At 35.6% G+C, this 72,089-nt stretch overlaps 5 protein-coding genes and 1 long non-coding RNA gene across 9 annotated transcripts in view; 1 reads left to right on the forward strand and 5 right to left on the reverse strand.

Moving 5' to 3' along the window:
* Positions 1–9,376: 9,376 nt before the first annotated feature.
* On the reverse strand, positions 9,377–12,979 carry LOC112737874 (uncharacterized). Its single transcript, XM_025788011.3, has 6 exons — positions 12,717–12,979; positions 12,327–12,391; positions 12,204–12,233; positions 11,131–12,112; positions 10,650–10,916; positions 9,377–9,728 (listed from the first exon to the last, which is right to left on the reverse strand). The coding sequence occupies exons 1-6, from the start codon at positions 12,777–12,779 to the stop codon at positions 9,660–9,662; spliced, it is 1,476 nt and encodes a 491-aa protein (XP_025643796.1). The 5' UTR covers positions 12,780–12,979; the 3' UTR covers positions 9,377–9,659.
* A 1,321-nt stretch (positions 12,980–14,300) lies between these two features.
* On the reverse strand, positions 14,301–15,357 carry LOC140177905 (uncharacterized). Of its 2 annotated transcripts, XR_011869529.1 has the most exons (3): positions 15,001–15,357; positions 14,636–14,798; positions 14,301–14,518 (listed from the first exon to the last, which is right to left on the reverse strand). It is a non-coding gene; the product is annotated as an uncharacterized lncRNA (long non-coding RNA). The 2 variants fall into 2 exon arrangements; XR_011869528.1 differs by lacking the exon at positions 15,001–15,357 and having other exon boundaries at positions 14,636–14,945.
* A 1,105-nt stretch (positions 15,358–16,462) lies between these two features.
* Positions 16,463–20,863, reverse strand: LOC112737875 (uncharacterized). The gene is made up of 6 exons (XM_025788016.2): positions 20,527–20,863; positions 19,438–19,677; positions 18,402–18,513; positions 18,125–18,299; positions 17,385–17,625; positions 16,463–17,160 (listed from the first exon to the last, which is right to left on the reverse strand). Exons 1-6 carry the CDS (start codon positions 20,708–20,710, stop codon positions 16,880–16,882), a joined length of 1,233 nt encoding a protein of 410 aa, XP_025643801.1. The 5' UTR covers positions 20,711–20,863; the 3' UTR covers positions 16,463–16,879.
* Positions 20,864–46,739: 25,876 nt separating this feature from the next.
* Positions 46,740–53,055, reverse strand: LOC112737876 (pentatricopeptide repeat-containing protein At4g14820). 2 transcript variants are annotated; one of them, XM_025788018.3, is made up of 5 exons: positions 52,608–53,055; positions 50,538–51,052; positions 50,262–50,302; positions 48,507–49,134; positions 46,740–48,406 (listed from the first exon to the last, which is right to left on the reverse strand). In XM_025788018.3, exons 4-5 carry the CDS (start codon positions 49,130–49,132, stop codon positions 46,810–46,812), a joined length of 2,223 nt encoding a protein of 740 aa, XP_025643803.1. In that variant the 5' UTR covers positions 49,133–49,134; positions 50,262–50,302; positions 50,538–51,052; positions 52,608–53,055; the 3' UTR covers positions 46,740–46,809. The 2 variants fall into 2 exon arrangements, with proteins under 2 accessions (XP_025643803.1, XP_025643802.1); XM_025788017.3 differs by having other exon boundaries at positions 50,538–51,118; positions 52,608–53,053.
* A 16,828-nt stretch (positions 53,056–69,883) lies between these two features.
* On the forward strand, positions 69,884–71,257 carry LOC112737880 (chlorophyll a-b binding protein 13, chloroplastic). The gene is made up of 3 exons (XM_025788026.3): positions 69,884–70,270; positions 70,433–70,594; positions 70,680–71,257. The coding sequence occupies exons 1-3, from the start codon at positions 70,133–70,135 to the stop codon at positions 71,187–71,189; spliced, it is 810 nt and encodes a 269-aa protein (XP_025643811.1). The 5' UTR covers positions 69,884–70,132; the 3' UTR covers positions 71,190–71,257.
* Positions 71,258–71,882: 625 nt separating this feature from the next.
* Positions 71,883–72,089, reverse strand: part of LOC112737879 (myosin-2) — a 4,701-nt gene continuing 4,494 nt past the window's right edge. For both annotated transcript variants that reach the window (XM_025788024.3, XM_025788025.3), the window contains exon 9: positions 71,883–72,089. This exon is cut by the window's right edge and continues 678 nt beyond it. The gene's annotated coding sequence lies outside the window, so the exon portion shown is untranslated.

Below are 72,089 nucleotides of genomic sequence, written 5' to 3' on the forward strand. Positions count from 1 at the left end.
ATTAAGGAAACAAAAAGTAAGAAAAACCTAGGGTAGCTTGTATTAATACATATATGTATATATATATGTTAATATCATGACACATGTTTCATTCCTTATTAACTAATGACACCTATAATGCTTTAATCATCACAAAACTTCACTTATCACAATCATCTTCCCTTCTATTCATTATTCACCGAGTGAACTTGGGAGAAAGAAGAAAGAAAGACCGAATGAGCTTCCATGGAAACCATGAGTTTCCGGCTCTAATTTCTTGAGATCCGTAACTCTAATAAAAAATCTAATCCGGTAAAAATATTCGTATCCTCTTCTTCTACATGTTGGCGTTACTTTTATCTGGTAGAAGTTGACGGTGACATAGCTCCTCTTTCTCTTGAGTTCGGTCAATCGGAATTTTAGGAGGCACAGACGATTCTTAACGTTTTCTTCTTCAACAGTTTGGTCAGAAAACTTCTCCGGAGGTCCCGTTAGTTTGATTTCGTATGGAGGTAGGGTTTGGTAACTTTATAATAATTAAATGTGAGTTTGATAAGTGAATGTTGATTTAGTTGATTATTGCTTGAATTTGAATGAGTTTATGTTAAATTATTGTTGAATTATTGTTGTTTGCTTGAGATTTTGATTTAGTTATGTATGAACAACTAGCTGGAATGCTTTGATTATTTTGGGAGTAAAAAATAGAATTTTCAAAAGCTTTAAGAAATATATTAACTGATTTTGAATTATTAAAGAAATATTTTTGCTGCTGGAGTCGGTTGGATTATTAATTATTTTAAAGATTTTGGAGAATGGCATAAAGATGTGGTTTTAGTTTTAAAAGAAAAAGAGAAGATAAATCGGCACGTGTACTTATGAGAATGATTGAAAGGTCACGAGAGGGTGACGGAAAGTAAATAGTTATGGTGCCGATGTGAAAGTGTTAAGCCGTGGGCTTTGTTTTTGAATGATTGTGTGGGGACGCCCGTGTGTATGGAACGGCTTCCAGGAGAAAGTGGCACATGCTTCAGCTGGAGAATCAACGCCTGCAAGTACTTGCAGAGGTCATGTTCGGTATACTTCAGCTGGAGAATCAGCGCCTGCAAGAAGTGAAAACTTTCAGAGGTTATGCCGCTGGAATGCCTTATCTGACTTGCGAGTCGGATTGCGTCGGGTGCGGGTTGAAACCGACAAATGAGCTCATTACCTGCGATAGGAATAGACATGCATCATGCTTGTTTGCGCATATCTCTGTGCTATGTAACTCTGTGATTATGTGTGTGTGTTGCATGACTGATTGACTTCTGAGTTCTTTTATTATTCATGCTTATAAGTGTTTTGTTGTTAGTTGCGGTCGGTTAATAATGGCAAAATGAACTTAACTTCTAACCCCGACCCTACTAAAAACTTCCCAGTTCTTACCCCCTATCTCCACCCCTTTCAGCTACAGGTGCAAAGGCTCATTGTCAAGTTACGGGAGCACAGAGGAATATGTTTATAAGTTGAGTTGTTATGATTTGTTTTCCCCTCGCCTTGTTTGTTAGAGTTTAGGATTTGTTTTTGGGAATCTTGAAATAAGTTTATGTATTTAATACTATGTGAATATATATACTTTTGTGATTTAGTGGCGTAAAATAAAGTCTCTTTTCGTTTTCTTAATTAAAGTTTCGGTTCGTATTCGTGAAGGCTCAATATAAAATAAAGATAGTATATAATAAAAAGGTTTAGAGGTAAGTAGCACTCGGACTTTTAGTACGATCATGAGGTGCTAAAAGTTAGGGTGTTACATTATGGTATCAGAGCAGTTCGTTCCGTTAGAGCCTTGGGAATGGACTGACTATGCTTTACTGCATACTCTGAGTGTTTGTCATGCAGTAGGACTTGTCCGACTGACAAGTGTTTGAGTTTCAAATGCATGATTGTCTATTGATTAATTCTGTTAGTCGACTATTGCATCTCTCATGGTATTAGGTCTGGCCAACTTAATACTAATGATTCATGTATATGGAAACACTAATGGATTATCATAGACGAGATAGAAGTGATAGGTAACGTGAATCATGGGGTTTGAAAATGTTAGAAGTAAAGTTTTAGGAAAACGTATACTCCTTATTCGTGCTAAAGTGGTTTGAAGTCATTTCTTCCTTGATTGCTTGCAGAGAAATTTTTGTTTCGAACTTCTTTCTTGAGAAATGTTTTGAATAACTCCCGACCATATCTTGTCATTTATAAGATATGATTTCCTTCACATGAACTGAACATGCCAAATCTTTTTCTTTCTTTTTTTGACGTTTTGAAAGTGAAGTTGATGCAAACCTTTTCTATCTTATATTAATTTTCGAAAACGAAAATTTTTATAAGTGGGGTAGGATGTAAGACCCCAAGTTTTTTAAAATTAAATAATTAGCTATTTATGAGTTATTATATTTGTTGAATTTTGTTTTTAAAAAAATTATTTCTAACAAAAATAATTAAATAAAATTTTATTATTATTAAAATTTAATTTGATTATAATTTATTCTATTAGTTTGAATTATTTATTAAAAATTATTTTAGCAGACAAAATAAAAATTGATTATTATTATTATTATTATTATTATTATTATTATTATTATTATTATTATTATTATTATTATTCGCCAAAACCATTAAGGAAACAAAAAGTAAGAAAAACCTAGGGTAGCTTGTATTAATACATATATGTATATATATGTTAATATCATGACACATGTTTCATTCCTTATTAACTAATGACACCTATAATGCTTTAATCATCACAAAACTTCACTTATCACAATCATCTTCCCTTCTATTCATTATTCACCGAGTGAACTTGGGAGAAAGAAGAAAGAAAGACCGAATGAGCTTCCATGGAAACCATGAGTTTCCGGCTCTAATTTCTTGAGATCCGTAACTCTAATAAAAAATCTAATCCGGTAAAAGTGTTCGTATCCTCTTCTTCTACATGTTGGCGTTACTTTTATCTGGTAGAAGTTGACGGTGACATAGCTCCTCTTTCTCTTGAGTTCGGTCAATTAGAATTTTAGGAGGCACAGACGATTCTTAACGTTTTCTTCTTCAACAGTTCGATCAGAAAATTTCTCCGGAGGTCCCGTTAGTTTGATTTCGTATGGAGGTAGGGTTTGGTAACTTTATAATAATTAAATGTGGGTTTGATAAGTGAATGTTGATTTAGTTGATTATTGCTTGAATTTGAATGAGTTTATGTTAAATTATTGTTGAATTATTGTTGTTTGCTTGAGATTTTGATTCAATTATGTATGAACAACTAGCTGGGATGCTTTGATTATTTTGGGAGTAAAAAATGGAATTTTCAAAAGCTTTAAGAAATATATTAACTAATTTTGAATTATTAAAGAAATATTTTTGCTGCTGGAGTCGGTTGGATTATTAATTGTTTTAAAGATTTTGGAGAATGGCATAAAGATGTGGTTTTAGTTTTAAAAGAAAAAGAGAAGATAAATCGGCACGTGTACTTATGAGAATGATTGAAAGGTCACGAGAGGGTGACGGAAAGTAAATAGTTATGGTGCCGATGTGAAAGTGTTAAGCCGTGGGCTTTGTTTTTGAATGATTGTGCGGGGACGCCCGTATGTATGGAACGGCTTCCAGGAGAAAGTGGCACATGCTTCAGCTGGAGAATCAGCGCCTGCAAGTACTTGCAGAGGTCATGTTCGGCATACTTCAGCTGGAGAATCAGCGCCTGCAAGAAGTGGAAACTTGCAGAGGTTATGCCGCTGGAATGTCTTATCTGACTTGCGAGTCGGATTGCGTCGGGTGCGGGTCGAAACCGACAAATGAGCTCATTACCTGCGATAGGAATAGATATGCATCATGCTTGTTTGCGCATATCTCTGTGCTATGTAACTCTGTGATTGTGTGTGTGTGTGTTGCATGACTGATTGACTTCTGAGTTCTTTTATTATTCATGTTTATAAGTGTTTTGTTGTTAGTTGCGGTCGGTTAATAATGGCAAAATGAACTTAACTTCTAACCCCGACCCTACTAAAAACTTCCCAGTTCTTACCCCCTATCTCCACCCCTTTCAGCTACAGGTGCAAAGGCTCATTGTCAAGTTACGGGAGCACAGAGAAATATGTTTATAAGTTGAGTTGTTATGATTTGTTTTCCCCTCGCCTTGTTAGTTAGAGTTTAGGATTTGTTTTTGGGAATCTTGAAATAAGTTTATGTATTTAATACTATGTGAATATATATACTTTTGTGATTTAGTGGCGTAAAATAAAGTCTCTTTTCGTTTTCTTAATTAAAGTTTCGGTTCGTATTCGCGAAGGCTCAATATTAAATAAAGATAGTATATAATAAAAAGGTTTAGAGGTAAGTAGCACTCGGACTTTTAGTACGATCATGAGGTGCTAAAAGTTAGGGTGTTACACCTTAAACTTTTTTTTTATTATATAGATATAATTAATGGTATAAACAATATTTTTCCATATGAAAATACATAAAAGTAATCAAACTTTTTTGAAGTTTTGCTTCTAGGGTCACAATTTGACTTTAACTACAAGATTTGGAATTTAAGATTAAAAATTTAGGAGTTTAAAATTTATGGTTTCCAATTTAGAATTTAGGTTTAAGGTTTAAGATTTATAGATTAGAATTTAAAAGGCATGATTTAACATTTAGAATATACGGTGTAAGATTTAATTAAATATTTATAAATGAATGTTTACCGTTTGGGTTATATGTGTTTAGTATTTAAAATACTAATTTAAATATTTTTTTCTAAAATAATTATTGAAACTTATTAAAAATACCGTTAGAATATAATTACTTAATAATAAAAATTTTAATTAGTAATATATACCTTGAAAAAGATATTAATTTATTTATATATGTTAATGTATATACATAATTTAATTTATTTATATATAAATAATTAAATATATATTTATATATGAATATATAATTATATATACATATTAAAATAAGTAGTTATTAATAAATGTTTGGGAGTTAAGTTTAATTTTTCATGTGTAAATAAAAGAAATTAATTCATAAAAAAAAGAAAGTTTGAATTTTATGTGAGTTTAGTTTAGTTTGATGAGTACATATAATCCTTTTGCAAGCTTAACAATTCACAAAAATAATGTTCAAAATTTCATAGGACAAAAATATATTGGGATCAATAGGTTAATCCATAATCAAAATTTATTTTTACTTTCTCAAAATAGTTTAAACAAAAAATACAACTATAACCAAGTCTAATACCATTTTTAATAATTAATTATAATAAATACAATATTAACCAGCTTATTTTTAATAATTAATTATAATAAATACAATTAACTAGCTTACTCTATATACCATATACCAGTATACTATTATCACGTGACATTGATGTCAATACGAAGCATGTCAGTTATCATAGACATAATTCGTCTTTAACCACACACTCTCTCTATACACTTGTGTCACAGTCCTTTTGACAGCACAAATATATAGGAATAGAAGAAATCTTCCTTCTACATCATAGAACTCACGTTATGAAAATTAACAAATTAACAAAAATATTATTTAACCAAAAACTTTTCAAGCTAACCTGATTCAATTGGGGGTTAAAAAACTTAGTTTAACTAAACTGAGCTGAAATTAAACTAACCCATTTTAAATAAATCAATTTGTTTAGTGAAAAAATTAAATTAAAATTGTTTTGAATTATTTCTCTAAGTCTATTATTTTTAAAAACTAAATTAAAAAATATCTAAAATCTAAAAAAATCAATTTGATAATTATGTGTTATCTCAAATTTTAAGATGTTATACTTTAAACGAATAAATCACAATAATAATTTTTTAGCAATCTATTTAAATCTATATGGCTCAACGCTGAGTTTAATGGTAATATTATAATTATTATTCCTCTCTTAAAGAGAAAATTACAATATTGACTATCCATAGACTTAAAGAACATCATATGAAGAGGAGATGTTACAATAAGTTATTAAGCATAAAACAACTCATAAAAAAAATAATTCATTTTCTTAGATCAACTAAACCTAAAAGACCATTCATAATCAGAGAATGACATAAAAGTGTTAATGTGTCAATTAATTAATTGATAATAATAAAAGTGTTAATAAAAATACTAAATATTAGCTGCAGTGCAACATCGAATCACGGGTTAATATGACCCTTAACTAAGTTATATTTTAAGTTTGTGAAAAAAAAAATACTAAATATATATCTTGTTCAAACATGTTAAATATATTTTATATATTATATATTATTATAAATATATTTAAATACAAATATGTATATTTAAAAATGTATGAATATATCTTAAAAATTCAGTCACCAAAAAAAAATTTTTAAAAATTCAAGCATATATAAATATATTTATAATTTTAACATACGTATAGATTTTCTCTAAAATTGAAATATGTTTAAATTCAATATGTTTAAATATATTTTTTATATAATATAACTCGATAACTGATACTTGTATTTGTGTTTGTTAGTAGATTAAAAGCATTCTTTGCATACTTGCATACTTGCTTCATCAGCCAGATACATTAAATTGAACAAAATCACTAAATACTAACACGGACTGTCTATAAAAAATATTTATGACTATTTAATACTTAATTATCAACATATTAACAAAATATACTCTTAATTTTTTTATATGTTATTATAAAAGGAATAACATCACATAAATTTTCACATACAAAACTTTCTCTCTAAATAAAAAAACATTCTTACACTCAACCTAACAAATCTATTCTTTCTTTTATAATACCTTAGTTATGTTTTTTTTAATAAAAAATTACAATATGTCCCTCATATAATGTCAATATCATAGTTGTAAAAATCAGACCGAACCGATCGGTTCAACCAAAAAATCGGTGAACTGGATCCTATACCGGTCCGGTCCGATAGTTAGACCGTGTAAGGAAGGGAACCGATACGAACCAGTCAGATCCGAAATGAATCGTTGAAAATCGGTCAAACTCGGTCAAGACCGGTCCGATCGAACCGATTGAAAATGCAAATTTATTCAAAATGTTAGAGGCATAGTTAGCAGAACCGAACCGGACCGACCGGTTTGATAAAAAAAATGGTGAACCGAATCTAGTATCGGTCCGGTTTGATATTTAGACCGTGTAAGGTATGAAACCGAAACGAACCGATCAAATCCGAAGTGAACCAATGAGAATCGGTCAAACTCGGTAAGACCACTGAACCGTTTGAAAGTCAAAATTATCCAAAATGTGTGATATCCGTTTGAAAGTCAAAATTATCCAAAATGTGTGATATGGGGTTTGAACCCCTATCTTCTATAAGATCAAAACCTTTCCTTTGCCGCTAAACTATGTTAATTTTCAACAATATATATGCAAATTATAATATATATAGATATCTTTCATCAAATAGTTTATTTTTATTTAATTTATTTTCATTTTAGTTATAAACTCACTCATTCTTAAATTAATTATATTTTTATTTAACAATAATTATAAACTCATTTATTTTTTCTTTTCATAATTATATAATATATTAATATTATTTTTAATAAATACATATAGCAATTTTTTATTTTACTTATATTCAATTAATTTTAATTTTAAAGTCACTCATTTTTAAATCAATTATATTTTATTTAACTATATATATATATTAAAAAGATAAAAAAATTATTAACCATAATTTATTTTTTCTTTTTATGATTATATGATATCTATTAATATTATTTTTTCAATAAATACTTGTAGTATATAATAATAGGTAAAAACTCACATGTAGTTATCTTCATATGAAGTTAATAATTGAAAATCGTTAGATGATATTTAGTTAAACTTGTCAAATCATCTAACTGTTTTTAAATATCAACTTCACATGAAAATTAACTGTATGTAAGTTTTTACTTATAATAATATAATAATATAATAAATATAAATTAATTAATAAAGTATTAAAATTTAAAAATGATAATTATTTTTATAAAAACAAAATAAAAGTACTTATAATAAAGAAAAATAATTAAATTTTATATAATTATTTAATTATACTGGGTTAACCGGTTCGATTCTGACAACTATGGTTCGAACCCCTGTCCTCAGAAAACTAAAATACTAACAGAGCCACTAGGCTGTTACGTTTCTAATTCATTTATATGCAAATTATAATATATATATATATATATATATATATATATATATATATATATATATATATCTTTTATCAAATAACTTACTTTTATTTAATTTATTTTAATTTTAGTTATAAATTCGATATTTTTAATTATATTTTTATTTAATAATAATTATAAACTCACATATTCTTTTTTTTTTCATAATTATATAATATATATTAATATTATTCTTTTAATAAATACTTGTAGTATATAATAGTATAATAGATATAAATTAATTAATAAATTATTAAAATTTAAAAATAATAGTTATTTTAATACAAAAACAAAATAAAAATATTTGATAGAATAAAAATAACAAAATACTTATTATTTCTGTTCCATATTATTTTAAAATAGTTTAATATTCTTAAAATGTTAGTGAAAATATGTATTTTAAATTTTTAGTTATTTTTTATTTATATAGGACCGGATTAAACGGTTCAACCAGTGACTCACCGGTTGAACCAGTAACCCAATGATCCAATAACTTGACCGGTTCGATCACCGGTTCGATTCTAACTACAGTGAATATATCCCATGTATTGACAATATACCACCTGTATATTGTATATTTAATATTAAAATATATAATACGTGCTCCGTATGTATTACTTTTTTAAATATTAAAGATACAATACACTCCTGCATATTAAAAAAAAAAAAGTTCTGCTATTGCAATTCATCCTTTGCAAATTATTCTATTCCAAAATTTTGAAAGACACCATAAAATTCAATAATTAAGTGGTATACCAAAATTTGGTCAATATCTAAAAATATCAGCCCTTAAAACACATCTTGGCTAAATCTAATAAAAGAAATGTTAGAAGACCATCAAAATCTATTTTTTATACAATCATATTTAGTCATTAATTTAATTCAAATTTAATATCCAACAATATACTTTAGTCTAATATTTTTAAATACTGATAACTAAATTGATGACAAAAAAACAATAAATTCCGAGGGTTATCTAATATTTCTCATCCAATAATATATACGGTTCTAAAATTTCACGGAATGCGTGATTTGCTTAGGCGCCTCGCAGCCAGCACACGAAAAAAAAATATACGAGGTGCTAACTTGGCAAAACGATGGCACCTCGGTAAATTAAAAACGATGGTATATTGGAAAAAATGCAGTTTATGTAGGAGCACCTGGGTGCATTATATGGTATAATGAAAGTGCTACTACAAAAAAGGATATTGCAAGAATCACGGAATGACTGTAAGCAGCAACAAAATGTATACCATGTCACTAAAATTAGAAATGGTGCCAGCTTTGCTGCATAGACATGATACTAACAGTAGCTTCTTCATGCTTTATATACAAAAGTTACCACATACCACGGTAAGGCCTTTCTTGATCCCTTTTTAATGACACGAAGTAATAAAGGCTTCATGAACATGACAAAATTTTGTAATGGAGTTAACATTTTCTGTCCCTAAAAAGAAATTTGAGAGAGACAGAGAGATTATGCGGAGGATTAGCATGGAGCTTTAACTCACTTATCGTAGGTAAATCCTTCGAACTAGATTAGTTCGATTCTTTGCTTCAGGTCGATCATTGTCTTTTCCCTGCAGTATTGAATCTAATTAGAGTAAGGTTTGATAAACTTGAAGGGGAAAAGAAATCCAAAAGAGAGAAGAAAATGCACTTCCACTCTAATATGCTCATATTAATAACATAGAACCTTCCCCATAATCTTAATTTTTGCTTATCGATTATGAGGTTGTAATATTCAGAATTGCATTATGACACTTGATTGTATAAGATTGTCATTAGCACATGGGAAATTCACATTGTAACACTCAACCAGAACCTTAAAGAGTTATATGCTCCCTATTAAATCATAATGAAAAATCTACAATATTATTTCAACAGCACGTTTTAGAAAAATATAATATAGTACACTACAGTTAATAGTCCCTGCTTTCTCTCATTCTTGCTTGCATTGCTTTAACCCTTTATGGTACTTCCTCACCCATTCTAAGATACATTAACACCGTATTCAACTTCCATTCCATAAAGTGAACCACAATGGATCCAACTGACACCTCCGTATCAAATACTCTAGTGTTGTTGCCCTCTACATTCTGGTTTCGACCAAATTATGATTTGAATGTTCTCTTCTAATATATCAAAATTATCTACATTCACAATCTGTGAAAGTTCATATGCCACCTGGGGGTCATCCCTCCCAGATTTTAATCACCTAAAGACGAGATTTATTCACTCCTTGGCAAACAATTTTAATCATGTGACTGGTTATGATTACTTCAGCTAGTAGGTCTGATAATAAATCCCATTGTTCTTTGCTTCTGATAGGTTAACGGGCACTAGAGAAAGGATTGGGATATTAGAGATTCAGAAAGTTCATTTGTTCATAATAGTAGGCTGTAAACAAAATATTGATGTGGTGGCGTGAGAAACGAGAGTGGGAGGGTAAGGACGAGAGAAACAAAATAAGAGTGAACCAAATCAGTTGATTATAATACCAGTTTATTTGCTAGAGCAGCTGAGCCTGCGTTGCCCTTCTGCAGACGACAGCATTCCGTAGTTCTAAGATCTTTTAACATGCGCCCGCTAGTAACACCTTTTTCAATGCACTTTGGATTTGATGTCACAGTATTTGCAACATTCTCTTTTCCCTTGCCAGTCAAACTATTTATCTTTCCAAGTTTCTTCTTAGCACCAGTACAAGCATCTTCTTTGTTGCCTCTAACAGGCATCAAAGATGTCTGACGTATTGACCGATATTGGACCTGCAAAAATGTTAAATTGCCTAATTGACATTATAATCTCTGAGCATTGTTAATTATGTGAAAGGGAATAGCAGGGGGAAAAAACAGCCTATGGGAACATGCATCGATGCATCCATAATCATGTGGTGATAAACATTTCTTGTATGGATCAGAATGGCAGAAAGTCAGAATTTTCATACAACACAGGTGACTTGAGGACAGTGCAGCTTCTTACCAATGATTTTGTATTTCTAAGGCATGCTGGTTTTGCACAATTGACACTATTTCCCTGCTTGTTGCTTGATTTTGCTCCCTTAACCAGATAGGTAGATGTCTGCGTCTGAGATACATTAGCAGGCTTCCAATTATTCTTATCTGCAAGATTCATTGTAACGGCATCATTCCCATCTGCAATTTCCTTTCTGATGTGTTTTGATACAAATTTAACTTCATAACCAGGGATTGAAGATGATCCAACACTAGAGTTCCCATAAGAAGATTTACGACCCCTTGATTGCATTATATCACCAGCAACCTCCATTCTGGAAGCTCTTCTAGTAACACAACTTTTACCAAGACAAACACTTACAGCTGACGAACTTCCACTTTTACAAGGTTGACTACATACCTCCATTGATTTCTGTTGTTGCTGAACTATCGAGGCTCTGTCTGTTATACAACTTTTCCTAAGACCAACACCCCTATCTGACAAACTTCTACCATTTTTATCACAAAGCTGAGTAGGTTCCACTTTACATTTCTGCTGTTGATGAGTGTCCTCCGACGTTATTGTGCTTCTTGTACTGCTTTCACCACTCCTTTTATCAACAAAATTTGTTCCAATCACAGGCTTACTGCAACTGGCCGAAGACTTAGCTTTTCCTCTTGCCTTGCTTTCAAAGTTCGGTCCTAAATTTTCACTCAACATTCCTTTTGGGTGGCCAACATTAGATTTTGTTTTGGGCTTCACCTCATTACCAAAGCTGGAACTTGCTTGGAAGCATCTCTTACTCAAACCCTGTTGCTTGTCTAACAAATTGTTCAGATTCATAACTTCCCATTTCTTGCTATTGTAGTGTTTGCCCCTCGACCTTGAGACTGAAGAAGGAACCTGCTGCGAGTCTTGTCCATCCGAGTCAACTACTTCTGATGTCAATTTCTCCTGTCCAGGATGAGAGAACTTAGCCTTCAGCTGCCGAGCAGACCACTGGTGGAACCTAACAATGATTTAACAAGTGACACCAATGTAACATTCGTACATGGTTTTCAAAATGAACAATCCTAATATTGAAAACCTGAGGTTCTTACGGGTGGCTTGTGTTGAACCAGTCATCATTTCTGCAACACAACATATAACAAAATGAAAACGTGCTGGTGGTGAATGTAATTTAAAAACTAAAATGAAACACAGAATTTTATTGGAAAACTCACATATCTTCACTAAAAGAGTTAGCTTCAATAGTCAAATCTACCCACATAGGTGCTTCAATATGTTCCTGTATATCACCATATCAGCACACACCAAAAGAAAAATCAAAATCAGAAACAAATGAACAACACTTTCAATACCATAAGAAAACTATCAGAAAAAGCATAATAACCGATTATGCCTCATCATGATTCTAGACTTCAAAAAAACGATTGATGTTATCTTAAGAATCATCAAACTCGATTGAACCTCAAATGCAAGAAAAAAAAATTAATAAGAAACGGACATAGAGAACATGAGAAAGTGACAAGAATTCAACATCTGCACGCCGGAACCCTAAATTTGATGAAAATGGATCGAATCAATGACTAAACGAGATTAAGGATGATTACCAAAAAAGTCCAGTGATTGTTGGCCTCCTTGATGATGATCTCATTCTTTTTCGAAGCTTCCATGATCGCGAAAGAGTAAAGAGCTAACCTCTGAGAACGCTCTGAATCTTTCGGAGTGTGGATGATTCAGTGGGAGACGCCCAGAGCGGAAGGGTACGATGCTCTACGTTGGGTGGAATACTGGAATTATGAAGAACGCAGATAAGTGGGGGCATGGCGCGCTAAACTAAAAAAAAAAAGGAAGAGGGTTGTTCAAATACGACGGCGTTTCAGGTTTGTGCTCCTATCTTATTCAATATGGAGATTTAGCCCCGTTGGATGATATAAGGGAGCCCTAGTGTACGATCGAGATCGTTCGTTTGCATGGTATGGAATATTCGACCGTTGGCGTAGCATTCAAAATAGAATTGAAGAGACATTTGAACTTGTTAACGAAGGCCCTTTTCAATTAAAATATGGGTTAAAACTAAAATTCCATGTTAAAAGATCATCTATTTTTTAATTAATTTTTAATTAAAGTAGTTATATTAATTCTTAAAATAGTTAAATCGATCTTTTTGTCATTTGTCATTTATATAATGACGTATCACATTAAGTATTACAGTGACTTTATAATATAGTAGGTTAATTTTTAAGTATTATCTAACTTGTTATAATATTATTTAGAGTTAAATTAATCTCTGAATATACACATATAAATTATTTTTGTCTCTAAAATTAAAAAAATTTAATCAAATCATTTTTTATATAAATTTTTTTATTATTTTCATAATATAAATTTTTAATATTTTTTAATCCTACTAATTTTAATCTCATTTTTCACACTTTAATAAACAAAAATATTCTTCACATAAAATAGTAAACATAATAAAATTATTACAAAATAATTTTTTTGTTCATATTTTAAAATTTTTTTGTAGTGAATTTTTCTATTTAAATAATTTTATCAAACTATTATTAATTATATACTAAAAAATGTAATTTTTTGGATTTTAAAATTTTAATATTTTAGATCTCACCCAAAATTTAATCCAAACTATCACTAATAGTCCATTTTCATCTTTTTGTATTTGTTTTGGTTTAAAATTCTTTTTAAGAAATTGAGACTCACCTCTTTAGAAGGAACTTATGAAACTATGACCTATGTTTAAGGAGCACTCAATTAACTTCATAGGAGATGGGCTTAACAGCATTTTTGGGCTTGATCCCTGGGTAAATGATACTAGAAACCTACTGGAATTTGCAATCCAAACAATAATAGATTGTGAGTTCAGTGTGAGAATGGACTAATATTTGAGGCAATTGGGACACAAACAAACTCAGAAACTACCTACCAGAAGACTATGTGTTGAAGATTCTAGCTTCACCAGCACCATCACATGATAGAGAAGAAGACAGAATTGGTTGGAGACAAACAGAAGATCATGACTAAAAAAAAAAAAAAAAAAACAGAAGATGGAAATTTTTTTGTAGGAGCCACATAAAACCCATTCCGCTCTTACCCGTAGGTAGTAAAAAGTTGAATCCTAAATCGTTGGTATCCTCCTCTATAATTATTAAAATTCAATAAATTAAATTTTAAAATTTATATAATCATAATCATATATATAACATAAATTAAAGTAAAAACTTAAATATGATACAATAATATTAATCTTTTACATATATTATATATTAAAATTATATATATAGCAGATTGAGTATTACCTAAACTCAATCCTGCTCCAAGTACTCCCCAGCTAAAAACCCGCCCCGAGCTCTGCAACCAATTTGGAAGTGTTGCCATCCCTACATATAAAGCTCTGCAACATTGGACAAAACCCAATCAAAATCATTTGACAAAAATTTGGAAGTGGGAGGGAGCCCAAAAATCCAAAACGGTCATCTGTGGAATTATGCATGGGAGAATTTTAACTTACCAAAGAAGAGTTTGTCTATTTGGGGGTAGTGAAATCTTCCCAATTTGCAATGTAAATGAGCGGGGACATTATCCACACCATCAGAGACTGTCCGAAGGTTTCAAGAACGTGGATGCAGCTTATCAAACCCGAAAGTGCAATGAATTTCTTCAACAATAATAACCTGCAACAATGGATGACTTTCAATTTAGATAACCAATTGGGTCAAAGCCAAAGACACAATTAGCTAGATATCTTCATCTTTACTTGCTGAAAAATGTGGACATGGAGAAAGAGAAGTAAATGAACAAAATTATCAAAGAAGTTAATCCTAAAAGTGTGGAAGAATCAAAAGAAGCATTTAATAAGAGGAGGAGAAGAATGACCACAAAGAAAAGAGAGGAGATCCACATTAGTTGGACTCCACCACTACTAGGGTGGACAGCGCTAAACACAGACGACTCAAAGGACGGAAACGCGGAGGGTTGCTGCAAGACGCAAACGAAAGATGGGCAGCAGGTTTCTCTCATTTTGGGAGTTGTTTGGCGTACAAGACAGAACTTTGGGGCATCGAGAAAGGGCTTGAACTTGCATGGACTATGGGCATTAGGAAATTGGTAGTGCAGTGTGACTCTTAAACGGTGATTAGCAAAATTAATGGGGAAGGAAATTTTAGCAAAATTCTAATGCCCTTTTGAGAAGTATTAGTTGCTCGAAAAAGAAAACTTGGGATGTTCTTTTGGTAAATATATCCTGAAAAGAAATAGATGTGTTGATTATCTAGTTCAGATTAGTTTAGATCTTGAGATAGGATATCATTTGTTGGATACATCTTTTAGAGAGGTTATTAGAATTTTAACTGATGATGAACAAAAGACTACCTTATCCCGTTTAGTTTATAATTAGTAGTCTTTGGGCATCTTTTTAGTCATGTTATACCAAAACAAATTTTTTTGATTATTTTTTAAAATACTAATAGCTTCCCCTCAAAATCGAAATCTAATTATTAGTAACAGATTTTTCTCAAAAAGATAAAACTTTGTAGAATTGAGGCAAGTGCATTTGTTGATGGATTTGGTGTTGATGTTGAAGTTGATAAACAAAGCAAACTATTCCATCCAAATTTTCATGGTAGCTCCATTGATGAATCTCTCTAGATTAATCTCTCCAGATTAATTAGTTATCTCAGATAATTTTTGTGGCCACCATATTGCTTCCTTTTTCCAATTTTGTTAATGATTTTTTAAAGAGTAAAGTGACAAATAAACTCCTAAAAATTTACATGGAACATATTAACCTCTGAAAAATAAAAAATACCAATAAAATTCTCTAGAATAACAAATGTAGACCCATTACCTTCAAATTAACTCCTATAATTTGGATAGAAAGTCTTAATTTAAACTAACTTGTCCGAACCAACTTGAGTTGGTCGAGTGGTCAACTTACTCGTTCACTTAAGCAAATGTCGAGAGTTCGAACCCCGCTTTGTATATGTAGCAACTCATTGGCCAACGGCAAACCCTTAAATAGAGCTCAGATCCACAACAGATTAGTCCTTAACCTGTCGGATTGGGGAATACCGTAGAAGATTCCATAAGTACTTTTTTTTTTCTTTAAGAATTAATATGTTCGAAGTATGAATCTTCAAGAAAAAATTTATCACTTTACTCTTTTCTAAATTAAAAATTTTTCCATCCCTCTCCAAAGCAATCATTTCATACTGGTGTATCTCCCCAATGGTTCATAAGTTGAATCAAACCACAAAGTTAATACTTTTTCCCCCAAAATTAATGAAGCAAGTAGGAATCTAGAACTGAAATTCCAACCACATCCATGGCAATACCAACATTTAAAATATCACAATTCATGAGAATATTTATAATTTTGGATAATAAATAAGGTTCAAATCATAATTATTTGAAAAGGCTATCGGCAACCTTCCTTTAAAGCGGGCTAATAAATCCTTAGCCGACACAGAAACGCAGATATGGCCCTTTCGCATGCTTTGTTTAGAAACTACGAATGGCGAAGGATGCTGGGAGACATGCAGAGTAATTTTTCGGGGTACAAATATTTTCACCATACACACCCTATTCAAAGTTGTCATTCATAACGCACGTTTCTGCCGTTATGTTGACGTAGATGCATACCATACATATTATTTAATTACAGATAATGAAGGCAACACATCTGCAACAAATATGTTAAGTTACACACAACCTTTTTCCCCATAAACCTTGAAACTGGGGAGGATGGCATTTAGAGTTAAAACTCCCTTTCTGGGAACATAATTGGCGCCACAAGTGACCATAAGTAGAGCAGAGCAGTAGCCCAGCAAGTGACAATCCGAACCCACACAGAAGGCCACCCGACATCAACCAACTTCCCAGTCTCTCCAACAGAAGTTGACCAACCTGTCAGAAGCATTGCAGAATACATGCTCGCAAGAGAGAAAATCAAGTGGAAAAAGGCATATGAATATGTAACCGGCTTTGCTTTCTCATTCTCAACTTCCTCCTTTCCATCCAACGGAAGCAAAGGCTTCCCTGCATAATTACCATAATGGCGGCAGATATTTAATATCGTGGGGAATTGATGTTCATCAAGTACAATATTATAAATAGTTATGTTCTTCATGGCATCAACATCAAAAAATAAAATTCAGCTTCACGGCTATCATATATCCATATGATTGCATTCCATGTTCAGATATATACTTATGAATATGAGTATGGCATATCATGACAAATATTAGATTTTGAGAATTTACCAGCACGAGGAGAGCTTGGTGGGGAAAGCACTGTGGCAGAAGATCCAGCACGCACAGCAGAATACACAACAGATAGAACTGTCGTAAGCAAGCCCAAAGTAAGGGTGCCAGTTGAAACGGCTTTTGAGTGTTTGTGGAGGCCATTGCACTCGTAATCTCGGGGTTCACTAGACAATGCACTATAGCAGAGATAAGTACAGTATAATGAAATTACTGAAGCAGGCAGAATGCTCCCATTTACCTGTATACAAAAAGAATTCAAAGACCTCAATTGCAGACACATTTACATCTACAATCATGAATACTTGTGCATATTTGTTATATAGCATAAACTATTTTTGCATACAAGATTATGATCCACTAATTAATCCTTCAACCAAATCTAAAACTTCAATAGCATCTTAAGCCAACGGGAAGGAACATATGTCATCTTCATGAAATTCTCAATCCATAAAAAACATTGAATTGAATCAATATGATAAACACAGCAGATAAGACCAGGTTTAGAACATAACACCATAACAGAATAACAGATTACATATGAACTTGCACAGGATAATATTTTTCCCTGTTTTGAAGTTAAAAGTGAAAACGGAAACAGTAACCTCTAGAACCTCCCAAGTTTCAAGATGTGATATCAAATATCATAGGAAAAGACAACTGACAAACAAGCATTCAATATATATTAAAAGGAAACCAAATTAGAAGTGGTTAACTGCAATGAGAAGTCAATAACTTACCGCAGGGTGCAAAGCAACAATAGCAAAAACAAATGCAAGAAGGAGGGTCATTGTAATAAAGAAGGTATTGATTCCACAGTCTTGTCCAGATGGTGTGAAGAAGTGAAAAAGAACTCCCGAGAACACAAATGAAGCCACATAACAAACAAGTGAAACCACAAACAGAGCAACATACCTGTATGAAAAGAACATTTAAATACTGAAAATCCTCATGTAAATATATAATGTCAAGAAAAGCCACAGCTATCACAGATGTCAAACAACGTCTAAAACTAACCAGAATTGTTCATCATATCCAACCCAGGTGTCATTCCATCGATGAACAAAACCTAACAAGAGCACAACTTGAACTAGAAGAAACATACCCGAGCCAAACTTTGATATGGTTTCTGCAAAGAGAACATACTTCAAGATAATCATAAACAATGAAATAAATTACATGCAAAACCTATAGGAAAAAGGCTTGTCAAACTAGGCAACAACTACGCCTTGTCCCAGAAGGTTAGATCAAATGAGGCCATAAGGCTCTATTAAGAATCATATCCATGCTTAAATAATTAGCATATAAATATTTAATAACCCTCCTATACTTTTTTGGGTCTCTCTAGTTATAGAACTCCTTTGTCTAGTCCAATCACCTTACTAGGAGTATGACCTCTAAAGGTCTTCTCCAAATAGATGCAAACTACTTGAGAGGAGACTTTTCCATCCCTAAAATTGGCGTTGTCCCACTTTGTATGGTGTACTCATTCATAATCCTATCTAGTTGTCTTCCCACTAATCCATCTCAACAACCTCATTTGCAACATTTAGCATATTCTCTTGTTTGCTTTTACCAATCAAGTTAAGATTTATTCAAAAGCTTACATAAGCAGTCTCAAGGTGGGGTTAAAAAGGGGGGCCAGTGTGACATTGTCAACAGCAAATTTTAAAAATTGGGTTATCTTTACATGGATCAAAGAAGGAATCACTAAGCTGGGAAATTAAAGAAAGTTATAGGATGATTTAAGCATTCATATATTAGTTACGGGAAAAAAAATATTCAGGACTCAAACCAATAATTGATAGTATTCCAGTTTGCTAAACAACTTAGAAAATCTTTATCTACATTTTCCACTTTTCATTCAAGATGCAGTGTCCATTTTTCAATAACCTCAGGCTCTTCAAACCAACACTTTTAAGTGTGTGATAACTGATAAGCCCTCATATATGATATCAATCAAGAAATTTAGTGTCGCCTGGTAGTCAAGTTACTTAAGTATAAGGAATCAGCTCAAGTAAATAGATGAAAAAAATTTAGAAGAAACACTTACCATAAAAGCTGATGAGCTCATTTGGAAGGAAAAACATAAAGATTACCAGAAGGAACCAACAAATTATTTTCATCATCCAACCTCCGTGATGCAAACCATCACGAGGATCCTTCTGGTTCTTGACGCCAATCATTAGAACTGCTAGAATAGTGAAAAAGAGAAAGTTCCCCAAGCTAACTCGCAAAACTGCATCTGTTTCAAACCATTCTCTGCTAGGGGTATGTTTAAAGTGATTGATCCCTACAACAAGTACCAAGTACATTAGTTTCCTCATCACATAATAAGGAGTTATGACATCGTCATCATCATATCTGACCATCCAGTTAACCTAAGCAAAATCATCAACCCAGTTACCACTTATTTGCTAGCACGTCAGGAGATGAAAAACGAAGGCCGAAAAAGTAAGCATTTGGGTTCCATAAAATAACAGAGATCATTGACAAAAGCTAATTTCTAAAGAATTACTAACAAAAGAAATACGTAGATTCAAAATCCATCTCAGAGATAAATTGATAATTTTTTTTAAAAATGATCCAACTAAATACTTTCCAAACTATTTGACTTTGACAGTAATCAATCTCAGAATTCATAAATAAACCTTTTAACACTTATAATGATCAAAAGGATCAAGCTCCAAGTGAGGAGGTTGGCAAGGTGAAAAAGTTACTCTAATCACCTTGAAAGAAATTGGGGTCAGATATGATGGAAGTTATAAATTCAAGGTGATTTAAACCCTCAATTTCTCACTTCATCAGTTACCAATCAAGTGAGTATATCTTTTTTCCAACTATACGTACTGCCCAAAAATTGCACATGCAATTGCCACAACAAACAATAAAACTAAAAATGAAAGACAACAAAATTTCATTCAAATCCCAAAAAGTAATACACATATCAGTAATGTGATCAAACAAAACACAATGTCCAACAGAAATTGCCAAAATCAGGATTAATTCAAAGTTTGCCACATCTTTGGTACATTCGACAAGCGAAACAAAAAAAACAAATAAATTGTAAAACACAAACACGACTGGAAAGAAATAAAGAAAAGAGGGGAAAAAAAGTGAAATTGAAGAAGCGAAGAGTTACAAGGAAGAGACTCCATCAAAGGAGCAGCGACTTCGCGGAGGATCCATGCGACGACGAGGGAGAAGGCGAACAGGCCGCAGTAGGCGATCCTCGCTGAACGGCGGCTGATTCCCGAAACGACAGTCCGGCACGCGTCGCATGCGCACGCGGCACAGCATGACGCAAGGCAGGAAGCTGCCCACATCGATCTTCTTGATTCGGTGATCAAATTAGGGTTTACGAACTGGGGATTTTGGTTAATGGAATCGAGACTTTGGGGGTATTTGGCTTGGATTGGGCAGAGACCAGGCGATGAGTGCAGACCGAGATCGGAAGGCAATCTTTTAAGTTGAGTTTTATGGTGTTTAAACGGTCTAATTTATTTTTATAAATAAAAAATAAAATATATAAAATAAAAATTAAATATTTAAAATTTATTTAATATTGTTTTATTTTTTTTTTAGTAAATTAGACATAATATCATAGATACTGTAATATTTAAAACTTTTTGTACATATAATTCACTCTTTCTGTATTTTTTCTGCTAGGGTTTAGGTATGAGTGATGGAGTGAACGGGGGTTCACGAAGAGGGTGACACACAGTGAGGTAACCAGTAATGCCGGCGGTAGAATTAAGGGGGAGAGCGTCGGGGGGTTTGTATCTGGTGAGAAGGAGGAGGGTACTAGGGTTTCTAAGGAAGAACATGGCTTTCAAAAGGTTTCCTTCCGCGACATGGTGACTGGACAGAAGTCTCCGTCTCCTATGCTTTGGAATGAGGCTTTAGATGGAGAGAGGCTAGCCAAGGTGATCAAAGGAAACCACAGGGATTCGCATCCTCCTCGGGTCATCTTCTCAGAAGAAGGGCTGGCGGCGTTATCTGTACTATATAAGGAAACGATCGTCGTCAAAGTCTTGGGCAAGCATATGAGTTACACGACAATGGTGCATAAGCTGGGTATGGTGTGGAGATTGAAGGGTGGATTTCAAGTTCTGGATGTAGGAAATGGTTATTTTCCGGTGAAGTTTGATGCTTTCGAAGATCAGGAGAGGGTATTACTTGGTGGTCCTTGGATGATATCTGGGTTCTATCTTGCTGTAAAACCATGGTTACCTGAGTTTTATTCAGAGGAGGAGGTTTTTGGATCCACCATGGTATGGGTACGCTTTTACGGCTTAGGGATTCGTTACTACCATGAGAAGGCTATGTTGAGGATCGCCACTGCGGTGGGAAAGCCAGTGAAAGTCGATGTAGCAACTAAGATGGCAGCAAGAGGGAAGTATGCAAGGGCTTGTGTGGAGATTGATTTAGGCATTCCCATTACTCGTAGTGTTGAGGTGGATGGGAGGATTTTGGATGTTGAATATGAAAGCCTTGAGTTGGTCTGCAATACGTGTGGTTGTTATGGGCATGTTGGTGTGGACTGTAAATTGATTAGTTCAATTTCAGCGAACATTGATAAAACAGGGGTGAATGAAGACAAGGAACAAGATCATGAGAAGATAGATCAGGTGCCATTTTCTTCTAATATTGAGAAGCCTTTTGTTTTTGGTAGTACTACAATTGGGATAGAGAAGAATAAGGATAAGGAAGTGCATGTAATGGAAGGGGCACATGCAGGGGATACAACGTGGACCAAAGTGGAAAGAAAGGCAAAGGGCAAGAAGGTCTTTTTGGGTAGGCATGACCAGGATAAGTCCAAAAAAGTTTATGTGGATAAATCTTCTAATTATGTTGCTAAAGGAGAACCTGCTATGAAAGGCATCAATGTGGTTGAATCATCTTTACACATAAGTAAGGGCAATCAAGTGTTAAAACAAGCAAGGAACTTTAAATTAGCTTCGTCAGGTTTTACCTCTACTCAAGGTGTGACGGGTGGCAAGCAAGGACCTGGTTCAGAATGGGCAGGGGCTTATTCGCAAGGCGCGGGGACTTCTAAAACGCCATTCAAAAGCAATTTAAAGAGATTAAGGCCTAATTCTCTTCAGAATTCTCCGGTTGAGAATGGGCACAGTGTGGTTACAGTGGAGACCCCACTCACTACCCTCAAATAATCTGAGGTGTGGGTCTCACTCCAAGTAATATTAATATGGATTGTGCAAACATTATAGCTTGGAATGTGAGAGGAGCTGGAAATAAGCTGGCTCGGGTGCATCTGAAACAATTGGTGAAGAATTTTCATCCGTACGTTTTTATCATTTTAGAGACTCATTGTGCTTTCCAAAAGATGGCTGTCTTTTGGAACAGATTAGGTTATACTCCTATTCATATTGAAGAAGCTCAGGGGCATAGTGGAGGTATTTGGGTGCTCTCTGCATGGCCCGGAGTATCTTGCAATGTCGTGGCAGCGAGTTCGCAAGTGGTGTGTGTTGAGTTTTCGAATGGCGGTTTTTCTTGGGTCTGTGCAGCAATTTATGCAAGTCCCGTTCCTAGCAAAAGGGAAGAAGCTTGGAGGGTTTTGACAGATTTTTCTAAAAATTATTCATGTCCTTTATTAGCTATTGGGGATTTTAATGAGATCCTTCTTTCATCTGAGGTTAAAGGTGGGAACTTTGTCTCTCGAAGGGCAGAGCGGTTTGGAGCTCTCCTAGATGAGTGTGGTTTGATTGATTTGGGAGCCCATGGATCTTTGTACACTTGGTTCAGACATATGCAGGGTAATCGGTTCATCTCGAAGAGGCTAGATAGGGCTGTGGCTACTGATACTTGGTATTTTCGTTTTTCGGAAAGCTATGTGGAGAATTTAGCGAGGATGCATTCTGACCACTGTCCCATTATGATACGATGTCAAGGTAATGATAGAAGAGTCGGGGTAAAACCTTTCCGTTTTCAAGTAGCTTGGTCTTATCACCCAAGTTTTTTGTCGGTGGTCAGGGGTGCTTGGGACAAGGGTAGACCCAATCCTATTCGTTGCCTTTCTCAGGTCAGAGATGATGCTTTGGCCTTTAACCGAGATGTCTTTGGGAATATTTTTAAAAGAAAGAGGGAATTGGAGAGGCGTGTGACCAGTATCCAACAGCGAATGGAGAGAGTTGATGCTTTATCCCTCATACAGGAAGAAAGGGAGTTACAGGCTGAATATAGTAATCTGCTTATGCAAGAGGAGTTGTTTTGGTATCAAAAATCCCGAGAGCACTGGGTCAGATTTGGAGATAGAAATACTAAGTTCTTTCATATGCAAACCATTATGCGGAGGAAGCGTAACAAGGTTCAGGGGTTGTTTTTGGAGGATGGAAGATGGAGTACTGATCCGCAAGAACTCGAAGAATGTGCAATTGGATTTTATAGAGATCTTTTTTGTAATGTGGAACAGGTAGAACTTGATGTGATGGGGGATCAGGAATTACCTTCTTTATCTCGTGAGGCTATTGAAAGTCTCATAAGAAATGTTTCTAAAGAAGAGGTTAGGAAGGTGGTTATGGGCATGAACTCTTTTAAGGCCCCAGGTGCCGATGGTTTTCAGGCTTTTTTCTTCAAGGAATATTGGGAAGTGGTTGGTACAGAGGTATGGGAACTTGTTAAGAAGGCTTTCGCTGGGTTTGATCTGGATAGTGCTCTGTTTGACACTTTGGTGGTGCTGATTCCTAAAGTTGATAACCCGTCTCGCATGAAAGAGTTTCGTCCTATCAGCCTCTGTAATGTCATCTACAAGATTATAACTAAGGTGGTTGTGGAGAGGTTACGACCTTTTCTACAAGATATCATTGGTCCTCTGCAGGGAGGGTTTATTCCTGGAAGGGGTGCCCCAGACAATATCATTGTAGCCCAGGAAGTTCTCCATTTTATGAAGAAAACCAAATCAAAGAAAGGTGTTCTTGCTTTTAAAATTGACATAGAAAAGGCTTATGACAGGGTGAGCTGGGAGTTTTTGGAGCAATCTCTCCTAATGTTTGGCTTTCCAGGTACTAATGTTTCTCTTATTATGAAATGTGTAAAGTCTTCCTCCCTTTCTCTAATGTGGAATGGTAACCGGTTGGATGGTTTTCAGCCAAAGAGGGGTTTGAGGCAAGGAGACCCGATGTCTCCTTATTTATTTGTTATTTGTATGGAGAGGTTGAGTTGCCTCATTGCTAGGCAAGTGGAGGTTGGTAGATGGAAACCAGTGACTGTGTCTAGGGGAGGTCCTGTAATCTCCCATCTCCTTTTTGCAGACGACCTTATCCTTTTTTGCAAAGCGAAGAAATCTCAAGTGCTTCATGTTTTGGACACTATGGCCACCTTTTGCAGAGCATCTGGTATGAAGGTGAATTTTAAAAAATCTCGTGCTATCTGTTCTATGAATGTTTCTAGACAACGCAAGGATCTCTTCACTGGTATTTCTTCTATCCGATTTGTTAATTCTCTGGGAAAATACCTTGGTGTCCCCCTTAAGCATGGCAGAGTTACTAAAGCTGATTTTAATGATGTGGTTGATAAGCTTACTAATAGGCTAGCATCTTGGAAAGGTCGCTTCCTTAATAAAGCTGGTCGGATTTGCCTTGCTAAATCAGTTTTATCTTCTATACCTATTTATAGGATGCAAGTAAGCCTTTTTCCATCAGGTGTGTGCTCTAACATTGATAAGTTTACTAGAAGTTTCATTTGGTGTGGTAGTCATAATCACCGTGGTCTTCATTTAGCATCTTGGAGAGTTTTGACGACTCCGAAAAAGTTTGGAGGTCTTGCTTTGCGGGAGTCGCGGTTGGTCAATTTTTCTTTATTAGGAAAGCTAGTTTGGCAAATTTTGATGAATCAAGAGAAACTGTGGGTCAAGATTATGCTTCAAAAATACCTCCAGAATAGAAACCTATTTGCAGTTAAAGCAATGGGTTCTTCATCGTATATATGGAAGTCTATTGTGCACACAGCTTCCGTATTAAAGGAAGGGTTTGTTTGGGAAGTGGGAGCTCTTTCTAAGAATTTCTGGTTTGACTCTTGGTTGCACTCTGGGCCAGTAGGAGCGAGGGTTGAATTTCTTGATATTTGTGAGGCTGCTTTGACCATTGAAGATGTTTATCGTGATGGAGTTTGGCATTTGGAGAGGATTTACTCTTTTATTCCTATGGACTTAAGGGAAGACATTCTTAGTTTAGTACATATTTCGGCTTCTGGTCGTGATTTGGGTTGGAGTTGGGAGCACACTCTTTACTCTGCTAAATAAGGATATTTATAGTTAATTCAGAATAAGGTGAATTGGGATAGGAATATCAATTGGCTTTGGCTTTGGAAGGCGCGGGTCCCTGAAAAGTTGAGGCTCCTAGTGTGGCTTTGCCTTCATGATGCTGTACCAACTCAATATCTGCGTTTTCGGCGACATCTCTCCTCCTCATCCTTATGTACACATTGCAATCAACTTCCGAAGACAATTCTTCATTGTTTTCGGGATTGTAAAGTGGTGCGATCAGTTTGGGTTTCTCTAGGTTTTTCTGATGTGTGTTTCTTTGGCTCTCACGAGGTGCTTGATTGGTTCAAGCATGGCCTCCTCAATGAAGGTTGTTCCAAATTTGCAGCTATAATATGGTCAATTTGGCAAGACAGAAATATGGGTAATTTTCAGGGAATTTTTGGATCTGCTGGGTCAATTGCATACAAGGCTCGCAGGTGCATGGTGGATTTTGAATATACAACTCAGAATCGAGTGTGTTGCATCCAGGGATTAAAATCTCTGTCTTGGTCTCTGCCAGAACCTGGTGCTTGGAAGTTAAATTGTGATGGGAGTGTGAACTTGGGAGATGATTGTGCTGGTTTTGGATGGGTAATCCGCGATAGCTCCAGTCAATGGGTAATGGGATGCTCAGGAAATTCCTTTGGATCTAGTGTCATCAAGATGGAGTTGTGGAGTATATGGAAAGGTTTGGCTTGGGCTTGGGAGGCGGGTCTTAAGCTTGTTGTCTGTGAGACAGATTGCGCATCAGCTTTTGAGCTAGTGACTAGTTGGCAAGTTCCACTCTGGCATCTTGAAAAAGAAGTGATACAACTGATCTTTGACTTGAAGTTAAGAAGGGATTGGGATATTCGTTTTGAGCTTATCCCGAGAGAAGCTAATGTCGTGGCAGATCGGTTGGCAAAGATGGGATCTGGAGGTAGCGGAGCTGATGAGGTTCACCTTTGGCACCAGCCGCCAGAGGTGGTTTGTCCTCTCTTGCTGTTAAGAACCTGATTTCTTTTCTTTTTCTTTTCTGCTCTTTTATTTTTTCTCTTGGTTGTTCACCAAAAAAGATACTGTAATATTTATCATCTTTTATTTATTTTTTTTAAAAAGGTGATAAGATTTTTTTATCATTCTTCTAAAAGTTATTTATTACAAAGAATTAAAAATGAGTTAATAGTAAAAATCGTTTCTAAAAAATTATTCGATTTTTATTTTTGGTCCCAAAAAAAATAATCAAAGTAATCGCCGAAAGATAACTAACTGCGTTGGTCGAGTTCGTCCTTCCGTCATATCAATGTTAAATATTAAGATATATCCCAAACTTTAGTCACGTTGATACTGAGCAGATAAATTTGTTAAATTAACTCAAATCAATCCCAATGTTAGAATCTAATCTTAAATTCGTCATCATCTCCTATAATTGTCCCTCGTTTAATTTTTCCTAGTAGGGGTGAACGTGGATCGGATCGGATCGGATCGGATATTGTCAAAATTTCAATCCAACCCTCACTAAAATTATCGGATCGGATATCGGATATATCCGCAAAACACAAAAATATTTTTAAAAGCTTATTTTTATTAAAAATATATCAATAATATTCATTTTTTCTATTCTTTTAAATATATTTACTCTTAAAATAATATTAAACATACTTTTCTTAAATAATAAATTAAAATAATATAACATATATGATAATTATTAGTTGAAATAAAACATAAAAAGAGTATTTACTTATTTATTTCTTTATTTTTGAGGATACGCGGATATGTAGATACCAACACAAAATCCGCAATCCGATCCGATTAGTGTGCGGATCTTATCCGATCTGATCCGAAAGCCTTGCAGATCGGATCCATATCCGCAATTTTCGGATCGGATTCGGATAAACACCATGGATATGCGGATCAGATCCGATCCATGAACACCCCTATTTCCTAGGCTAGGGTTTTTCACTTTTTCACCTTCTATATGACAACGTTTCGAGTTTCAACCAACTTTTGTTATTGCTCTTCTTTTTCACTGGCGAAACAAAGAAGAGAAAACGTGTGTGAATGGCTACAGTACCGTTGAACTCTCAACCTCTTCACAGCTTCACTTTATCGTTTCTGAAATAGGGAGGTACCAGCATTGTAAAGAGCCACTACGGAACCACCTCCAGCAACAACAACCACCACCACTGCTTCCGCCGCCCTGTCTTCGATCACAAGCATGACTCTAACTCCGATAACCACCTACCACGTGTCGGATTGCGACCACCAAAGACCAACTGCTACGCTGTTTTCCCTTCCAACCACTACAGCAACAGCCACAAGCCCACAACTAAAACCAAAACAAAACCCACACTCCTCCACTTCATAACCACATCAATAACACCAATAACGAGCATGAGGCCGAGGAGGAGGAGAAGCATAATGACACCGGGGTAGCTGAAGTGGCCGGGACGAAGGAGGCGGTGCAGAAGCCGTGGAGCCTAAGGCCGAGGAAGCATACGGCACTGGCGATTACGGGTAGAACATCGACGAGCGGGAATGGCGAAGGAGTGGAAGCGGCGAATGGTGAAGGAGGGACAGTGCTCGAGGAAGTTCTGGATCAAGCTTTCAAGGAAAGAAATCGAGGATTGGTGATGGGAAGAAATGTTTGAATATTCATTCTGGAGATCAAACGACCTCGTATCACGACTTGGTGAAAAACAACAAAGCTACGTCGTTTTTGGGATTGCTACGCTATCAGTTAATATTTAAAGTCAGCAAATGTTAGCCACATGAGCCACTCAGATGACAAAAGAACGAACTTGACCAACGCAGTTATCTTTCGAGAATTATTTTGATTGATTTTATCTTTTGAGAACCAAAATGAAGATCGGATGATCTTTCAGAGACGATTTTGACTATTAACCCAACTAAAAATTTCTAAAGTTTAAAGGTTCAATTCTAATTATTGAACTTAATACATTAAAAAGATTTTTTTATTTAAATTAATTAAATACAATATTGATTAAAATGTATAAATAGTCAAATATTTATGGTATATGTTACTTGACATATCTCGAATAATGTATTCATAGTAATTGCCTAACTAAAATATGACACGCTTAATATTACACATTTTAGGTGCATCCGGGATATGACATATATGCTAAAAACGAGAACTGAGCACTTGAAATATGTGAGTACTAGTGTTTGTGTCTTAGAAAACGTTAAACAGGCTAAACGCGATGTGGCACGTAACCGAGGCATTAGATTTTAAGATCGGTTTGTCTATCTCTTATTTTAATTAGTTAATTAGTTGACATGTTAGGATATTTTGATTTATTTAGTTTTAGTTGATATGTTAGTATATTTTGTTTTTTTTTTTTCACGGTATCCCCTAATCTGGCAGGCTAAGTTTTAGTTTTAAAAATTTCTAAAGTTTAAAGGTTCAATTCTAATTATTGAACTGAATACATTAAAAAGATTTTTTTATTTAAATTAATTAAATACAATATTGATTAAAATGTATAAATAGTCAAATATTTATGTTATATGTTACTTGACATATCTCGAATAATGTATTCATAGTAATTGCCTAACTAAAATATGACACGCTTAATATTACACATTTTGGGTGCATCTGGGATATGACAAACTGAGCACTTGAAATATGTGAGTACTAGTGTTTGTGTCTCAGAAAACATTAAACAGGCTAAACGCGATGTGGCACGTAACCGAGGCATTAGATTTTAAGATCGGTTTGTCTATCTCTTATTTTAATTAGTTAATTAGTTGACATGTTAGGATATTTTGATTTATTTAGTTTTAGTTGATATGTTAGTATATTTTGATTTTTTTTTTCACGGTATCCCCTAATCTGGCAGGCTAAGGATTAATCCGTCGCGAATCAGAGCTCCATTTTAAGACCATCTCCAGTAGGGAACTCATCCCAGTTCCTGTTTATGGCCCACCTGTCATAAAAAGTAACTCCACATCAACTTTTGCGTCATAAACAGTAAATAGGAACTCAAAACATCTCTCTCTTCTCCATTAGGAGGAACTAACTTTAGTCCCTGTTGTGGTCCCACTTAATTAATTAATTAAAATACTTGTAATTAATGTAATTAATTTTTTTAATAATGTAATTTAAATATTTAAATTTAAAAATAATTCACTATTAAAAGATATCAATATTAAATAAATTCATATATAACAATAATACACAATAGATGAATTCAGGGTTACACTAATTTGTAAAATTACTTAATACAAAGAAAAACATAATTAAACTCTATAGTTGACGACAAGCATTGTGAAATTGCCATATGTGTTCAATTAAGTCCTCCTTCAATTGTCTATGCTGCTGCCTATTTCGAAATTGGGCATTTCTTTGGAGAAATTGATGGTATGGTGCAAAATCTTCCTCTACCAGCTGAGGTTGTGATAAGCCATTTTCAACATCATCATACTCTAAGAAGAGTAGTAGAGAGTGTGAGAATACAAGTGTATCTAAGTGGTATATATAGAGTAAAAAAATATTAATTTATTAATAATAACGGTAACATAGTAACGGCTAGTTTCTAACAGCTATTTGTGCAACGGTTATTTTTACAACGGCTAATTTAATATAATAATATAAATATAAATAATATTTAATATTATATTTGATATAAATAATTAATATAAATTATTAATTAAATAAAAATTAATTATTTAATCTAATTAATTATTATAATTATTAATAAATTAATTATAATTTAACTATTATTTAAATAATTAATATAAATTATTAATTAAATAAAAATATAATTACTTAATATAATTAATTATTATAATTATTATTAAATTAATTATTATTTAATTATTTAATATAATTATTTATTTTAATATAATTATTTATTTAAATAATAACTTGCCAAATGGCAAGTTATTATTTGTTGCTCTCAGTCCCTGTTCAAAGGGACTTTGTCCCATCGGTCCTTGTGCAAGGTCCCCACTCCATTTTGCTCCAACGGTCCCAGTTCCCCTTTTGTCAGAAACAGGGCCTCAACATATGCCCATTGGAGTTGCTCTAACTCCACATCAGCTTTTGCGTCATAAACAGTAAATAGGAACTCAAAGCATCTCTCTCTTCTCCATTAGGAGGAACTAACTTTAATCCTTGTTGTGGTCCCACTTAATTAATTAATTAAAATACTTAAAATAAATGTAATTAATTTTTTTCAATAATATAATTTAAATTTATAAATTTAAAAATAATTCACAGTTAAAAGATATTAATATTAAATAAATTCATATATAACAATAATACACAATATATAATTCGGGATTACACTAATTTGTAAAATTAATTAATATAAAGAAAAATATAATTAAGCTCTATAGTTGACGACAAACATTGTGAAATTGCCATTTGTATTCAATTAAGTCCTCTTTCAATTGTCTATGCTGCTGTCTATTTCGAAATTGGATATTTTTTTGGAGAAATATAAAAATTAAATTTATTTTTTGATGTAAGTAAATTTAATTATTTAATTTAATTAATTATTATAATTAATATAAATTATTAATTAAATAAAAATATAATTACTTAATATAATTAATTATTATAATTATTATTGAATTAATTATTATTTAATTATTTAATATACCTATTTAGTTAATTAACATTATATATAATTATTTATTTTCTAATTAACTTGCCAAATGGCAAGTGTTGATTGTTTCACAGGAGTCCCTGTTCAGAGGGACTCCTCCTCCTTGGAATTCATGTGGGAATTCTCTTCTTTCCCACTCCAACGCATAAGCCTTCTTTCCTTCTGACATAATAGTAATTGGGCTTCAATTTTTACTCCCTTTGGAGATGCTCTAAGGGTTTGCTGCTAGCTAATAGGTTGCTGCATGCACAAGGCAGGATTCGAATCTCTGACACTTACTTAAGCGGACTAGTAAACTGACCACTGGACCAACCCAATTCGGTTCATCATCATCATCATCATCATCATCATCATCATCATCATCATCATTATTATTATTATTATTGGTTCGATATCTGCCGATATGAGTAAATATCGGTATTTTTTGATGAATTTAGAATTGCTATTTTAATTTGAAGGTTGTGGTAGGCTTAGAGAAGGGGGTTTGAATCTATGCCTTCCTTTTTGCTGTTGTTATTACCCTTTTAAACAAACTTTCAATTCAGGTTCTGTTTGAACTTAGCAGCGAAAATTTATGAGACAGTTTATTTTTGTCTCATGAATATCAGAAAACAGAACTCAGCAGAGAAGAGAAAAGCTAACACCAGCATGTATCCTAGTTCGGTTGTCTTGTGCTATGCAACCTACATCCAGTCTTCTCCACAACTATGGAAGAATTTCACTATAGTTAACAGTATTACATACACCAATTTTACAGGATTGATCCAATTCTTTCACACTCAAGTTCTAACCTAACTTGATATTGGCTATGCTAATACCTAACTAATCAGTCTTAGTGCTAACCCAACTAAGAAAGGGATACCTCACAGGTACAAGATACAAGACATAGACATACCTAAAGAAATCTGAAAATAACTCTAGGCTTTTCTCTCAAGTGTATCACTCAGCCTTTTTCCACTCATGGCTTTTACTTGAGCTTTCTCACAATGCCTTTTCTCACAAGAAATTACAGAAAGATAAACATAGAAAAGTACATTACAATCTGTAAAACATGAAGGAGATTGACTTCATCATCAGCCTCTTTACTATGTGCAAAACCAGATTCGCAAACCTCAGATGCAGTTCTTCAGTATTGGCCGAATACTTCTTTGAAAGAAAGCATTATCCAAGTAGAGGAACTTCTTAACAGAACACTGTTCTCACACTCTGGTTTTCTCTCCTTGCCTTCTGAATGAACAGAAAGCTTCTTTTATCTCCTTGCATGTTGCTTGGTTCTTCTTCCAAGGTCAACACCTTGAGCCTTGAGCTTCACCAACCCACAGATTCACTTTTCTCCTTAATCTCCAGATTAGAAACTTTGCTTCTGACTTCCTCATCTTGACCGAAAGCCATAAATCAGCAACCATAACAGTCTTCCAATGGTCAACTTAATCTGAACCCTTGAAAACCAACTTGGTCCCCAAGTCATGTTTAAGACCGTAGATATACAGCAGGGAAGAACAGAAATCTTCTTTCCTTTGTATCCCATTTCGGATAGAGCAGAGAGTTGGGAAGAAGAGATGAGACCGAGTTGCATGTAAGAGGAAATGATTTACCTATAACCTAAGCTTGATTTGGTTTGAATTTTCAGATTTGATTTCTGAGCTTCAAGCTTAATCCTTCTCTCTCTTGCTTCTTTGGTGACTAGCTTAGTGAAGAAGCTCTCTCTCTCTTTCTCTTTCTTACTTTTCTGAAGCTGTGATTTGACTTGGTCAGAGAGGAGGGGAACGTTGCTTTTGTTAAGGCAAGATGGAGGGAATTGAAATTCACTTTGGGCTTGGATCGGATCACTTCTTTTTGCCCGTTTTGATTTCTTTGGCTTTGTTTCTTTTGGGCTTCTGATTTTTGCTTTCAGCCCATCAACCTTGCTAATTGCTTTTTATTCCATTTGGGCTATTGAAATTTGGCCTGCAACAATAAACAATTAGTAATAAGTAAATATAATTAATCAACACTAATTATTTATTTTGCCCAAAAATAATGTTTGTCATCACTAATTAATTTAGTTAATTTCTTAACTCAACAATCTTCCCCTTGATGACAAACATGATTTAAGCAATAATCAAAAAGGAAATAAATTGAGTAAGGTATAGAAACTCCCTTTGATTTTTGTCATTTGCTTTTATGTTGCTCCCCCTTTCCTTTTCAAGATTAGCTCCCCCTGAATTTATGATTTCCTCTTTGTTCCTATTTTTCTTTGTTCTTAAAGAGAGCACAATAAAGAGCTAAAATACATTTATCTTGGCTAAGGGATATCAGATAAGCAAAATCACATAATCAGCCCAACATCAAGCTAATATCATCAGCAAAATGATTCAGCATGTGAAATCAAGTATTAATGCAGCAAAGAATATTCAGCATGCAAACTCAAGTATTAATGCAGCAAAAATCCCAAAAGAAGTAATAGGATCTATATCCTATTGCTATTACTCCCCTTTTGTCATCAAGGGTGGATAATAAGCAAGATCAACAAAAAAACAAAATCTTGCATCCTACAGAAAAGAGTTAGCCCATAGTGCAAAGTACTGACTAAACTACCAAAGGTGCAGCAATATCTAGAGTTATTACAGTCATCCAAAATGAAACAGTTCAAAAGTAGCTAAAGAAACAGAATTCATGAGACAAAAAAAGAGCAGCAGCAACAGTTTTCATTAGACAAATCTTAGGCATCAGAACCGTTCTCCTCCGAAGCATCTTCCTCTTCTACATCAGTGGCAATGTCTTCATCATTTTGAAGGTTATCAATGAAGGTCATGAGCACAGCCACCCTATCCCTTGATTTCTTCAGGAAGTTCTCATGCTTGCTAGCAAGCTTCCTTTGTTCCTTGCTCATGGCAATCATGTGATTTGATTGGGAAACAAATTCTTGAGCGACATCCTTGACCACATTCAGCAAAGTAGATTTCTTCCCAGTGGAAATGGAAGTACCCTCAGTGGAAGGAGGAGGAGAGTCATCTGGAATGAACTCTTCATCATCATCATCTAGAACCACTCTTTCAGATCTAGTTGGTCTTTTTTACTGTTTCACTGAACCACCCCCTTTTAGGTATGAATGTCTGTTTTCGTAATCCTCATTTGACAGATCAACATCAAAATTCTCAAATATGCAAGTTAAAAACATGCCATAAGGTAGTGCTTTATCCTTTACACTTCTAACAGAATCAAACATGTATCTAGCCATCAAGTAGGCAAAAGAGATTTCTGTTTTAGTGATTAGGGCATACAAAACAAGTGTGTCAGTGTAAGAAACCCTTTGATATGAACCACTTTGAGGAATCAAGATGTGGTTGACAATACGGTGCAACTGAGCACGTTCATATCCTAGGGCTTTGTGAGTGGGTGTGATGCCATCAACTAAGGAAACATGTTCACAAATGTGAGCCAAAGCATCATGGTAAGAGATACCAACACCTTCATCCCACTTCACAGATGTATAAGTACACGGCCCAACATCAGTGTACTTCAAGGAATCACTGATAGTTTCATTATTCAAGATAATGTCTCTGCCTTTAACATAAGAATGCACACTTCCTTCATGGTAAGTCATGTTTGCATAAAATTCTTTGACTAACTGAGGATATACAGGTTTTTTGATTTTGAAAAGGTGATTCCAGTCTAAAAACTCCAAATTTTCAACAAAAGAAAAACCTTTCTTTTTCAATTCAGGTAAATCCGCAAGAAAAGAGGGACATAAAGTGCGATATTGAATGACTCCCTCAAAAAAATCGTGGTTCATGGCAGATTTGAAACGATGGGGGTTATAGTCTGAGTAAGATGTCATGTAGTGTGATTTGTGAGCAAAAGGATCAATGTCTGGTTCTCTAACAGATTTGAGAGGGCTATGAGGGTTATCTCTTTGTGAGCGCACAGGAATAGACTTTGACTTAGGTTTTGCTGTCTCAGCAACAGGTTCTTCAACAGCAGGACGCTTACCCTTGGATGAGCCAGGTTTTGAAGAGCTTGGTTTGGATGGCGTTGCCTTAGGTGGTGGCGTCGGCTTGGCAGGGGCAGGGTATCGTGGTGTTGTCTTGGTTCGCGCCATGGGAGCAGTGCGAGGAGGAGTGGTAGGAGGAGATGGTGAAGGTGTGAAGGTTCGGTCTTGGGAGCGAGTGGAGGGCTTAGATGGAAGTTTATACACCTTTTCACGAGGAGGCTTGTGTGCTATGGTTTTCTTCCTCATTTGGTGGTTATTTGGTTTAAGAAAAAATAATGAGGGTAGTGGTGAGAACCGAAGGGATAGAGAAGGAGTTATGGAGGGAAAAGATGGAGTGTTGGTAATCGTACCCAAAAGTGAATTTCCAAAACCATGCAACTGCATCATATTTTGAAAAGACTTGACCTCATTCAAAAAAGATTTTATTTGATTTTAAAATAAAACAGAAAATTAATTTTAAATTTTGAAAGTCAACAAAATTAAAATGAAACCCCTTTTGGATCAAAACAAAAAAAAAATAAATTAGCTTGAAAACCTTTTTGGGCCAAAAAAAATTTTAAATAAAACTTAAGCACTTAAATTATCAAAAAATCAAGTAAACAATAATGTAACATTCATATTGGGCCCAGATGAGGTTTGGATTTAAGTGAAACATTTAGGACTGCCCAGATCTGATTTGAGGTTAGTCCAGATCAACTTTTCACTTGAAGTAAGCCCAGTACGCGCTGACTTGAAGGAAACGTTCATCACCTGCCCAGAATTGTCTCATACTTGACCAAACATTCAATGACTTCCCAAGGAAGCAACATAAGCCTGAAGTACTCCTTCTATCAACTCTATCACCAGCAAAATCTGCATCACGATAACCAACTGCAGAAAAATCATCAATCTTAGGATACCAAAGACCAAAATTGGATGTGCCATGAATATATCTAATGATCCTTTTAACTGCAAAAAGATGAGACTCTTTAGGTTTGGATTGGAACCTAGAACACAATCCAACACTTTGCACTATATCAGGCCTAGAGGAAGTTAAATACATAAGAGAGCCAATCATTCCTCTGTACCTAGTCTCATCAACATCTTTCTCAGTTTCTCCCTTATCTAATTTAGAACTAGGATGCATGGGAGTTCCCATGGGTTTGGCATTTTCCATACCAAATTTCTTAACTAATTACTTGGCATACTTTTCTTGATGAATGAAAATACCTTTTTCAGTTTGTTTAATTTGCAGCCCAAGGAAGAAATTAAGTTCACCCATCATACTCATGTCAAATTCACTTGTCATGAGTTTTCCAAATTCAGAACAAAGGGATTCATTGGCTGATCCAAAAATAATGTCATCAACATATATTTGGACTAGAATAAAAGAATCATTAGAGTTCTTGATGAATAGAGTTGTGTCAGTGGTGCCTCTTTGAAAACCATTTTTCAAAAGAAAAGAACTAAGTCTCTCATACCAAGCTCTAGGAGCTTGTCTTAAACCATAGAGAGCTTTAGATAATTTGAAAACATGATCAAAATGCTCTTTATTTTCAAAACCAGGAGGCTGCTCCACATACACTTCTCTATCTATCACTCCATTCAAAAATGCACATTTTACATCCATTTGATATAATTTAAAACCACAATGTGCAGCATAAGCTAAGAGAAGTCTTATGGCTTCCATTCGGGCAACAGGGGCAAAGGATTCATCAAAGTCTATTCCTTCTTCTTGGTCATATCCTTGTGCCACAAGCCTTGCCTTGTTTCTTGCAATGCTGCCATCTTCTCCCAACTTGTTTCGAAATATCCACTTGGTGCCGGTCACTTTCTTTCCACTTGGCCTTGGAACCAAAGTCCACACTTTGTTCTTTTCAAACTCAAGAAGCTCATCCTCCATAGCTTTAACCCAAGAAGGGTCACTGAGTGCTTCCTTGACATTTTGAGGCTCAATTTGTGAAAGAAGGGCAATGTTTGATCCTTCATTTGCCTTTCTAGTGGAAGACCTTATTTGCACTCCATGAGAGACGTCTCCAATGACAAATTCCTCAGGATAATTCTTCAAGAATCTCCATTCACGAGGTCTAGTGGACTTGGATGCAGATTGAGATACCAAGGGATTCTGGGTGCTGCTGGCTTCAGGATTTCCTTCAGATTCATGAGACAAAATGGAATTGTCTCTCGAATTTTCAGCAGTTGTAGTTTCTGGTTCAGTTTGACCAGAATGTCCTTTCTCTTGATTTTGCACAGTTGCAACTTCCTTTTGAGCTTGATTTCCTGCATCACAATCTTCTAAAATGCTTTGTACCAAGTTAGTATCACAGAATGTAACATGTATGGACTCTTCAATAATTCTAGCATCTTAATGATAAACCTTATATGCTTTACTAGTTGTGGAATATCCTACAAACAAACACTCATAAGTCTTTGGATCAAATTTTTCCAAATTTTCTTTGTTATTTAAAACAAAACATTTGCATCCAAAGATGTGCAAGTAATCTAAGTTTGGCGGGTAGCCTTTCCAAAGTTCATAAGGAGTTTTCTTCAAAAATTTCCTTATGATTGTTCTATTTAAAATGTGGCAAGCTGTGTTTACCGCTTCAGCCCAAAGGAATTTTGGAACATTACTCTCACAAAGCATAGCTCTTGTCATCTCTTGTATGCTTCTATTTCTTCTTTCCACAACACCATTTTGTTGTGGTGTTCTTGGACAAGAGAAGTTGTGAGATATTCCAAATTTCTCACAAAAGGATTCAAACAAATTATTTTCAAATTCAATTTCATAATCACTCCTTATAGAAGAGATTTTCAAATCCTTTTCATTTTGAATTTTCTTGCAAAAAGGTTCAAAGGCCGAAAAGGCTTCATTTTTGTGTGCAAGAAATAAAACCCAACCAAACCTAGTGTAGTCATCCACAATTACTAAACCATAATGTTTACCACCTAGGCTTTGAGTTCTTGTTGGACCAAATAAATCAATGTGTAGCAACTCAAGTGGTCTTTTAGTAGAGATGTCTTTCTTTGGTTTAAATGAACATTTTATTTGTTTTCCCATTTGGCAAGCATCACAAGTGATGTCTTTGTCAAACTTTATCAAAGGAAGACCTCTTACTAATTCTTTCTTAACAAGTTTGTTTATTTGAAACATACTTGCATGACCCAATCTCTTGTGCCATAACCACTTTTCAGATTCTTTAGAGTGAAGACAAGCTACATTTTGATCTTTTAGTTCATCAAGAGTAAGTCCATACATATTATTAAAACGCTTGGCAACAAACATCACTTCACTTGTTTTTTCATTAACAACACAGCATTCAAATCTTTTGAAAATCACTAAATATCCTAAATCACACAGCTGACTTATACTCAAAAGATTGTGCTTCAAACCACATACCAAAATTACATCATCAATGAAAGTAGATTGCTCATTACCTACTTTTCTAATAGCAATGATTTTACCTTTACCATCATCTCCAAAGGTCACAAAACCTCCATCATACTTGTTTAGTTTGATGAAGTAGGTTGACCTTCCAGTCATGTGCCTTGAACATCCACTATCCATGTACCACATGTCCTCTTTGTTCTTGGATGCTAGGCAAATCTGCATGATGAGTTTCAAGTAGCCTTAGGTATCCAAATTAATTTGGATCCTTTGAAGTTAATCCATCTTGGTTGCCCAAGTGCATTGAAATCACAAACAACATTGTAGACTTTGTTTCCTACAACTCTCTTTTCAATGAAGCATTGTTCATATGAGTGACCAACTTTCTTGCAATTAACACAATAATTTTCTGATGTATGTCGCTGAAACTTAGGTGAGTTAAATTGCTTGAAGTGATTAAATAGTTAAAATTTTTTGGTTTTTTGGAGGAGACGCATTTCCTTTAACAAACTGATTTTTGTTATAATTGTTCCTCTTTGCAAAAATGTTTTCACCAGAATTTTTAAAACTCTTTGGATTTTTCGAAAATGAGGTTTTGTTATAGAAAAATGGTTTCTTGAAAGTAGCCTCATTTTTTGAAATATAACCCAAACCTGGCCGGTTTGAACTCGGATCAGTTCTTGGTGAAGGCTCAGTTTCACTTGTGTATACTTCATCAAATTTTTCTTCAAAATTTGAAACATATCCAATACCCGATTTGTTTGGTATAGGTTTAGTATTTGATGAAGAAGCCACAAATTTTATAGAGGAAGTGTTGAAAACTGCATCTTCCTTGGCTATGTAACCTAAACCAGATTTTTCAAACAATGGTCTTTGACTTGCAAGTAATTTGTCCAAGTTACTAGAACCTTGAGCAAATTTTGCTAAGTCACCATTCAGCCTTTTTATCATATCATTTAATCTTTCATTTTCAGCAATTAACTCATGAAAAGGATCCACAATGTGCTTTCCTTTTAATTTTTCAAGTTCAGATTTTAGAAATCTGTTTTCTTCAATGATGTCCAAAGCACATTCAGTTTCCTTCACCTTTTTTTTAAAAAAATCATTTTCAGCTCTTAACACATCTCTTTCAGATCTGCATTCATTGTATTTATCAAGCAGTTTTAATGTGTTTAAGGTGAGATCATCAATAATAGCATGCAAGTCCTCAATGGTCAAATCATAATAGTTTACCTCATCAAGATTGTTGTTTCCAGCCATGAAGCAGTCTTTGTCATCTCCTTCAGATTCTTCTTCTTCATTTGAGTCATTCTCAAGATCCTCCCAAGCTGCCATGAGTACTCTTTTCCTTTTCTTCTTTCCTTTGTCCTCCCTTTTGAGCTTTGGACAATTTAGCTTGAAGTGTCCAGCCTCCTTGCAATGATGGCACGTCACCTTGCTCAAGTCTATCTTGTGCTCCTTTCAACTTGAACCCTTGTATTTGCCCTTGTTCTTCATCATCCTTCTAAATCTCCTAGCAAAAAACAAAAGCTCGTCATTTGAAATACCATCACTAGACTCACTCTCTTTCGGTTCTATTTGTGACTTGAGGGCTATTCCCTTTTTCTTTGAGTTTGTGTTTGTGTGTGTGGCTTCATAGGCAAGGAGTTTTCCTCTCAGCTCATCATAGGTTATGGGACTTATGTTGTTGCTCTCGGTTAGAACAGTGGCAGTGTTTTCCCATTCTTTTGTGAGGCTTCTAAGGAGTTTTCTCACCAGGGTTGTTCTGCATAGTTTGTACCCATAGCATCAAGGTTGTTGATTATGATTGAGAATCTCTCAAACGCTTCATCAATGCTTTCTCCATCCTTCATGCTAAACATCTCGTACTCTTTTCGCAGCATATCAATCCTCGTTTCTTTTACTTGTTTGGTGCCTTCGTGTGTAACCTGGAGTTTTTCCCAGATTTCTTTGGCTGTCTTGCATCTAGACACCTTCCGGTACTCTTCAAAGCTGATAGCACAGTGAAGAAGGTTGATTGCTTTAGCATTCAGCTCTATCTTCTTCTTGTCATCTTCATTCCATTCAGCTTCTTCTTTTGGAGTCACCACTCCATCAGCACTTATTTTTGTTGGGATCTTGGGATCGCTCACAACAATCTTTCATATGTTGTAGTCAATGGATTGGATGAAAATCCTTATCCTTTCCTTCCAGTAGGAGTAGTTCTTCCCATTGAAGAAAGGTGACCGGTTGTTTGACTGGCCTTCAGTGAGGGTGTAGGCAACTGTGGTTGTGCCCAAGTTGTTCGCCATTGGATCTTTGCTCCAAGCGGTTAAGCTTGATTCTTGAGACCTTAGCTCTTGATACCAATTGAAGATTGTGGTAGGCTTAGAGAAGGGGGGTTGAATCTATGCCTTCCTTTTTGCTGTTGTTATTACCCTTTTAAACAAACTTTCAATTCAGGTTCTGTTTGAACTCAGCAGCGAAAATTTATGAGACAATTTATTTTTGTCTCATGAATATCAGAAAACAGAACTCAGCAGAGAAGAGAAAAGCTAACACCAGCATGTATCCTGGTTTGGTTGCCTTGTGCTATGCAACCTACATCCAGTCTCCTCCACAACTATGGAAGAATTTTACTATAGTTAACAGTATTACATACACCAATTTCACAGGATTGACCCAATCCTTTCACACTCAAGTTCTAACCTAACTTGACATTGGCTATGCTAATACCTAACTAATCAGTCTTAGTGCTAACCCAACTAAGAAAGGGATACCTCACAGGTACAAGATACAAGACATAGACATACCTAAAGAAATCTGAAAATAACTCTAGGCTTTTCTCTCAAGTGTATCACTCAGCCTTTTTCCACTCATGGCTTTTACTTGAGCTTTCTCACAATGCCTTTTCTCACAAGAAATTACAGAAAGATAAACATAGAAAAGTACATTACAATCTGTAAAACATGAAGGAGATTGACTTCATCATCAGCCTCTTTGCTATGTGCAAAACCAGATTCGCAAACCTCAGATGCAGTTCTTCAGTATTGGCCGAATACTTCTTTGAAAGAAAGCATTATCCAAGTAGAGGAACTTCTTAACAGAACACTGTTCTCACACTCTGGTTTTCTCTCCTTGCCTTCTGAATGAACAGCAAGCTTCTTTTATCTCCTTGCATGTTGCTTGGTTCTTCTTCTAAGGTCAACACCTTGAACCTTGAGCTTCACCAACCCACAGATTCACTTTTCTCCTTAATCTCCAGATTAGAAACTTTGCTTCTGACTTCCTCATCTTGACCGAAAGCCATAAATCAGCAACCATAACAGTCTTCCAATGGTCAACTTAATCTGAACCCTTGAAAACCAACTTGGTCCCCAAGTCATGTTTAAGACCGTAGATACACAGCAGGGAAGAACAGAAATCATCTTTCCTTTGTATCCCATTTCGGATAGAGCAGAGAGTTGGGAAGAAGAGATGAGACCGAGTTGCATGTAAGAGGAAATGATTTACCTATAACCTAAACTTGATTTGGTTTGGATTTTCAGATTTGATTTCTGAGCTTCAAGCTTAATCCTTCTCTCTCTTGCTTCTTTGGTGACTAGCTTGGTGAAGAAGCTCTCTCTCTTTCTCTTTTTTACTTTTCTGAAGCTGTGATTTGACTTGGTCAGAGAGGAGGGGAACGTTGCTTTTGGTAAGGCAAGATGGAGGGAATTGAAATTCACTTTGGGCTTGGATCGGATCACTTCTTTTTGCCCGTTTTGATTTCTTTGGCTTTGTTTCTTTTGGGCTTCTGATTTTTGCTTTCAGCCCATCAACCTTGCTAATTGCTTTTTATTCCATTTGGGCTATTGAAATTTGGCCTGCAACAATAAACAATTAGTAATAAGTAAATATAATTAATCAACACTAATTATTTATTTTGTCCAAAAATAACGTTTGTCATCACTAATTAATTTAGTTAATTTCTTAATTCAACATAATTTATTTTAATTCTTATGTTACTAATGTCATTTATATTAATAACTTTTATATATATATATATAATTACTTGTGTTTTAATACATTTACCTTGATAATTATCCGTTTAAGATATTTATAATTTAAACCGCTGACTCAGCAGCCCTAAAGCTTGACACCCAGCGCCCATTCTTGCCACCTAACCACCATTAACCCACTAATCATCATTCAGCCATGCATGAGTTTATTTCGGAGAAAAAGAAAAGAAAGAGAACCGAGAGAGAGAGAAAGGACGTGAATTCCTTGGCGAACTCCTTTTGACGTTCGATTTCTTTAGATCCGTAACATCGATGAAAAAATTTAATCTGATTAAAGTGTTCGTATTTTTCTTCTTTTTAAGTTGACGTCACTTTTATTCGGAGAAATTGATAGTGAAGCTTTCCCCCAAGCTTGCGTGATTCGGCAAAAGTGATGAGAATGTGGGATAACCAAAATCATACTTAACTCTAAAAAAATATATAAATAAAAGAATATTGCCAAGAAAAAATTAAGAAAATTTCACGATAGATTTACAAAAGGTATATATAAGTATAAGACATATGTTGAAAATTATATTAATTGACTTGACTTATGGTATGTATATGAAGAATTATAAAGATGGCGTTTTATTTTTTCATCTTCAAATTTTTTTTAGTATAGATCTGTGCAATGCATGAAAACTTTGAGAGTAAAGGGTTAAATACGGTTTTGGTCCCTAAAATTGAGTGTGAAAATCGAACCGTTCCTCATCTAATTTTCGATTTAGAGTCGTTCTTAACGTTTTTTTTTCGTATTAAAATCGTCCTTTTTAATAAATTTTTTTATTTTATTACAAAAATACCGCTATTCTAATAAATAAAAAATAAGTAAAAAAAAAAAAGAACGCCAGGGGAGGAGAGAAAGGAAAGGGGGAGGGAGGAAAAGGGGCAAGGGATAGGGGGAAGGGGGGGGGACGGCGTCGGCGGCGAAGCTTGAAGCCGCTGTCGCCGTCAGGAAACCCAAAAGAAAGAAAGAAAGAAGAAACGAGAGAAGGGCTGCGACAGGGGGAGAAGAGAAGAGGGAAAGGAGATGCCAGCGCTGCTAGGGCTCGCCGCCGCCGTCGCGTCGTCATCGGGCCTTGGAGGGAGACCACGCTGCTGAGCCGTCACCGCTGATTCGCCCACGAGTTGCCGTCGGGGAAGCAGAACAGCGAAGAGAGGAGATGCGCGAGTGGGTCTGCTTCTTCTTTCGCATCTGCTTCTTCTTCTGCATCTGCTTCTGATTCTGCTTCTGCATTTGCATCTGCATCTCCTTCTTCTTCGGCTTCTTCTTCTGCATCTGTTTTTGCTATTGCATTTGAATTTTGCTTCTTCTTCTGCATCTGTTGAATTTTGTTATTGAATTTGCTTCTTTTTCTGCATCTGTTGCATCTATTTCTGATTCTTCTATTTTTTAATTTGCCATTGAATTTGATGATGTTATGGATTTTCCTAATCTGTTCTTATTTCTTGTTTTTGTTTCTTATTTTGTTCTTGTTTCTTATTTTCCTAATCTGTTCTTGTTTTCTAATATGTTTCTTATTTTTCTAAATTTATAGATTTTTTATTTTTGTAATTGAAGATGAATTTGGATATTTTTAATTCTTGTAATTGGATTTTGTTAACTGTATTTAAAATTTTGAAATTTTGAGTTTTGTTAATGAAAGAAGAATTTGTTCTTCTGAAATTATTCTGAATCTGTAATTGAAAAATTTGTTAATGGAAGAAGAACAATTCTCCCGGAAGAAGAAGAAGAACAAGAAGAATGAAATGGTGAAAAAAAAGAGTATTTTTGTCATTTAAAAAAATTTTTTATTAAAAAGGACGATTTTAATACGAAAAAAACATTAAGGACTATTCTAAATCGAAAATTAGATGAGGGACAGTTTCGATTTTCACGCTCAACTTTAGAGACCAAAACAGTACTTACCCCTTATTTAAATTAGTCCCTGGAAATTAAAATCGAACACTTTAGTTTTTAAAAGAAATTAATACACAAAAATATCTTTAAATTTTTTTTTGACAAATAAATTAGTCCCTGACATATTTTTTTCGTTTGTACTTAACGAAAAATGATGAAATGACACGTTTAGACACCCACATAATCCATGATTAAATGACACATTTAGACACCCACATGATCCGTTTAGACACCCATATAATCCATGATGAAATGACACATTTAGACACTCACATGATCCATGATTAAATGACACATTTAAACACCCACATGATCCATTTAGACACCCACATAATGACATAATCCATGATGAAATGACACATTTAGACACCCACATGATCCATGACGTGTCCAAGGACTCAGATAGACAAATAAGTTCCATCGGCATTTTGTATTTATAAAAAAAAAGAGAAGTTCTGTGCGGATTCTCTTTATCAACATAGTATGCTTACAAGTCGTGTAAGCATAAGCAGGCAACACGTGTATTGAAATGTGTAGAAACGGTGTTGAGGGAATGGCACTGAGGATTGATGCATTTTTTTGTTCTTGTTTTTCGTAGAATGAAATATGTATAATTAGTTGTTAATGGAATTGCTTAAGGAAAATAATAAGTGGGCTGCATAAATTAATGGAACAACTATTTTGTATGGTTTCAATAGAAGATAATATTGGACTCCAAAAAACAGCATACATACGTGGCCCTAATTGGAGGAACACGGGAATGTAAAATTTTGTTGTGACAAAAAAAAAAAAGGAAAAAAAGTACCAAAAGTGAAATTAATTGAGTCGATCAAGACTGAAAAAAAAAAAGTAATTAAAACGATGGCTTAATGTTCCGTCATAGTACTAAATCCTATAAAACCTATTTTTATTTAAAAAATCATTTTTTTAATCTAAAATTTGATTTTTCTTTTCAAAAAACTGTTTTTTATTTAATACAAAAACATTAATTTTATAACATTTTAAAAGATTAATTTTATTTTCGATAATATTTATCTTTAAAAAATTTGACTAATTATCTTTGGGAATAGAAAGAGTGTTTTTTTTTAATACCATAGAGGATTTAGGATTTTTGTTTATTTTTTAATTACATTATACTAATTATAGTAATTATGATTTATAGGATTTAGGGTGAATAGTTTGCTATATGGTGTTTGTTGTTCAAGGTTTACATTATAGAAAATACAATTTTAAATGGTATACCGTATACGATTTAGAAGAATGTGGTAGTACTATGACGGAACATTAACCCGCGTTCCTCCAATTAGGGCCACGTATGTATGCTGTTTTTTGGAGTCCAATATTATCTTCTATTGAAACCATATAAAATAGTTGTTCCATTAATTTATGCAGCCCACTTATTATTTTCCTTAAGCAATTCCATTACGGTTCCGCTACATTACCAACAGCATATCTGCCAACTTTTGCCAACTTATTTATAATTGTGTTTCATAAAAGTGTGTCCGTGGATGTGTCTAATAAAAATGTCTTTTTTATAGCTATATTTAATAAAAGTGTCTTTATAAATATATTTTCTGGATGTGTCTCTTTATATATGTATTTAAAATATATTAATTATTAGACACATCCACGAACACACTTCCATAAAACACAATTATAAATAAGAGTTGGCAGAAGTTGGCAGATAATATGTTTGTACCCTATACTTTTCCATTCCATTAACAACTAATTATACATCTTTCATTCTACGGAAAACAAGAACAAAAAAGACGCATCAATCCTCAGTGCCATTCCCTCAACACCGTTTCTACACATTTCAATACACCTGTTACCTGCTTATGCTTACACGACTTATAAGCATACCATGTTGATAAAGAGAATCAGCACCACAGAACTTCCCAAAAAGAAACCTAAGCCTTCCAAGCCCCCTCCCCAACTTTCTCTCTCACACAACATTCAAAGTCTCGACTTTCTTTTTCTTTTCGGTTTTGTTTAACTTCGAAAGGAAGGTTAGCTAAGGCCTAAGTTTGCCTCCAAATGACCAATATTTAAATGACTCTCATATTTATAAAGAATAAAATATTATTTCAACAATATTTTCTTGAAAAAATAATATCACACGCACCGGAATATATCAAAGTCTGTGTGGTGGTTTTGACTCAAACAACCATAGACTTTTGACGAGTCAATCTACATGAATGCTGTTGCAATTGCAAGGTAGGTCTATCAATGAAGATGAAAATATGTGATACTATAGTTCAATTTACAAATAGAAAAAAAAAATGATATAAAAGTCACCAATAGTCTCTACAAGAACAGACACCACCTTTACAATGGTGAAACCTAGTTCTATCTCTCACAACAATCTCTATTTGATACACTTTCGAAACCAACTTCATGAAGGTATGGCAATCCTCACATATTCTGAGATTTTTAACTATGCGAATACATGATGACTCTTTCCTCCCACTTATTAGCCCATAACATAATGCTAATTTCTCACTATGCCAGAGAACTAGTTCTTTCTTCTCTTCCTCTTCTATATCAACCAAAATGCCTGAGGTACTTGGTGTGTAGCCAATTAGCTTCAATTCACTCACTACCTCACCTAATTTCTCATATATTTGATCTGATTTTTCATGATATTTATCGGCCATCATGAACTCGTGCACCTCATTATTCATTTCAATCCTACTGCATGCCCTCTCCTTGGAGATGCCTCTATGACTCATCAATTTCCTTATCAATCCAACATCATCCCATCTTCTTTCTTTGGCATAAATGTTTGACAAAACTACAAGGGCTCCATCATGATCAGGTTCTATCTCAAGAAGTCGTTTGGCTGCAAATTCACCTAATTCAACCTCACCGTGCACTTGACAAGCAGACATAAGGGATCCCCAAATGATAACATTTGGAGCGAAAGGCATTGTCTCAATAACCTCAATAGCTTTCCTCAAGAGGTTGGCTCTACAATACAGGTCAATCATGCAACCATAGTGCTCAAGCTTGGGAGAGATGCCATGCTCATCAATCATGGATGAAAAGAAGTTCTGACCCTCTTCAACCAAACCCGCATGACTGCATGCGTAAAGTACACCAATAAATGTAACACCGTTGGGCGTAACATGTTCTTCTTTCATCCTATGGAAGAGGTTTATGGCACTATGAGCATCCCCATGCATGGCAAAAGCATTGATCATACTGGACCAAGATATCACATTTTTTCTTGGCATGTTCTCAAATACCTCTCTTGCTCTGTCCAAGCTCCCACACTTGGCATACATATCAATTAGAGCATTGTTGACAGACAGAGCTCTTCTAAACCCATTTTTATCTACATATGCATGAACCCATTTTGCTTTTTCAAGCACACCAACATGAGAACAAGCGGAAATGACACTCAGCATTGTTATCTGATCAGGAACTATTCTGCGCAGCTGCATTTCATCAAACAATTTAAGAGCCTCGTGAGGCTGATCACTCTCAGCATAACCAGATATCATTGCACTCCAACACACCAAGTCCTTTTCAATCATCTCGTCAAATATCATACGAGCCTCTTTAACCATTCCAAGCTTTGCATACCCTGAAAGCATTGCAGTAGAAACGACCAAGTGTTTTGTGGAGAATTCATCATACAGCTTCCGCGCCAAATCCATTGCACCACAGTTTGCATACATGTTAATTAAGGCCCTCTGTAAGTGAGAGTCAAGAACCATATCTCTTTTCCGAATGAGCTCATGGATTGCTTTGCCATAGCTCAAATTCCCAGCATGACCACAAGCAGAAAGCACAGTACAGAAAATCACACCATCTGGTTCCACACCAGAGCTCTTCATCACCTCATATAGCTCCAAAACACAATCATAACAACCATTTTGGCAGTACCTGTATCATAACACCAGAGTGAAAAGGTTGGAATGTTATTGAGCAAAGTAGCAGCAAGCAAAAAATTCACCCAAAAACTATTTGCGGCATACATCCATACCCATCAAACATAATATTCCAAGCAACAACATCCCGATGAGACATTTTGTCAAAAAGCAAGCGTGCATCCACAACGCGGCCACAAGCCGCATACATACCAATCAAACCCGTTTGAATAAAAGGATCAGCATCGAAGCCCAACTTGGAAGCAAAGCCATGAATCTCCAAACCTTGGTTCAAAGCAGAGGCTCTGGAAACTGCCTTAAGCAAAGGAGGAAAGCTGAAGTTGTCAAGAGCAAGGGGGACACATGTCCTGAGGGTGTAATAGAGCAAGAGAGCGTTGTAGGGTGTGGGGCCGCGAGAGAAGTCGCGGAGGAGTTGGTTGGAAAAATGGGTGGGAGGGTTTGGGATTTGGGAGAAGAGGGAGACGGCATACTCGGAGGAGAAGGCGGCGGAGGAGAGGAGCAGGCGGATGAGGAGGGAGTGAGAGCGTTCCAGGTTGGAGCGCAGAATTTGAGTGTGCACTTGCTTTAGTTGTCTCAAAGTTGTCGAAGATGTTATTGCTTTCAGCAATATATTCAACTTTTGGCTTTGGAACTCGCGGGGTTGGGCAACAGTTTTGGTTGTCTTCGTCTGTGTAGGGCTCCACATGGACACGGGCATCGCCATGTTTAAGGTTGTCGCCATTCCTGTCCAACAGAATGAAGGAAGGATAAAGCTGCCGTCTCAAAATGAAGCAATTAATCAAACATATTCCGTTCGGATCAAGGTTGCAACCATAGTTATCAGAACCGAACCGGCAATTAAGGTCACTGGTTCAACCGGTGGGTCACTGATTCACCCGGTTGACCCAATCATAATTTAAAAAAATATAAAATTATATAAATGAAATTAAAATTATGTATTAAAACTTAAAATACAAGTCTTTACAAACATAATAATAATAATCAAATATTAATTTTTAGACATAACTAATGATGCAAAAAGAGATAATAAACTAGTTTCTAATACAAAATACTTTCTCCATTTAAATAAACAAGAGCAAGTAAAAGATAACACAATCGATAAATCAAGTCCAAGTGATCTTAAAATCAACATTTATATCTTCATAGGACAAATTTGGAGCTTGATCAACATTTTCCTCATTTTGATTTGCATCTATATCTTCCATAAGAAACACTGCATTATGCAGAACATCAGAAACAGAGAAAGAAGAGTTTGGAGAACTACAAGAAACTAGCAAACTGAATTAACTTCATCTTATCTTTCCATCAATGAATCAATTCTACACACCTCTTAGAGGGATGCAAGAGCTTCATTTATAACAGAGTTGGAAAAGAGAGAAAGATTAGATATCAGAATAACAAACCCTAATTAACTGTACCAAACTGATTTTGTTACTGACCAACTCTCTTATCTCTTATCCCTTAACATACAGCAACAAAAGATTTAGCATTTTTTAAGCAACACAACAACAAGGTTCAGTAACAAATTCAACTCAACTCAATTATCCAGCAACAAATTCTACTTTCAGCAACAACCACATTTATGATATGTTCAGCATCAAATTCAACTTACAGCTGACAACAAATTCTACTTCTAAAGTTCTAGCAACAAATTCAGCTATGATAACTATGATAACTTTCAGGCAGCAACAAAAAACTTCCAATTCTCCAAATATGATTTACAGCAAATTAACATTAGCTAATCATAATTTCAGCAACAAACTCAACTTTCAACAACAAATTCAAGATGTACTAATAATTTACAGCAATGAAATTGAAAGAGGAATAACAAGGCCGAAGCTGAAACTCACCTGGACAGAGAGATGAAGCAAAACTTAACTAAGTGATTATTCTGCAAAACAGCACCAAATTCAAGGTTCAATAAACTCAGTAATGATTTTCGGCAACGAACAAACTTAGGCTAAGTGATTATTTTGGCAAGTCAACAACAAACTCAAGGTTCATGATGATCAGTAACAAATTTCGGCAACACATTCAACTTTCAGCAACAAATTACTTTCGGCAACAAAATCAAAGTGCAGTGATGCAACAACAAAATTGAAACAGAAAGAACAGGGGAAACTCACCAAATCAGGTTGCACGAAGGGAGTTGACGGCGAAGGAGAAGCTGATGGCGAGGGAGAAGCTGACAGCAAGGCCACCGGGATCTGTTGCCTCTGCTACCGGCAACGAAGAGGGCAGGGAAGGGAGAGATCGAGACCAGGTGCGAGACAGAGACCGTGAGAAGCAAGAAGACGACGACCACCACCACCAGAGGGACCAGATGCGGTTCCGTCTGCTTCTGCCGCCGGTGAAGCGAGTGCAGGGGCACGGGACCACAACGACGACCGAGGTAAGGGGACGAGGTGAGGGGACGAGGTGAGAGACCGAGAGCGCGACAAGGTGAGGCCGTGAGAGACTGAGAGTGACGGTCCCTCACCTCGGAGGCTTCGACGTTGCGATGCGACGCCGATGGTGGCTTCAATGTTCACAATTGCGTCGGCGGCGGTAGCAGGCGGTGGTTGGACGGAAGTGACGGAGGAGCAGGATCTCGATGAGAGGAGCTCGGACTGGCTGAGTGTGAGGAGGCAGGAGCAAGGTTCTGAGAACCGGACCGGTTATCAAACCGCTTTAGTTATTGGTTCACTGGTTTATTGATCCAACCGGTCTAACCGGTGGTTCAACCGGAAAAACCATTTTAGAATAGAATAATAAAATTATAAATATGCAAGTATTAAGTTGAGGGTATAAGGTAGTATGAAGTTTTTCTAATGGAGTGGTGAATTACTCTTAGGATTTTCCTTTTTTATATTAAATGCAAAAATGCCAGATGAAAGCATGATACCAAGCAAGTACAATTCCTCATCGGTACACAAAACGTTAAAAGAAATGTCTGACAAAAATAGGAAGAATAGAATTATCATAAATCCAACTAAAAAATAAACATAGTACTCGGATAAATAAACTTGATAACATTATTAATAACAAAGTTGGTAGTGTACTAGTGCTAGAAAGGCTTCACCAAATGAAGGTGCATACAGGCTTTTAAAGACAATAGACTTGGATCTGTGCAGTAGCATTTTAGAGACAATAGGCTTTTAAAGACCATTTGGTAAAACTAAGCTTTGAATAGGTACAATACAGGCTTCACCAAATGCTCATAACACACAGAAAGACAGTTTCTCAAGATACATAAATAAGTGCTCATCCTCTGAAAATAATCATCTGAATCGGTATAAGGCAGGAAAAAATGACCATAAGTCTCTTTACCCAAGTCAAAATAAATAACCATATCTGAACTCAACAATCAGCATTCAGCACCAAACATTACAAAACATTAACCAATAATCACACTAAACCTGCAACCAGCAATTACAAAGCAGCAACAAACATTACTACATTATAAAACATTCCAAAACAGTGATGACACTAAACCTGCATAGTAAATAATCTCAAAGACAATGATCACCAATATCCAGCAAATAAACAATAAATACACAACAACAATTTAGCAAATAAACAAGAACAAGACCTAAATAGAAAATCCAACAAATTAAGTCGCAGCAACCTAACAATTTGACAAATTAAAACAACAGCAGCCCAACAATTTAGCAAATTATCAACTTAACAAATTCAACAGCAGAAAATCACAACAAAACAAAAAAAATTAAAAGTAACAGAAGAACACAAGAACAATTAGCAAATTAACAAGTTCACAATAACAGTTAAAAAATTTACCAGAAGAACACTAATGCAAGTGGAATCATCATGCTAACATGTTTTCTGCAAAGATGTTATTTGTACAGCTAAAATTTCCTAATTACTATGATCCAATTATTCTAATTTCACATGCAATCAACTTACTAAGTTTCTAAAAGCTAGAAATTATAAAACCAACCAGAAATATGGTTAAAGCATTTCATCAAACATGTTGAGTGCGGTAAAATTAAAACGAAATAAGAGCATTCAAAGCTTAATTTCAATGTGATAGAGAAGAGAACATAACTATTGTAACTTTAATTTAGTCTATGAAAAATCCAAATCACTACCAAATCAAATAATTACTTATTGTAATAGAAATCAGAAGTTGCAGAGTTTGAAGAAGAGTATTGGTGTTGTGTGAGTGTATTGTCTGGTGGCAGGTTTAGGGAACTCACGGCAGGGACAAAAGAGAGCAGTTCGACGGCTGAGTGGAGCGCGCGGGTTGGTCGGAGAGTTTGAAGCAGAGCAACGTGGCTTCCAGACGAACGCGAACTCGAACGGTGAACAGCTTGTGAACGCGAACGGTGAACGCCGAGCGAACGCGAACGGCGAAGAACGCGAACGAAGACGCGAACGTGAACGGCAAACAAAAGGCGACGGAAGCGCGGCTGAGCAGACAAAGACGACGGACGCCGAGCTCGAAGAAGCAACCGCGATCGCTGACAGCGAACAGGGGTTGAAGACTTGGAGCACGAGGGAAGCTAGATGACGGATGGCGAACTTTGAGTGCGACGGACGGCGGCAGTATGCCCTTCTGGCAATGGTGTAGGCTTACAGTGCTAGGGTTTTGTGGTTGGGTGTGGGTGATTTCTCTGACTGAAAGAAAGATAGGGAGAAAGGGAGAAAGAAACGAAGGAGCTTCCCTTTTTTGTGTAAACCGGCCGGGTTCCGGTGCGGTCCGGCCGGGTTCCAGTTCGGTCCGACCGGCCGGTTCTTGTCCGATTCAACAGTTTTTCGTCGGTTTTTTTATTACCGGTTTTATATGTCTGATCGGACCGTTAATGTTACCGGTTCATAGTTAAACCGGTCTGACTGGCCGGTCCGGTCCAATTTTCAAAAAATTGGGCAGGAGCGCGTTTTGGTTAGGGGGCAGGGGCTTAGGGCAAGGGCTGGTAAGAGTTACCTTCCGTGCCCTAATGTGCCGCAAAACGGCGCCTTCTAAGCTTAATTAAAAAAATCGGTCAGGTCACGGTTCGATTCAACCGACCAGTTTCTAGCCGGTTTGACGGTTCAAGAGCGGTTTTTGAATTTTTCGATTTTGACATCTAACCGATTCGCTTTTTACTTTTTCCTTCGGTTTGTGGTGTGACCGGTTCAAATGGTTGGTTCAAACTGGTTTTCATAACCTTGCCATTTATATTCTAGTTGTATAAAACTAGTCGGTCGATAATTCGGTGGCTATTAGTGAAGTCACTAAAACCAGTCGCTAAATTAACAATTAGCAACTGATTTAGCGACCAGTAATTTAGCAACTGAATTAGTGACCAAATAGTTGTTCACCCTATTTCACTATCAATTGCAAAATCGGTCGCTAAAATAAAAATTAGCGACCGCTTTTGTGACCAATTGTTCCAAAGACATTATTTCCGTTTTGGTTGCTAAATCCATTGCTAAATAAAAAAATAGCGACCGATTTTATTGATCGATTTTATTTTGGTTGTATTTAAAATTTATCTGTCACTAATTCGATTGCTATTAGCGACCAATATTGATTTGGTCTTGAAAATTCTGTTTCGGTCGCTAAATCGATCGCTATTAGCAACCAATTTTTTCGATCGCTATTCCAGTACTTTCTTGTAGTATTTGATTATTAACAAACCTAACTATAATTTAAGAATTTTATTAATGTATAGTTTAAAATTCGTTCAAAGTGTGAAATGAATTAAGAAATTTTTTTCAAGTAACCATTAAAGTATACTGCCTCAAAAATTAAGTCCTAGTAAATAAACTCTCTCAAAAGTAGTCAAGCTACTTCAAAAATAATATAGCACACTTCAAAAGTATATTGTCTTTTTTTTTTTTTTGTGCAAACGGCTGTAAATGCAAAATTATTTACTTCAAAAAGGTGATCATATAGAACACATTTTGATTCAATGTTTAAAGTTGAGCCTATCCACACCGCAATGCTTGGTTTAGTGGCAACTATGTTTGCCTTGCTAGAAGGTGCATCGAGTTCAAATATTAGTTGAGACTCGATGTTGTTTAAGAACTCATAGTATTTATGGTAGTGTATATGAATGTGTTGTGTGAGTGTGTAAAACATGGGTGTAATACCTAAGATTGAGAACTGTTCAATCCGTTTGACCAAAAAAAAAAGTTGAGCCTATCCAATAAATTAAACTGTTTAGAAAAACTACTTCTTTCATATGTTACAAATACACTTTGAAACTTTCACGTGTAACAAAAGAGACTAACATAAAAATCACTCTTTAAAAAATGTTAAAGATAACAGTTAAAAATAACTTTTTCGTAATTCCAAAACTACTTAAATAAAGTTACAAACAAAAATATCATATTATTAGTAGTTCTGTTAATATTAAGTGAATGTTTACGTAATAAATTTAGTAATTATGTAATATACACGTTCACTCAATGTTAAGAGAACTTCATTAATAATATGATATTTTTGTCCTTTAAATTGTTTTTTTGAATGTAGTATAATATTTTTTAATCTTCAATGTAACTCTTTCGTATATACTTCTATGCATTTATTCCAATATTTTTCTTACCATCTTTCCCAATCAATTAACCTTCTTTTCACCTTTCTTTCAACTTTTTTTTCTAAATATCTTTTAATTCTAATTCAAAAAAAAATGATGAGATAACGGATACATCATGAAAACAAAAATAAAAAATAGTATACTTGTGTTAGGCTAATTTTTTTAGTAATAGACACCTAGTATGCATTATGTATAATTAGAGAATTATGACGTATTTTTTATAGATATAGAAATATTTTTTTTAAATTAAAATTTATAAATTAGAGATTCAGTTTTGCCTGAAATACAAAATTTAGAATTTGATTTGTGACATAATAAAAGTGATAAACAAATTTGAGGCTTAATTTTGTCTGAAATACAAATTCAATGTCTGATTTGTACATTTAAAAAATTTTTTAATACAAAAATATAAATCTGACTCTCAAATTTGTATATTTAAAAAAAATTAAAATAAAAAAATTTAAATTTAGTACTCAAATTTACATGTTTAAGAAAAATTAAAAATTAAAAATCTAATCTTTAAATTTATGGTCTTCACATAAAAAAAAATACATCTTTGACAGCCTAACACCAAATTTAAGGGTTAATATTTAAATTTGTCCCTGAAAGATCACGCGATCTTCATTTTCGTCCCCGAATGATTTTTTTAATCAAATTAGTCCCTGAATAATTTTTTTTAAATCACGTTCGTCCTTCCGTTAACCTCATGACACCGCCATTAGAAATCTGCTGACGTGGAATGTGAGCTGGCAATATGAGTAACACCTGGCATGGTGTCTGTGTTGTTGACGAGATATGTTTAGGGTATTGTATCAATTTAGTCCCTAAGTCTCAAATAAATAAACCCTAATTGCCATCCTCCAAAGAACATGATTGCCTTGCTTTAGCGTTGTCGCAGACCCAACTGCTGTTCAGGGAGGAGGAAGTTGATCTCGGCGCCATGATGGGGAGTGGAAGTGGAGGGTCCGGTGGTGGGTTTCCGTCGCACTCACACGGTAGTTATACTTCAAGCTCGTCCATGCGAAGAAGAAGACAAAACCATGAGGAAACCTGTTTCTGCGGCTTAAAAACTTTGATTAAGAAATCTGGGACATAAAAGAATCCAGATCTGTTGTTTCATACTTGTCCAAGATATCGGGTGAGTTTAATTTTGTATGAATGATAGGATCATCTTGGCTTTCACTCTTTATGTGGGGTTAACAGTTTTGTTCAACGTTTTCAAAAAGGGAGTCATTGCAATTTTTTTAAATGGGTCGAAGAAAATGAAAATATAGCTGTTGCAGAAGGTTCTAGGGGTGTCCTAGAAATCGAAGAAGAACTGGACATTGATTATGAAGATTGGAAGGTTAAATTAGCATGGAGAATAGGTAGTTTAGAAGCAGAAGTCAGAGTACATAGAATGTTAATGTGCTTCATGTTCACTAGTCTGATGCTAGTCATCTTAATAGGAGCTTTACTTTGCATGTCATATATGTACAAATAGGAGTGAGTGAATGTGATATGGTGGTGTGATTTAAGGAGCTGGTTTTTTTGTTTCCAGTATCATGGCTGTTGAGTTAAGAAATTAACCAAATTAATTAGTGATGACAAACATTATTTTTGGGCAAAATAAATAATTAGTGTTGATTAATTATAAATACATATTACTAATTATTCATAAATTGTTGCAGGCCAAAATTTGAATTACTGCCCAAAATTGGAATGAATAGAATACAACAAGGTTAGTGGGCTGGTAAATCAAGCAAAGCCCAAAAGAAATCAAAGCTGAAGAAATCAAAACGGGCCAAGCACATCACTACCCGATCCAAGTCCAATTCTCTTTCAGCAAGCAAATCCCTCTCTTTTGCCTTACCAAAAGCAACGTTCACTTCTGAAGAGTTGGTCAGAAATTCAGAAAAGTAAGAAAAAGAGAAAGAGTTTCTTCCCTAAGCTAGTAACCAAAGAAGCAAGAGAGAGAAAGTTTAAGCTTGAAAGACAGAATGTCAAATCAACAAGTTCAAGCCAAATCAAGCTTAAGAAAAGATTAAAGGTAAACCATTTCCTCTTGCATGCATCAGATCTTCTTCTCTTCTTCCCAACTCTCTGCTCTATCCGAAATGGGATACAAAGAAAAGATGGTTTCTATTCTTCTCTGCTGTGTATCCACGGTCTTAAACATGACTTGGGGACCAAGTTGGTTTTCAAGGGCTAAGATCAAGTTGACAATGGGAAGATTTCTATGGCTGCTAATTTATGGCTTTCGGTTAAGATGAGGAAGTCAGAAGCAAAGTTTCTACTCTGGGGATTAAGGAGAAAAAGTGACTCTGTGGGTTGGTGAAGCTCAAGGCTCAAGGTGTTGACCTTAGAAGAAGAACCCAGCAACATGCAAGGAAATAAAAGAGGTTTGCTGTTCATTCAAAAACCAAGGAGAGAAAACCAGTGAATAGAGGTTTTGTTCTGAGAGAGCTCTTTGAAGAAGTTCAACTAACTGGACAGTGTAACCTAATCAAAGGTGCATTCCGCCAGTATGAAGAACTAAATCAGAGGCTTGCTAATCTGGTTTTTCGCATAGCACAGAGGCTGTTGATGAAGTCAATCTCCTTCATGTTTTACAGATTGTGATTTACTTTTCTATGTTTATCTTTCTGTAATTTCTTGTGAGAAAAGGCATTGTGAGAAAGCTCAAGTAAAAGCCATGAGTGGAAAAAGGTTGAGTGAAACACTTGAGAGAAAAGCCTAGAGTTATTTTCAGATTTCTTTAGGTATGTCTATGTCTTGTATCTTGTACCTGTGAGGTATCCCTTTCTTAGTTGGGTTAGCACTAAGAGAAAATAGTTAGGTAGTAGCATAGCCAATGTCAAGTTAGGATAGAACTTGAGTGTGAAAGGATTGTGTCAATCCTGTGAAATTGGTGTATGTAATACTATTAACTATAGTGAAATTCTTCCATTGTTGTAGACGAGACTGGACGTAGGTTGCATAGCACAAGGCAACCGAACCAGGATACATGCTGGTGTTAGCTTTTCTCTTATCTGCTGTGTTCTGTTCTCTGATATTCATGAGACAAAAATAAATTGTCTCATAAATTTCCGCTGTTGAGTTCAAACAGAATCAGAATTGAAAGTTTGTTTAAAAAAGGGCCATAACAGCAACTTAAAAGGAAGGCATAGATTCAACCCCCCTTCTCTAAGCCTACCACAACCTTCAATTGGTATCAGGAGCTAAGGTCTCAAGAATCAAGCTTAACCGCTTGGAGCAAAGATCCAATGGCGAACAACTTGGGCACAACCACAGTTGCCTACACCCTCACTAAAGGTCAGTCAAACAACCGGCCACCTTTCTTCAACGAGAAGAACTACTCCTACTGGAAAGAAAGGATAAGGATCTTCATCTAATCCATTGACTACAATATATGGAAGATTGTTGTGAGCGGTCCCAAGATCCCAACAAAAACAAGTGCTGATGGAGTGGTGACTCCAAAAGAAGAAGCTGAATGGAATGAAGATGATAAGAAGAAGATAGAGCTGAATGCTAAAGCAATCAACCTTCTTCACTATGCTATCAGCTTTGAAGAGTACCGGAAGGTGTCTAGATACAAGATAGCCAAAGAAATCTGGGAAAAACTCCAGGTTACACACGAAGGCACTAAACAAGTCAAAGAAACGAGGATTGATATGCTGCGAAAAGAGTACGAGATGTTTAGCATGAAGGATGGAGAAAGAATTGATGAAGCGTTTGAGAGATTCTCAATCATAATCAACAACCTTGATGCTATGGGTACAAACTATGCAGAACAAACCTTAGTGAGAAAACTCCTTAGAAGCCTCACAAAAGAATGGGAAAATACGGCCACTGTCCTAACCGAGAGTAACAACATAAGTCCCATAACCTATGATGAGCTGAGAGGAAAACTCCTTGCCTATGAAGCCACACACACAAACACAAACTCAAAGAAAAAGGGAATAGCCCTCAAGTCACAAATAGAACCGAAAGAGAGTGAGTCTAGTGATGGTATTTCAGATGACGAGCTTTTGTTTTTTGCTAGGAGATTTAGAAGGATGATGAAGAACAAGGGCAAATACAAGGGTTCGAGTTCAAAGGAGCACAAGATCGACTTGAGCAAAGTGACGTGCCATCACTGCAAGGAGGCTGGACACTTCAAGCTAAACTGTCCAAAACTCAAAAAGGAGGACAAAGGAAAGAAGGAAAGGAAGAGAGTACTCATGCCAGCTTGGGAGGATCTTGAGAACGACTCAAATGAAGAAGAAGAATCTGAAGGAGATGACAAAGAATGCTTCATGGCTGGAAACAACAATCTTGATGAGGTAAATTATTATGATTTGACCATTGAGGACTTACATGCTATTATTGATGATCTCACTTTAAACACCTCAAAACTGCTTGACAAGTACAATGAATGCAAATCTGAAAGAGATGTGTTAAGAGCTGAAAATGATTTTTTAAAAGAAAAAGTGAAGAAAACTGAATGTGCTTTGGACATCATTGAAGAAAACAGATTTCTAAAATCTGAACTTGAAAAATTAAAAGGAAAGCACATTGTGGATCCTTCTCATGAGTTAATTGCTGAAAATAAAAGATTAAATGATATGATTAAAAGGCTGAATGGTGACTTAGCAAAATTTGCTCAAGGTTCTAGTAACTTGGACAAATTACTTGCAAGTCAAAGACCATTGTTTGAAAAATCTGGTTTAGGCTACATAGCCAAGGAAGATGCAATTTCCAACACTTCCTCTATAAAATTTGTGGCTTCTTCATCAAATACCAAATCCATACCAAACAAATCGGGTATTGGATATGTTTCAACTCTTGAAGAAAAATTTGATGAAGTATACACAAGTGAAACTAAGCCTTCACCAAGAACTGATCCGAGATCAAACCGGCCAGGTTTGGGTTACATTTCGAAAAATGAGGCTATTTTCAAGAAACCACTATTTTACAACAAAACCTCATATTCGAAAGTTAAAAATGTTCAAAGAAATTCTGGTAAAAATGCTTTTGCAAAGAGGAACAACTTTAATAAAAATCAGTTTGTCAAAAGAAATGCATCTCCTCCAAAAACCAGAAAATTTCAACACTTCAATCATTTCAAGCAATATAACTCACCTCAATTTCAGCAACATACATCAGAAAATCATTGTGTCAATTGCAAGAAATTTAGTTACTCATATGCACAATGTTTCATTGAAAAAAGAGTTGTAGGAAACAAAGTTTACAATGTTGTATGTGATTTCAATGCACTTGGGCAACCAAGATGGATTAACTTCAAAGGATCCAAATTAATTTGGATACCTAAGGCTACGTGAAACTCATCATGTAGATTTGCCTAGCATCCAAGAACAAAAAAGACATGTGGTACATGGATAGTGGATGTTCAAGGCACATGACTGGAAGGTCAACTTACTTCATCAAACTAAATAAGTATGATGGAGGTTTTGTGACCTTTGGAGATAATGGTAAAGGTAAAATCATTGCTGTTGGAAAAGTAGGTAATGAGCAATCTACTTTCATTGATGATATACTTTTGGTATGTGGTTTGAAGCACAATCTTTTGAGCATAAGTCAGCTGTATGATTTAGGATATTTAGTGACTTCAAAAGATTTGAATGCTGTGTTGTTAATGAAAAGACAAATGAAGTGATGTTTGTTGCCAAGCGCTTCAATAATATGTATGGACTTACTCTTGATGAACTAAAGGATCAAAATGTAGCTTGTCTTCACTCTAAAGAATCTAAAAAGTGGTTATGGCACAAGAGATTAGGCCATGCAAGTATGTTTCAAATAAACAAACTTGTAAAGAAAGAATTAGTAAGAGGCCTTCCTTTGATAAAGTTTGACAAAGACATCACTTGTGATGCTTGCCAAATGGGAAAACAAACAAAAAGTTCTTTTAAACCAAAGGAAGACATCTCGACTAAAAGACCACTTGAGTTGCTACACATTGATTTATTTGGTTCAACAAGAACTCAAAGCCTAGGTGGTAAACATTATGGTTTAGTAATTGTGGATGACTATACTAGGTTTGGTTGGGTTTTATTTCTTGCACACAAAAATGAAGCCTTTTCGGCCTTTGAACCTTTTTGCAAGAAAATTCAAAATGAAAAGGATTTAAAGATCTCTTCTATAAGAAGTGATCATGGAACTGAATTTGAAAATAATTTGTTTGAATCCTTTTGTGAGGAATTTGGAATATCTCACAACTTCTCTTGTCCAAGAACACCACAACAAAATGGTGTTGTGGAAAGAAGAAATAGAAGCATACAAGAGATGACAAGAGCTATGCTTTGTGAGAGTAATGTTCCAAAATTCCTTTGGGCTGAAGCGGTTAACACAGCTTGCCACATTTTGAATAGAACAATCATAAGGAAATTTTTTAAGAAAACCCCTTATGAACTTTGGAAAGGCTACCCACCAAACTTAGATTACTTGCACATCTTTGGATGCAAATGTTTTGTTTTAAATAACAAAGAAAATTTGGGTAAATTTGATCCAAAGACTTATGAGTGTTTGTTTGTAGGATATTCCACAACTAGTAAAGCATATAGGGTTTATCATCAAGATGCTAGAATTATTGAGGAGTCCATACATGTTACATTTTGTGATACTAACTTGGTACAAAGCATTTTGGAAGATTGTGATGCAGGAAATCAAGCTCAAAAGGAAGTTGAACTTGTGCAAAATCAAGAGAATGGAAATTTTGTTCAAACTGAACCAGAAACTGCTGTTGCTAAAAATTTAAGAGACAATTCCATTTGTCTCACGAATCTGAAGGAAACTCTGAAGCCAGCAGCACCCAGAATCCCTTGGTAACTGAATCTGCCTCCAAGTCCACCAGATCTCGTGAATGGAGATTCTTGAAGAATTATCCTGAGGAATTTGTCATTGGGGACGTCTCTCATGGAGTGCAAACAAGGTCTTCCACTAGAAAGGCAAATGAAGGATCAAACATTGCCCTTCTCTCACAAATAGAGCCTCAAAACGTCAAGGAAGCACTTAGTGACCCCTCTTGGGTTAAAGCTATGGAGGATGAGCTTCTTGAGTTTCAAAAGAACCAAGTATGGACTTTGGTTCCAAGGCCAAGTGGAAAGAAAGTGACCGGCACCAAGTGGATATTTCGGAACAAGTTGGGAGAAGATGGTCGCATTGCAAGAAACAAGGCGAGGCTGGTGGCACAAGGATATGACCAAGAAGAAGGAATAGACTTTGATGAATCCTTTGCCCCTGTTGCCCGAATGGAAGCCATAAGACTTCTCTTAGCTTATGCTGCATTTTGTGGTTTTAAATTATATCAAATGGATGTGAAATGTGCATTTTTGAATGGTGATTGATAGAGAGGTGTATGTGGAGCAGCCTCCTGGTTTTGAAAATAAATAGCAGTCTAATCATGTTTTCAAATTATCTAAAGCTCTCTATGGTTTAAAACAAGCTCCTAGAGCTTGGTATGAGAGACTTAGCTCATTTCTTTTGAAAAATGGTTTTCAAAGAGGCACCACTGACACAACTCTATTTATTAAAAATTCTAATCATTCTTTCATTCTAGTTCAAATATATGTTGATGACATTATTTTTGGATCAGCAAATGAATCCCTTTGTTCTGAATTTGAAAAACTCATGACAAGTGAATTTGACATGAGTATGATGGGTGAACTTAATTTTTTTCTTGGTATGCAAATCAAACAAACTGAAAATGGTATTTTCATTCACCAAGAGAAGTATGCCAAGGAATTAGTTAAGAAATTTGGTATGGAAAATGCCAAACCCATGGGAACTCCCATGCATCCTAATTCTAAATTAGATAAGGGAGAAACTGAGAAAGATGTTGATGAGACTAGGTATAGAGGAATGATTGGTTCTCTTATGTACTTAACTTCCTCTAGACCCGACATTGTGCAAAGTGTTGGATTGTGTTCTAAGTTCCAATCCAAACCAAAAGAGTCACATCTTTCTGCAGTTAAAAGGATCATTAGATATGTTCATGACACATCGAATTTCGGTCTGTGGTATCCTAAGATTGATGATTTTTCTGCAGTTGGTTATTGTGATACAGATTTTGCTGGTGATAGAGTTGATAGAAGGAGCACTTCAGGTTTATGTTGCTTCCTTGGAAAGTCCTTAAATGTTTGGTCAAGTAAGAAGCAACCAACAGTGGCCTTATCCACTGTAGAAGCTGAGTATATAGCTGCTTCTTCTTGTTGTTCTCAGCTTTTATGGTTAAAAACATAGCTTGCTGATTATAAATTAAATGCTAAAAATATTTTCTTGATGTCTGATAATATGAGTGTCATTAATATTTCTAAAAATCCAGTTTTTCACTCTAGGACTAAGCATATTGAAGTAAAATTTCACTCAATAAGAGAACATGTCCAAAGGGGGGATATTAGTATTCAATTTGTTAAATCAGAGGAACAATTAGCAGATATTTTCACAAAACCATTAGCTGAGGACAGATTCTGCATGCTTAGGACTTGTCTAGAAATTTTGAGTTATGATTCTTTATTTGAAAAATGCTGATGTATTTGCTGGAGCGTTTTTGTCTCATAAACAGGTATGAGACAATTCTGGGCAGGTGATAAACGTTTCCATTCAAACCAATGTGTTATGGGCTTGTTTAAAGTGGAAGTTAATCTGGGCCAACCTCAAAATCAGATCATGAGTGGTCCAATGTGTTTCCTTAATTCAAACCACATCTGGGCCCATTATGAATGTTACATGTTTGTTTGCTTGATTTTGTGATGACTTGTGTGTTTAAGTCTTCTTTAAGGGTTTTCATTTAATGTTTTGTGGCCCAAAAGGTTTTCGAACTAATTTAATTTTTTTTGTTTTAGTCCAAAAGGTGTTTCAGTTTATTTTTGTTGTCTTTCAAAATTTAAAATTAATTTTCTGTTTTATTTTAAAATCAAATAAAATCTTTCTTGAATGAGGTCATGTCTTTTCAAGTCGTTTCAATAGATGATGCAGTTGGATGGTTTGAGAAACTTTCTTTTGGGTACGGTTACCAACACTCCCTCTCTTCCCTCCATAACTTCTCCTCCAACTCTTCGGTTTCTTTCCACTCACTTTACTGCTTATCTTCCCTCAAAAGACTGAAACTAACCAAATAAGGAAGAAAACCATTGCTAAAAGGCCTCCTCGTGAAAAACTGTACAAGCTTCCCACAAAGCCTTCCATTCGCTCCCAAGACCGGACCTTTACTCCATCTCCTTCTCCTCCTACCTCTCCTCCTCGCACTACTCCCATGGCACGAACCAAGACCACGCCAAGGTACCCTGCCCTTGCCAAGCCGACACCACTACCGAAGGTCACACCTTCCAAGCCAGGCTCCTCAAAACCTGGTTCTGCAAAGCCTAGCTCCTCCAAGGGCAAACGTCCGGCGGCTGAGGAACCTATTCCTGAACCAACACAACCCAAATCCAGGTCGGTTCCTGTGCGCTCTCAACGAGGTAACACTCGAGTCCCTCTCAAAAATGTTAAAGAACCAGACATTAGACCTTTTGATCACAAAGCTCACTTTTTGACCTCTAACTCGAACTATAACCCCTATAGATTCAAATCTGCCATGAAAAATGACTTTTATGATGGGGTTATCAAGTATCATACCCTATGTCCATCTTTTCTCGCTGATCTGCTATCTTTGAAAAGAAAAGGTTTTCCATTTGTTGATAACTTAATTTTTCTGGATTGGAATCATCTTTTTGACATCAAAAAGCCTGTTTATCCCTTATTGGTCAAAGAATTTTATGCAAACATGACTTATCATGAAGGCACTGCTCATTCATATGTAAAGGGCCGAGACATAGTTTTAAACAATGAAACTATCAGTGATGCATTGAAGTATACTGATGTTGGGCCTTGTGCTTACACTTCGGTTAAGTGGGATGAAGGAGTTGAAATTTCTTATCATGATGCATTGGCTCACATTTGTGAACATGTTTCTTTAATTGATGGTATTACACCTACTCACAAAGCCCTAGGATATGAGCGTGCTCAGTTGCATCGAATGGTCAACCACATTATTCTGCCTTAAAGCGGCTCATATCAAAGGGTTTCCTACACTGATACTCTTGTTTTATATGCCCTTCTCACCAAAACTAAAATTTCATTTGCATACTTGATGGTTAGATATATGTTTGACTCTGTTAGGAGTGAAAAGGACAAAGCACTTCCTTATGGCATGTTTCTAACTTGCATATTTGATTATTTTGGTGTTGAATTGACCAATGAGGAATATCAAAATAGACATTCATACCTAAAAAGGGGTGGTTCAGTGAAACAGCAAAAAGGACCCACTAGATCTGAAAAGGGTTGTCCTAGATGATGAAGATGATGACTTTTTCCCTGAGGATTCTCCTGCTCTTTCTACTGAGGGTACATCCATCTCTACTGGAAAGAAATCTGCCTTGCTGAATGTGGTCAAAGATGTTGTTCAGGAGTTTGTTTCTCAATCAAATCACTTTATTGCTATGAGCAAAGAGCAAAGGAAGCTGGCTAGCAAGCATGAGAACTTTCTAAAGAAATCAAGGGATAGAGTGGCTGTGTTCATGTCATTCATCGATAACCTTCAAGAAGATGAAGACCCTGCCACTGATGTTGAGGAGGAAGCTAATTCGGAAGGGAATGGTTCTGATGCCTAGAAATTGTCTCATGAAAACTGCTGCTGCTCTCTTTTTGTCTCATGATTTCTGTTTTTTTGCTACTGTTAAACTGTTTTATTTTGGATGACTGTAATAACTCTAAAAATACTGATGCACTCTTGATAAGTTAGTTAGTACTTTGAACTGTGCTCTAACTCTTTTCTGCAGGGTTCAAGAAACTGTTTTTGTTGATCTTGTTTGTTATCCGCCCTTGATAACAAAAGGGGGAGTAATAGCAATAGGATGGTAAATATGTCCTAGGAATTTGTTGGCATTTGCTGCAGCTACTAGTATTTTTTTGGGATTTTTGTATGTTTGCTGCATTAAAACTTGATTTCACATGCTGAATCCTTAGCTCTCTATTGTGCTCTCTTTAAGAACAATGAAAAACAGGAATAAAGAGGAAAGCACAAATCCAGGGGGAGCTAATCCTGAAAAGGACAGGGGGAGCAACATAAAAGCAAATGACAAAAATCAAAGGGAGTTTCTAAACCTTACTCAAACTCATTTCCTTTTTTATTATTGCTTAAATCATGTTTGTCACAAGAGGGAGATTGTTGAGTTAAGAAATTAACCAAATTAATTAGGGTTGACAAACATTATTTTTGGGCAAAATAAATAATTAGTGTTGATTAATTATAATTACATATTACTAATTATTCATAAATTGTTGTAGGCCAAAATTTGAATTACAGCCCAAAATTGGAATGAATAGAATACAACAAGGTTGGTGGGCTGGTAAATCAAGCAAAGCCCAAAAGAAATCAAAGCTGAAGAAATCAAAACGGGCCAAGCACATCACTACCCGATCCAAGCCTGATTCTCTTTCAGCAAGCAAATCCCTCTCTTTTGCCTTACCAAAAGCAACGTTCACTTCTGAAGAGTTGGTCAGAAATTCAAAAAAGTAAGAAAGAGAGAAAGAGCTTTTTCCCTAAGCTAGTAACCAAATAAGCAAGAGAGAGAAAGTTTAAGCTTGAAAGACAGAATGTCAAATCAACAAGTTCAAGCCAAATCAAGCTTAAGAAAAGATCAAAGGTAAACCATTTCCTCTTACATGCATCGGATCTTCTTCTCTTCTTCCCAACTCTCTGCTCTATCCGAAATGGGATACAAAGGAAATATAGTTTCTGTTCTTCTCTGCTGTGTATCCACGGTCTTAAACATGACTTGGGGACCAAGTTGGTTTTCAAGGGCTAAGATCAAGTTGACAATGGGAAGATTTCTATGGCTGCTAATTTATGGCTTTCGGTCAAGATGAGGAAGTCAGAAGCAAAGTTTCTACTCTGGGGATTAAGGAGAAAAAGTGACTCTGTGGGTTGGTGAAGCTCAAGGCTCAAGGTGTTGACCTTGGAAGAAGAACCCAACAACATGCAAGGAAATAAAAGAGGTTTGCTGTTCATTCAGAAACCAAGGAGAGAAAACCAGTGAATAGAGGTTTTGTTCTGAGAGAGCTCTTTGAAGAAGTTCAACTAACTGGACAGTGTAACCTAATCAAAGGTGCATTCCGCCAGTATGAAGAACTAAATCAGAGGCTTGCTAATCTGGTTTTTCGCATAGCACAAAGGCTGTTGATGAAGTCAATCTCCTTCATGTTTTACAGATTGTGATTTACTTTTCTATGTTTATCTTTCTGTAATTTCTTGTGAGAAAAGGCATTGTGAGAAAGTTCAAGTAAAAGCCATGAGTGGAAAAAGGCTGAGTGAAACACTTGAGAGAAAAGCCTAGAGTTATTTTCAGATTTCTTTAGGTATGTCTATGTCTTGTATCTTGTACCTGTGAGGTATCCCTTTCTTAGTTGGGTTAGCACTAAGAGAAAATAGTTAGGTAGTAGCATAGCCAATGTCAAGTTAGGATAGAACTTGAGTGTGAAAGGACTGTGTCAATCCTGTGAAATTGGTGTATGTAATACTATTAACTATAGTGAAATTCTTCCATTGTTGTGGAGGAGACTGGACGTAGGTTGCATAGCACAAGGCAACCGAACCAGGATACATGCTGGTGTTAGCTTTTCTCTTCTCTGCTGTGTTCTGTTCTCTGATATTCATGAGACAAAAATAAATTGTCTCATAAATTTCCGCTGCTGAGTTCAAACAGAATCAGAATTGAAAGTTTGTTTAAAAAAGGGCCATAACAGCAACTTAAAATGAAGGCATATATTCAACCCCCCTTCTCTAAGCCTACCACAACCTTCAATGGCTAAACTATTGTAATCTGAGACTAGAGGTTATAAATGGCAACTTGGATTTTGAGTACACCTTTGAATGAAATATATTTATGCATCAGTCATACTGTAATATGTAAAGAAGTAAATGGCAAACCAGAGACATAACAAGATAATAAAGTTTCTTAAATTTCTTAATATAAAGTGTGAATATGAAGTTTCCAACATTGAGTTTGTCACCACAAAAGGTAGTAAAGTTCCTAAAAGTGATTCATCAGAAACACTTCATACCAAGGCAAAACATGCATCCAAAATAAAGGACTTACAAAACAGTGAGACTTGATAGTGTTTAACACAAACATATCTTTCCTAATCTATAGCCTAATAAAAAAGCATATGTTTCGATGAAGGTCTTCAGATGGTGTTATCTTTCTTCCTTGGCCGTTTGAACCCCGGAGTCAGCACAAAGGTCATGAAACTTGCAAGCTTTTTGGTTGTCACAGCACTAGATCCTTTGATTATTCCAGCAGAAATTAGAATTGTTGCAGTTGTTAGAGGAGGTTGGGGAGAGACAACTCTTTTTCCTTTTCCTTTAGAAACTTGAAGCTTTGGTGGTCTTCCCCTCACCTTAGTCTGCCTGGGGTTTGGGCTTTTCTGTGGGCTGAGAACTACACTTTCTAGTGGGTTGAGAATTGGGCTTGTCACTTGACTTTGCTGTGGGCTGGGAGGACCTTGTTTTGGGCTTCACATAGTCCATTTTCTTGGGATGAGGATTGGGTCCAGTAGAGTTGGGAGTGGTTTTGGCTTTATTTTTGGAAGTGGGATGCAAAGAGTTAGTTGTCACTGGCTGTGAGTAGCTCTTTGTGGGCTGGGATGCAATTTTCGTTGCTTGCATTGCAGGCTGTGTGCTGGGCAGCTTCAACAAAGAGGCATTCGTTGGCAGAATTACTTCATCATCCTCATTCATGCATTCTACCACATGTGGCTCTGAAACTCCATGTTCAAAGAATATGTTCATGACATTGTGATTCCTTCTACAAGTCTTACACATTTTCAGCAGATCTTTATCAGTCTCCAACTTTCTCAGCCCACTCTCAAGCGACAGCCAAGGAACTTTCCACCAACATATGTCCCCCCCCCCAGCATATCCCAGTTCCTTATAGTATCCTTTAACAAAAAACACATCAAGCATATCCCCATCAACCCCCATCAAGACTTTTGTATTATCTGGTTCGTAGATTCTACTTTCTTTCTCATTATTTTTAAAATTTTCACCATGATGAAATATGAATGTCATCGGAGGACCCTCCATCTAAGACTTGCAATGCCTCCAAACCCTATAAAAATTTAAAACAGAACATGAAAAACACTAAATCATCACCAACACAGCAACTAAACCAGAAACCATTACACCATTAACACAAACAATAGTTATCATTTTTCTAAGCCACAAAAACAGAGTCTTTCCTCAGTTACGCATATAACCGATCATAAACCAAACTCTGGGATGAAATCCTAAACCCTATGTACTAATAGATTCTTAACGATGACTCAATCATATAATGCGAAAACTAGGGGTTTACATAGCGTTACCAATTTTTTCACAAGATACAAAAAACTTTACCTCTCACTTCGAACGCAGAGACAATGCTGTGTAGTTGCCTTCAAGTTTTCCACCAAGCTCCAAAACATATGCACGAACAATGCTCCATGACTATTCAAATGGTTGCGGATGATGGCGCGGTCGTCTTCATCTTCCTAATGGTTGCTTATGGGTCAGAGAAACAGAAAGTCACGGTAAGAATGAAGAAGAACAAGTGAAGACTTGTTCCACAAACAAAGTGTAAAACGTTACACTCTAGTCACAAAACAGTGACGTTTTAAAATTATGGCTCTCAAGGTGCCAAATGACGTCATTTGGTTGGGTGGGTTGCTAACTCACATTCCACGTCAGCAGATTTCTAACGGCGACGTTACGAGGTTAATGGAAGGACGAGCGTGATTTAAAAAAATTATTCAGAGACTAATTTGATTAAAAAAATCATTCGAGGACAAAAATAAAAATCGCGTGATCTTTTAGGGACGACTTTGAGTATTAACCCCAAAATTAAAAAGCGCTTGTATTAAGGCAAGGATAAAATGCGGATAGAAAGATATGTGTTGAAGATACTAAAAATCTTTTGAAGCCTTCTTATTGGTTGCTCCAAGCAACACCCATCCCCACCACAAAAACTTGCAACCCTTCTTGTGTTCCTAATCACACATTCCCTACGATTTTATTTCCTACAAATGATGTCACACTCACCGAGACCTCCTTTCTACAAGCTTCGGTTATCAATTTAGTGTCTCCTATTTAAGCAAATTAATAAGCTTTCAATTTTTGAACTGAAGTACCTAGAAGCTTGGAAGTCATGGCAGCAACATTAATGGCAGCCACAGCTAGCTCTGGCACTGTCCTGAAATCAACCCCCTTCTTTGGTCAGACTAGGGGATCCAACGCTAACCCTCTTAGAGATGTTGTCTCTATGGGAACTGGGAAATACACCATGGTACTTTTTCCCGGAAAAAAATGTTTATAGTTTCTTTCTTACAGCTCTTCTGATTGATGATGAGAAATGATGGCATGCAATAATTTTTAACATGTTTAATGTTTGTTGGGTGTGTTGCGTGGCTTATGAAGTGGGTTTGTGTTGATGAATAATGATGAGCAGGGAAATGAATTGTGGTATGGACCAGACAGAGTGAAATACTTGGGACCCTTTTCAGCTCAGACACCTTCGTACTTGACTGGAGAGTTCCCAGGAGACTATGGTTGGGACACTGCTGGTTTGTCTGCTGATCCTGAAGCATTTGCCAGGAACAGGGCTCTTGAGGTCACTCTCACTTGTATTCTTTTCTTTCATTTGCTTGAATTCTCACATAGATGAACTGAAGCATTATGTGACATGACATAATTAGGTTATCCATGGACGTTGGGCTATGCTGGGAGCACTAGGGTGCATCACCCCAGAAGTGCTAGAAAAGTGGGTCAGAGTGGACTTCAAGGAGCCAGTTTGGTTCAAAGCAGGAGCACAAATTTTCTCCGAAGGCGGCCTCGACTACTTGGGCAACCCAAATCTAGCCCATGCACAGAGCATCCTGGCAGTTCTTGGATTCCAAGTTGTCCTCATGGGCCTCGTCGAGGGCTTCCGCATCAACGGCCTCCCCGGCGTGGGCCAGGGCAACGACCTCTATCCTGGGGGACAGTACTTTGACCCTCTTGGACTTGCCGACGACCCTGTCACTTTCGCTGAGCTCAAGGTGAAGGAGATCAAGAATGGAAGGTTGGCTATGTTCTCCATGTTTGGTTTCTTTGTGCAAGCCATTGTCACTGGCAAAGGACCACTTGAGAACCTTTTGGATCACCTTGATAACCCTGTGGCTAACAATGCTTGGGTCTATGCCACCAAGTTTGTGCCTGGTTCTTGATACCCCTGTATGCTTAATGTGTATGTATCATGTGACATGGAAATTAAACTTGTAGATTATTATCATTATATATTTCTGTTATGGTCATGGATCACGTAACATAAATTGATCTTCAATTAGGATTGAAGTAAAAACAAGTAACTAGGATAGAGTAAAATGAATAGAAAATGGAAACCGAAACTACCGTTGAAAAAAGGAAAATATTGCAAATAAAGAAATTAAAAGGATTTTTCACAATTCATTCAACGATTCTATATATGCTAATCGCATACTACTAAGTTGACGACTACAATTACTACCTAATATGTTTAGGAGAACAAATAAGAAGGCATGGCAATATAATAGTGGCGAAACTGTTGGACCAAGAATATGAAATAGTTGACTCTTGTATGTGCAGGAAATTGCTCATGGTCAAGAAAGACACTCTACTCAACAAACGGATTTCTTAACAAGCTTGTAAAAGTGTGTTTAAGGGGATAACGGAAATTAACAAATAGTCAAATACAAATAAAAGGTTTTTATTAATGATGCTTATTAGTACATGACTTTGGTTTGAGTACTTTGAAATCTAGAGAGAAAGGGGAGGGAGAAAACAAACATAATTGCTAAAAGATCAAAGCCACTGTTCTAAGAATTGGATCCGAACCAAGCATAGAGGCAGTATTTGCAAGAAAATTTGACAAGAGAAGTGCATTGACAAACCGAAATAAGGAGAAAATTTCCTTAAATTCCAAGCTTACCGCATGGGGAGTGAATGTTACATCACATAAGCAACAGAATTTACATGAGCAGTACTGTTTTTTTACTCAGGATAATTAAAATAAAGGATTTACATGAACTAGACCATCCAATACAGGTGCTAAGCAACTCTACAAGTCTACAACTATGCACAATCTATAG

This window comes from Arachis hypogaea, chromosome 13 (genome assembly GCF_003086295.3).
Source record: "Arachis hypogaea cultivar Tifrunner chromosome 13, arahy.Tifrunner.gnm2.J5K5, whole genome shotgun sequence".
NCBI lineage: Eukaryota > Viridiplantae > Streptophyta > Magnoliopsida > Fabales > Fabaceae > Arachis > Arachis hypogaea.

Bases quoted from the DNA above. Each gene is read 5' to 3' on its own strand.
- LOC112737875 (XM_025788016.2), bottom strand. From the start codon at position 20,710: ATGTGGGCAGCTTCCTGCCTTGCGTCATGCTGTGCCGCGTGCGCATGC. The intron at 18,514-19,437 runs GTAAGTGTTTCT...TTCTCTTTGCAG, and splicing joins TGAGCTCATCAGCTTTTATG to AAACCATATCAAAGTTTGGC. The intron at 17,626-18,124 runs GTAAGTTATTGA...TTTTGTATACAG, and splicing joins TTGTTGCTTTGCACCCTGCG to GTAAATGGGAGCATTCTGCC.
- LOC112737874 (XM_025788011.3), bottom strand. From the start codon at position 12,779: ATGGAAGCTTCGAAAAAGAATGAGATCATCATCAAGGAGGCCAACAAT. The intron at 12,392-12,716 runs GTAATCATCCTT...GGTGATATACAG, and splicing joins ACAATCACTGGACTTTTTTG to GAACATATTGAAGCACCTAT. The intron at 12,234-12,326 runs GTGAGTTTTCCA...GTTGTGTTGCAG, and splicing joins AACTCTTTTAGTGAAGATAT to AAATGATGACTGGTTCAACA.
- LOC112737880 (XM_025788026.3), top strand. From the start codon at position 70,133: ATGGCAGCAACATTAATGGCAGCCACAGCTAGCTCTGGCACTGTCCTG. The intron at 70,271-70,432 runs GTACTTTTTCCC...AATGATGAGCAG, and splicing joins GAACTGGGAAATACACCATG to GGAAATGAATTGTGGTATGG. The intron at 70,595-70,679 runs GTCACTCTCACT...TGACATAATTAG, and splicing joins CCAGGAACAGGGCTCTTGAG to GTTATCCATGGACGTTGGGC.
- LOC112737876 (XM_025788018.3), bottom strand. From the start codon at position 49,132: ATGGCGACAACCTTAAACATGGCGATGCCCGTGTCCATGTGGAGCCCT. The intron at 48,407-48,506 runs GTATGGATGTAT...GTTATGATACAG, and splicing joins TGGAATATTATGTTTGATGG to GTACTGCCAAAATGGTTGTT.